This window comes from Elaeis guineensis, chromosome 11, assembly GCF_000442705.2.
Source record: "Elaeis guineensis isolate ETL-2024a chromosome 11, EG11, whole genome shotgun sequence".
NCBI lineage: Eukaryota > Viridiplantae > Streptophyta > Magnoliopsida > Arecales > Arecaceae > Elaeis > Elaeis guineensis.
In genome coordinates, this window is record NC_026003.2 from 76,387,494 (window position 1) to 76,459,582 (window position 72,089).

At 42.3% G+C, this 72,089-nt stretch overlaps 1 pseudogene; it reads right to left on the minus strand.

The window, feature by feature from the left end:
* Positions 1-7,634: 7,634 nt before the first annotated feature.
* LOC105036484 (receptor-like protein EIX2) lies at positions 7,635-21,357 on the minus strand (annotated as a pseudogene).
* Positions 21,358-72,089: the final 50,732 nt, after the last annotated feature.

Consider the following 72,089-nt stretch of genomic DNA (forward strand, 5'->3'; position numbering starts at 1 on the left):
AAATCTTGATTTTCAAATTCGGTTCCATGATCACTTCGAATATTTTGAATTAAAAAATCTTTTTCATTTGTGACTTTTCGATAAAATTTTGAGAAAACATAAAAAATTTCATCCTTATGTGCTAAAAAGAAGACCCATGTAAAACGAGAGAAATCATCAATAATCATAAAACCATATCATTTTTCACCTAGACTAGTAGTTCTAGTGGGTCCAAATAAATTCATGTGCAATAGTTCTAATGGCCTAGAAGTTGAAACAATATTTTTAGATTTGAATGAGACTCGTGTTTGTTTACTCATTTGGCATGCATCATAAATTCTATCATTTTCAAAATTCAATTTGGGTAAGCCAATAATCAATTCTTTTTAATAAGTTTTGAGAGTGAATGCATGCTAATATGTGCAAGCCTACGATGCCAAAGCCAACTAGTCTCATTAATCTTGGCATTCAAGACTACTAAGCTTTGCATGTTTATTTTGAAAAGATCATTCAAATCTACCATATAAACATTACCATGTCTATGCCCAATAAATTTAATGCCTTCATTAATAGGACTGGTTACAATGCAAATTGAAGATTCAAAAATGACTTTGTATCCTTTAACACAAAATTGATTGATGCTTAATAAATTATGTTTTAAACCATCTACTAATAAAATATTTTCAATATACTTGGAGGGAGTGATACCAATGTTACCTATACCGATAATCTTTTCTTTGCCATTGTCTCCAAAGGTAACCATCCCTCCATTTTTAGCATCAAGTGTGATGAATTGGGATTCATCACCAGTCATATGTCTTGAGCACCCGCTATCAAGATACCATCTCCGATTTGCTCCTTGGGATGCAAGACACACCTATGCATAAGAATCAAGTTTTGAGTTTAGGTACCCAAGTTTTCTTGGATCTTTTTTGGTTAGTCATAATGGTTCCTTTTGGAATCTATATTTTCTTTATATTAAAATTTTTAAATTTGTTAGAAAAATATGAATAGAATTTGTGTCCTATTCTACCACATTTAAAGCAAGTTATATTTGAAAACTTATTGTATGATGAGTTTACCAAGATATTTTTTAAAAATTTTTATTTTTTTGAAGGGTTATATCCAAGACCAGCTTTATCAAAAATGACCTTTTGATTGTCAAGTATCATATGAAGTTTATTTGAACTTAAAGTAAACTTTTTAACCATTGATTTTTAACTTGACAATCTCATTTTTTAAGTTCAAATTTTCTTAAGATATGATTGATTTTTTATTTGAAATACTCTCATTTTTTTTAGCAAAGATTGATTCTTTGATTTTAATTCCTTGTTCTTTATCCCTAGCTTCTTTAGTTCATCAATTAGGTCATAAAATACTTCATGAAGTTCTTCAAAGGTAAAGTCAATAGGAGTTTCAATATTTACCTCATTTTTATGTGCCATAAGGCACAAGTTGGCTTGTTCATTTGAGTTTTCTTCTTCAAAACTTGACTCATCACTTCCGCTCCATGTAGCCATCATGGCCTTCTTCTTGTACTTCTTGAGACCCTTCTTCAGTTGTGGGCATTCAGACTTAAAGTATCTCAATTTTTTGTATTCATAACAAATAAGGAGTTGCTTCTTATCCTTCTCTTTGCTATATTTTTCTTTTGTAGGTGGCCTCTTCCTCATTCCTTGTCTTCTTTTCTTCAAAAACTTCTTAAATCTTCTAGTAATGAGAGCTATTTCTTCATCCTACTCTTCATTTTCTATATCATTAGATTCTTCATCAGGTTGAGCAGTGGATTTGAGGGTGATTATCCTCTTTTTTTTGACATCTTCTTCTTGATATTGTTTCATGCTTAGCTCATAAGTTATCAGTGATCCTAGAAGCTCCTCCAAGGGTAAGATATTCAGATATTTGGCTTCTTGGATTGCGGTCACTTTGGCCTCCCAAGTCCTTGGTAAAAATCTAAGAATCTTTCTTACGAGATCACTGTTAGAATAAGACTTATTAAGATATTTTAGACCATTAATAATATCAGTAAAATGAATAAACATCTCAGTTATTGATTCATCATGCTCCATTTTAAAAAGTTTATATTTATGCACAAGCATGTTGATTTTTGATTCCTTTACTTGATTAGTTCCTTCATGAGTTACTTTTAATCTATCCCATATTTTCTTAGCTGACATGCATATTGAAATACGATTAAATTCATTAACATCTAGAACACAATACAAAATATTCATGGCTTTAGCATTTAGTTGAGCCATTTTCTTATCAACCTCATCCCATTCTTTTTTGGATTTGGTTGATTCCACACCATCAATTATTTTAGTGTCTGTGTATAGTCTATTTACTATGATACTCCACATATCATAGTCAAGTACTTGAATAAAGATTTTCATCCAAACTTTTCAATAGGTATAATTTGATCCATTGAAAAGTGGAGGTCGGTTTGTGGACTGCCCCTCGGCTAGTGAAGTGCCAACTTGAGTTGCCATAGATCTTTAGCTCTTTGATGGTTAAATAAAAGTAGGGCTAGAGTACCAAACTCTGATACCACTTGTTGCCCAGCTATGCAACCCAAGAGGGGGGGTGAATTGGGTTTCTAAAAATTGAAAGTTAATTTACAACTATAAAGATTTTATAACAATAAGCAAGATAAATGTAGAGAGTGAAATTTATGCAAGATGTAGAAGCTGGATGCAAGAATGCAAGAAGATAAGAAAATTTAAAAGAAAAGCAAGTAAGCACAACACAAACAAGAAGATTTATAGTGGTTCGGTGCCAACCTTGCACCTACGTCCACTCTCCAAGCTTCTACTTGGAAATTCAAATCTACTAAACCATATTCAATCCGAATACAATGTCAGAACCTCTGACTCTAGCTATTCCAAACTAGAACACTTATTTTTCGGGTATAAGCCAACCCAATACAATCTGATTCAAGATTTGGATCAACCTTTTCACATTTTGAAACTCTTTCAAAATAAAATATCAACTCAAAATAGAGTATAGCAGTTAATCACATAGAAATACAGATGTAGCTCTTTTAATGAGCAAATAAAGCTTTAAATATATTTTACATAATAAGAACGAAGCTCTTCTGATTTTTCTCAAGGTGGTTGAAGATTTGAATGAACTCTTGAGAGGTTGGTGAACTTGAAATAAAAGCTTCTTTAACTTCAAGAGGGCTCTTGCTTGGGGTCGAAAATGAATGCTTGAAGAACCTTTTCAAAAACTTTATTGATTCCCTCCTTTAAGTGCCTTTTATAACTTTGAATAATGGTGGAGAGTAATCTGGGCTGAAATAGAGCCATTGGAGCACATTAAATGGGCATTAAATATAGTCAAAATAAGCTGAAAACTAGCCGTTGTAAAATTTTTCTATTACAGGGATCAACTCATAGGGTCGACTCATGCTCATGAGTCGACTCATGGTGTCGACTTCTGTGGCACAGAACAAAAAATGACTGTTCTGTAATTTTGGCCTACACAGCAGTAGAGGTCAACTCATAGGGTCGACTCATGCTCAGGGGTCGACTCACAAAGTGTGCCAGCCAAAGAATTCAACGTACCGTTCAGCCCCTTTTGCCATGAGTCAACTCATGGGGTCGACTCAAATATATAAACATGATTTTTTTTTAAAATATATATTCAAAAATATTAAAATTACCTTCAATAGATTACAAATCTTGTGTTCTTGCTCTTGAGACTTCCGAATCAGAACTTGGTAAAATTATGATTTTGCCCCTGAAATACAATAAATCTTTTTCTAAGTCAAAATCATTAGTAACCCACGCAAATACTTTGTAATCATCAAAATCAATTCAAGGAGCAACAAAATATTTATTATAATTTATCTTCCAAACTCATATAATTGATATTAATATTATTAATAAAATTGATATTTTTTATTCATTATATGCTGCATCTTATTAATTTTAAGATTATAATTAACCCCATAGGTCTGGATAATAATTTTAGGGTCATGATGAGATCATACCAGTGAGACCTAAATCTTTGATAGTCCTGATCTAAAATATTCCTAGTCGTTGGTACATTGAGTCGGGGATCAATGATACCGATAAGACTGGCATGTCCTATGTATGCTCAGAAATGAGGATGGTTGATCTCACAACCACTTATGTGGTGACACTAATACAAGGATATGGGTGCTTATTAGAGAATGAGTTCACTAAATTAACCTGTGAGAGAATAATCAGATGGAGTCTTATTTACATGTCAAGTGATAATTCTCTAGTGGGAGTTATGTAAGTGATCCTTTGATCTGAGGTCACCATGGTACCGTGTGTACATATATCCATATTTTGGTTTACTACCTAACTTGATTCTTTGATCCTTGTATGGGGTATTCTGGATATGGTGAAGTATGTATGAAGGTTGTAAGTGATCAATAAGGGATCAGTCACTCTTAATAAGGGGAGCGAACGTCTTATGTATTCTCATAGGACGGTGATTCTGAAAGTTTTTGGCCAAAGTAGGGTAATAATTAAAAAAAAAATTTAATATATCATCCACTAAATCATCACCTTCAGATCGAGATACATAAAGATAAGTGATTGGGTTTGATATATTTTTATATCCATAGCTCATGTGGGATGTTGTTTAACTGAAGGATGGAATTATATGGAAACTTGCCACTAAAGGGTATTTTGATAATTTTTTATCAAAATTTTAAATCTTTCAAGTAGTCATGATATGTTGCTGGACGTCAATCTTGACTTGTAGGCTTGATAAAAATTGAAAGAATTTGATTATGAAATCAATTTGGAAGAGTCCAAGTTGATTGAGACTTTTCAAGTGATCTAATATCATCAGATTAGGGTTACGACGAAAGTCCGGATCCACTGCTGGCTAGATTTGAAACTCAATGGGTCACACACTTTAAGATATGATCTTGATCTGATTTAATTAGAGTTTAATATAAATTCTATGGGTTAATTTGATATTCTAGCATATTGTATTAACCCAAGTTCCCAAATTGGTTTGGTTCAAAATATTTGAGCTAACCTAGAATAGTTGGCTTTGAACTAATGGGATTGGATCAATTTGGATTGGATCCTTATCTAACTTAGATTAGTTTCAAGTGGAGAAGGACTCTTCCACATTCACTGAAAGTCATTGAAAAATATAATTGCCTCCCACCTCAAATCAGCATGAGAAATAAAGAGTCTTTCTTAAAGAAGGCTCTTTATTAAACGCGTTGCCTTAGAAGATAAATAAAAAATCTAATGTTTTAACACCAAAAATTAATAAAATTTTTATGACACATAGAGAAGGAAGATTTCTTCTACTTCAATTATCTAAATTACTAAAAATTTACTTGATGAATTTATTTGGTGCATGGAAAGTTGGAGTGCCAAAAGTTGGTGCCCCTTCATCCTATGTAACATCCCCTGGTACCCTATTTATAGGAGATGCCCCAGATGGCTTCTAGCTGAGATTTTTGAGTGAGCTAGAGAGAAGGGATGTGAAAATCATAAAAAAAATTTATAAAAATTTTAAGAAAAAAAGAGGGGAATTTGAGTGGCAAAATTTGCTATAAGGGTGGTGAAATTTTGAGCAAGTGTTGCTAGAGTGTCCTAGAATTTGATTTTTCTATATGTTAGAGTCAAAAATTAAATCTTAAACTATGTGACATTTGAAGCATGTTTTTTTGGTTTCATTTTGGTGGCAAGATCAAAAGCATCTGGGCTTTGGTGCGATCATGACGGAAGTTTGAAGCCGATAGTATTTTTGAGAAGACAAGGCTGCGACTGCGCACCGGTTGGGAAGGACCTTGGCCAACTTTTGTGTAGATCACTATTGGAGGACTTCTATCTTGGGATCTTGTGGAGAACACTAACATATCACTTTTTTATTTTGGTTAAAGTATAATATTCTATCTCTTTGCATGCTTGAATTTGCTTTGATCGTGTTCGACAAGGTGATTCTAGGATTTTGGATTCGACTCGATAGTTTTATTTGATAAAGCTATTGATTTGAGTATTTTAAAAAATTTTAAAAATCACTTTCTGCTGCGTGGTCAGAACCCAACATATCTTACTATTCTATATTTGATCATATAGTTAATTATTTAATTTACGTTATGATTTTCATATTCTTAACTATTAAAGTTTTTATATCTTCATTGTAGGCTCCTAGTAGTTTGAGCAGTCGTAGAGTTGATGACGATCATGCTCCTATAGATCACTGATAGTCTGATGTCTCTATATTTTTTTTTTGAATTTTATAATTTTTTTTTTGATTTTTTCTCTTTGGTTGTGGATTGTAATTCACGAACATGATGGATAATATAATCATGACTTTATTTAGTTATATAGAGTGTTTATTATGACTATGTTAGTGTTTGATGTTATACATTGATTGTGATGTAATGTTGGTATTTTGGATAGATTTATGTATTGATTATGATGTTTTGTAGAGTATTTATTACATCTATGTTAGTGTATGAATTTTCTTATAAATTTTGGACAGATTCATATATTCTTGCATTGATTGTTTTTGAATTATTTTTCTTATAAATTTTGGACAGATTTATATATTCTTATACAGATTCGAATTGTCTTTTAGTTATTTTTTTTCCTAATTAAATTACTGATACTTAAAGGCGTCGATAATTTTATAATTGATGATGCTATAAAGCATCAGCATTTAAGAACTTATTGATGCTTTTTAAAAGTGTCGGCATGATTTGAATAATTTAGCAATGCTATAAAGCATTCATAGATTAAAACTTAGTGATGTGTTTAAAATGCATCGGCAGATTAAAACTTATCAATGCTTTTAAAAAGTGCCAGCATGGTTTAAAGAGTTTAGTGATGCGACAAGCAAGCATTGAGAAAATTGGTTTTCACTCTGTATTTTTCAATGTTTTTTCGACACTTTGTAAAGCATCAGTAAATTATTTTACAATGCTTAAAAACATCGAGAATTGCTATTTTTTGCATCCGAAAAATTAATTTTTCTGTAGTATCCATCCCTTTGAGCCCATTAAAAATTTTAGCCAGTTTGGTTTTGGAAATAAACTTCAAAAGAGAGTCAACCGCCAAGGAGAAGAGGTAAGGGGACCAGGATCCCCTTGCCTAGCCCCTCTTTACAAGAGAGTCATTCACCATGATTATCATTGCGCACAAACCAAGAAGAAGAAAATATTTGGATCCAGCCACACCATTTTTGGGGGAACATAATGTATGACTTTTAAAATTCATTTTTCCCCTCAACTCTCCACCAATACTTGAACAAAAGAATAAAGTATCATCGGAAAGCACCAGCAGAATCAAATTCATAGAGACTTCCAGAGAACCACTTCCTTATAGCATCTCTACAACTTAGTTACTACTAAATCAAAAACTAATTCAGAGACGAAGAAGATACCCCAAAGCCACTGCAGTCAAACCCAAGTCGACCTCAATAAAAAGCACAGGAGATCACATCCAAAATCCCATCGCTAACACTCAAAATTCAAGACCAGAACAACTCTGATTGGTCTAGAATCTAGAAGAAAGACAAAGATAGGTCCATCAAGGGAAGGGATTAGAGGACCAGACATTTTGCTTTTATGTTTTTTATAGGTCTGACATACTTTTTTCATTTTTCATGAAATGAAACAGGGAACGACCCCAAATTTTACCACATAAGAAAAAGACAATATTTATTAATTAATATTGGTACAAAATCTCATTATGTGATTTTATATCTTCTCATTAAAAACCTTATACAGTGACAAACTACAAGACATGGACATCTAGTTTAGAGATGCAAACTTGTAGAGTTCTGCCTAAATTACAATAAAATGCTCATCAAAACTAACATCACTTGCATTGACTTGACCCACCACATATTTTTTGAGAAGCAGGTGTAACTGCCACCCTGTTTTTATGGAACAGAATTAATGTCAAAGAAAGAGTCCGGACATGACCCACCACATATTGAACACAATTAGCCGACTTCATGGCAGGAGACTAACTTCCAAATAAATTATAACAAGCCAAATGAAATGCCTCCTCTTAAGCGATCACCTCAACATGGCAATTGTCAATGATATGGTTACGTAGAACCAGTCGACGATGTGATCAATTAACATAAAGAGGGCGTACCTCCAAGATGGCATGAAAAATAACACACTGAATACCCCCAAAATTCCCACTCCAAATCCTGGTGAAATGCCAGAGTAAAACCACAAGAACTCAGATCCATCTTCTTCAGCAGTAATACTAGAATTTTTGCTTGGAGAAGAATCACCATCACCAGGACAGCTATCAGTTAATGGAGGACCACATAGATCTTGGTTTCCAATATAAATAGAAGGATCACTGAGAGTCTGGAGTTGGAAGCCTGAAGGAATTCTTCCCTTTAGATGGTTATATGACAGGTTCAACTGACTTAAAGAAGTCAGAGAGGAGATGCTGGAAGGAATTTCATCAGAAAGATTGTTTCTGGAAAGATCTAATGACTCCAACCACCTTAAGTTACCAATCTTCTTCGGAATCTCTCCTGTCAGCGCATTTTTGGAGAGGTTGAGAACGAGCAAACCGAAGAGACTTGTTAGTTCTTCTGGTATCTCCCCAAACAAGTTATTGCTTGACAGGTCCACACTGGTGACCAGTCCTAGTGTCTTGCTGTACTGGAGCTCTCTTCCTTTCATGTAGACCAATATACTGTCCAAGTAGCTGCCCCAGTTTTCATATAAAAGAAATCCCTTCTCCTGTATTTTGGTCATAGCAGCAAGATTGCCGAAAGATCTTGGGATGATTCCTGAAAGAGTATTTTGTGCAATGTCCAGCACCTGAAGAGAACTGAGATAGAATAGCTCAGGAGGGATGCTGCCAGCAAACTTATTTGAATGCAGGCGAAGGATCACCAAGTTTGGTAGGCTTTTTCCAATCCAAGATGGTATATTTCCAGATATTTGGTTCTCGCCTAGATCGAGTGCAACCAACTTGATGCAATTTTTCAGAGACGAAGGGAGTTCACCTGCGAGACTGTTGTTGTTCAAGTGCGGTGATTCTAGGGAAAGCAAGGAACCTATAGTCTCAGGAATAATTCCAGAAAAGTTATTATTTCCCAAATCCACTGCCATCAGAATTTGTTAATTGGTCCAGCAATGAGGGAGTCTTCCTATCAAAAGATTATCAGCGAGCCCAAGAACCTCTAAATATTCCATTTCACAAATGGACAGAGGAATGCTACCATTGATGAGGTTATTAGAAACCAATAAATTTCTCAACATAGGGGTTGGTGCAAAAATCTGCTTACGCCGGAGAAGCTGGAGTCGAGGGAGTCGCGGTCGCCGCCGGAACCTGCAAAGGAAGTCTAAACCGGAGGTGGGGTTGCTCCGGCAAGACCCTCCGACGCTCAAGTCAGTTATCTGCCTCAACAAGAATGGAGTGCTCGAACAGAGAATTTAGCAGAGTTTTGAGGTAAAAATTAGAGCTTATTGAATAACGTATCTGGAGCCCCCTTTTATAGGCGGAGGGGGCAGTAGCCTGATAGCGACATCTGTAACCGTCTGGCAGTGGGCTGCCCAGGGTCAGGCGGAATTTGCTGCGAAGAGTAGTGGAGTGGACCCGTGGCTATCACCGGGGCGTGCCACGTGGAGTCTGCCGCGGGGAGTGGAGCGGCGTCTGTTGTCGCGACTTGCCAGCGGATGGGAGAATCGCGCGGCATCCGTCGCAGGAAGTGGAGCAGGATCGTGGCTATTATTGTGGCCTGCCAGGGAGTAGTGGAGCTGCGCGGGATCCATCATAGGAAGTGGAGCAGTGCTATGACCGTTACTGCGGCCTGTCAGGGAGTGATGGAGCTGCGCGGGATCCGTCATAAGAAGTGGAGCAGGATCGTGGCTGTTATCGTGGCCTGCTTGGGAGTGCAGATCCGTCGATTGAAGTTCGGCAGCGGTCGGAGCTGATGACGGAGCCCGGCTCCCGTGGGAGTCCGGGCGGAGTCCTCTTGGAGCTGAAGTCGCGGGCGGAGCCTGGCTCCCATAGGAGTCCTCTGAAGTCGCGGGCGGAGCCCGGCTCCCATAGGAGTCCGGGCGGAGTCCCCTGCAATCAAAGTCAGGTGCGAAGTCCGGCTCCCGTAGGAGTCCGGACTGATCTTACCGTCAGTCGAAGTTGGCAACGGAGCCCGGCTCCCGTGGGAGTCCGGGCGGAGTCCCCCTTGAGGTTGGAGTCGTGGGCGGAGTCCGGCTCCCGTGGGAGTCCGGGCGGAGTCCTCTTGGAGCTGAAGTCGCGGGCGGAGCCCGGCTCCCGTAGGAGTCCGGGCGGAGTCCCCTGCAATCAAAGTCAGGTATGAAGTCCGGCTCCCATGGGAGTCCGGACGGATCTTACCGGCAGTCGAAGTTGGCGACGGAGCCCGGCTCCCGTGGGAGTCCGGGCGGAGTCCCCCTTGAGGTTGGAGTCGTGGGTGGAGTCCGGCTCCCGTGGGAGTCCGGGCGGAGTCCTCTTGGAGCTAAAGTTGCGGGCGGAGCCCGACTCCCATAGGAGTCCGGGTGGAGTCCCCTGTAATCAAAGTCAGGTGCGAAGTCCGGCTCCCGTAGGAGTCCGGACTGATCTTACCGGCAGTCAAAGTTGGCGACGGAGCCCGGCTCCCGTGGGAGTCCGGGCGGAGTCCCCCTTGAGGTTGGAGTCGTGGGCGGAGTCCGGCTCCCGTGGGAGTCCGGACGGAGTCCTCTTGGAGCTGAAGTCGCGGGCGGAGCCCGGCTCCTGTAGGAGTCCGGGCGGAGTCCTCCCGGAGTTAATTCTACTGAGAACTTCGGCTGCAGGTATTTTATACCCAACACCAGTCCCCCTACTTCCGAGTTTGAATTTTGAATGAAGGAAGTATAGAGAGATTGGCATAGTCGAGGTTGTCCCCTCGAATCCTGCGCACGGCCGCCCCCATATATTTCGGCATTAAATGTGCGCGTGCTGGAGTCTTTTCGAATCGGGGCGATACGAAGGGACCCTTCGAAATTTCCGTCGGTACACTGGCCTAGGTACGGCGCCATAATGGCTCTGCCGATTCGTCAGCCACTTTTAGCCGCCCGTCGGGGAGAGTGGGACACGTGTCGGACGCGGGCTGGCCTGGGGGGATTCGCGATCATCATGGCGTCGGATCCCAGGGTCTATTTAAACCCGTCCTTCTACCTTTAGGGGCCCTATTCCATTCCAGAGTTTTATCAGTGTCTGCCTTCCCTTCGAGAGCCCTATTTCAGTTGGTATCTTCTCGAACCATAGGCGCCCTCCAAATCGTCCCTGTCTTCGCCCCCTCCGATCCCTCAGAGCGATCTAGGTTAGTTCTAGCACCTTCAACCTTCTTCCCACCGCTTAGGGACTTCTTCTTTGTCATTATTTTTGTATTCCTCCGAGTTAGTTTCCTATGACCCCTCGCCCTTCATCCTGTCCATCTTCTTCGGGATCTTTGGAGCCCACATTCGAAGCTACTCAAAATATCGTCCGGCTCTTCCGCTCTCTGCAGCTCCGGGAGTTCTTCCGCCTCAAACCCCCAGGTCCCCTGCTCTGTAGACGAACCTGCGTCTGGGGCCGGGCTCCACCCGATTTTTGCACCGGGCGCCATTCCATGTTCCCTGACTCCGGAGGAACTGCTTCTGATAAGGGTTCAATATGGAGTTCCTCCGGAGTACAACCTGGAGCTGCCTAGCCCTTCTGACCGGGCTAGCACTCCTCCATCCGGTCATTTTTGTCTATATCAGGAGGCGTTCCGTGCCGGGCTCTGGCTTCCACTTCCTTCCTTTGTAGTTGCCCTCTTCCGCTTCTTAGACATCTCCTTGGCTTCTGTGGCCCCGAATTCTTTTAGATTTTTGATAGGATTTCTCTCCCTTTGCCATGTAGTCGAGGTCCAGCCGTCCCTCTCCCTATTCAGGCACTTCTATACTTTCAAGCGCCATCCTTCGGTGAAGGATTGGTGGTACTTCTCCCCCCAGTTCGGCAAGAAGGGGTTGCTGAAAGGTGCCCCTTCTTCAATCCATAATTGGAAAGAAAAATACCTCTTCGTCCATTGCCCGACCTTGAGGCTGGGCCTGCCCCCTTGGGGCTCTCTGAGGGATTCTGTCCGTCGGGCCCCCAGCCTGGGGGAGGATGACCTTCAGGCTGCCCGGAAGCTTCTTGCCTACTCCGCTCCTTCCCTTCCCAATCTTCTGAGGGAGCAATTTTTGTTCAACATTGGCCTGAGCCCCCAGGATCCTGCGAGTACTTCATCTCTCCCCTTATCTCCTTTTCTTCTGTCCCTCTTCTTTTTCTTTCTCTTTTTTTACTCTTCTTCCTTCTCTCTCTTTTTCTTTTTTTTTTCTTTTTTTTTTTTTTCCGACTCCCGATTGATTGGTTTGCTTCTTTTTCTTCTTCTCTCTCTCTTTTTTTTTTTTTTAAAGGAATGGACGCCGAAGCAGCGCGGATGCTTGCCAGGGGCCTTAGGGCCCACAAAAGAAAGGGTGTCGCGACCTCCGGATCGACAAAGAGGGCCAGGGCGGAGGAGTCGAGCTTGGCCGCACCCGCCCAGGTGGCTCCAGCAATTGACATTCCCTCGGATGCCGAGGCAACGGCTCCCCGGGCCTCCTCGAGGAGTCCGCCGATCGGGGCCCCTGTTTCGGGGGTCCGCTCCATGGAGGCGCCCGTGGCTGAGAGGGAGAAGAGAAGGAAATCGGTGGCCCACCGGGTGAGTAGCCACCGAACCACCGCTGACGAGTCCCTCTGCTTTGAAGAGGAGCCAGAGAATCCCTTCAATGACAGGGACTTGATCAGGCGGTTGATGGACGGCTGCATTCTGCCCGACGTCGTCGAGAGGATCGACCGCGTCGATCCTGAGCAGTGGGCCTGGGACTCTTTGGGATCCTTCCTTGAGGTAAGCAAATCTTTATTTATCTGGCTATTCGGCCTTTGTTCTGATCCCCTAGCCGCCCTTGCAGATTGGGCACCAGCTTCTCGCCAATATCGAGGTGGTGAACCGTGCGAGGAGGGACATCCTCCAGGTGGAGGAGCGCTGTCGGGCTGAGGTTGCTCGCCTCCAGGCAAAGACGGCCGAGGTAGTCGCCCTCCAAGAGGCCCTGGAAAGAGAGAAACAAGCCCGGGAGGAGGAGAGGCAGACCTTGGAGGAGTCGGCGAGAAGGGCGGAGGCCGAGGTCGCCAACTTGGCTGAGCAGATTTCGGTCCTGGTCTCGGAGGCCAGAGTTCTTGCGGTAGAGGAATTCAAAGCTTCCGCGGAGATGAGGGATCTGAATGTCCAATTCGGCCAGGAGGTGTTCATCAAGGGGTTTGAGCTCTGCCAAGAGAAGGTGGCCAAAAAATTTCCAGAGCTCGACCTCAGTTTCCTAGGCGAGGAGTCCGAAGACGAGGCCGGTCCCTCGCTAGCCGCTACTGCTGTTGCAGCTCCCTTACCGGGGACGCCAAGTTCTCCAACCCCCGCCCCCGAGGTCTGAGACCTCCGACCTTGTATTTTTATTTCATCGCAATTTTTCTTTTCTTTTTTATCTTCAAGAATCATCCAATCAATAAAGCTGAATTTCTTGTCGCGGATGGCTTCTCCTCCTTCCCCTTCTTCTCTCTGTTTTTCTTCCTGCGATGAGTCGTGCTTTGACGCTTTTGCCTTCCGATGGCAGTGTCCTGCAGAAGCACTTCCCCTGCCCCTGGGGGTCCCGCTGAAGTCGACGATCCAGCGGCTGAAGAAGGAAGTCCTTTACTTGACAAAGAAGTCAAAGAAGATGGAAAGCGAGCTCCGCAGATTGAGGGAAGGTCATTCTGAAGCCGCCGCGAAGGCCACCCACTTTCGGAATCTCCACGTGAAGGGGATCATGGAGTATAGCCGGAGGAAGGCGGATTTCGCAAAGGAGCTTGAGGAATGCAAGAAGAGCGCCAGCGACCGAATTTGGGCTCAGGCCGCCAGGATTAGTGCCCTCAAGGTGGAACTGTCAGCCGCGAAGGGAAAGATCGGCCAGCTGGAAGGAAGTTCGTCCCGGCTCTTGGCTCGGGTCGACGGCGACCTTCAGCGGCAGCTTCAGGATGCCGAGGTGAGCCACGACGTGCATCGGGCCAGCTGGCGCAGGCAAGTGGAGGAATATAAGGGGAGACTCAGGGCGGCGACCGACGAAGTCGCCCGTCTCCAGAGGCAGTTGGCCAGTTGGGCTCAGCTTGCTTCCGCCCGGGATTCTGATGAGCTCCAGTCCCTAAGAGGAACCGTTGAAGGGATTTCTGTCGCCCTTGGGGATAAAACAGTCGAGCTGCAACAACTGAAGATTCAACTGGCATACGAGCAGCGGGCTGTCGCGGATGCGGAGGTGGAATCCGAGGTCTTGAGGAAGAGGCATCGAGAGGCGGAGGCCGAGAGCCAGTGACTTCGTCGGGCGCTCCAGGACGCGCTGCAGAAAAGGAAAGAGCTAGAAGAAGAAATTGAGAATCTAAGGTAGTCCTGGATGAGGGGTGGAGCAGATAACTCTAGGTCGGAGGGAGCAGAGCCTCCTTAGAGCTCTTTTCATCCTTCCGTCTTTTCATGTGTATACTTCCCTTTTTGTTGTTTTATCCCGCTTTTGTCGTTTTGCTTTTCTTTCCTTGGCCTTCCGGGCTTTGTAGTGTGTATTTTGGAAATGAAATGAAAAGGGTATTTTGTGTTACCTCATCCGCGCGTTGTCTCAAATTGTCGTTCACCGAACTTTTCTTGTCGTTCGACTTGTCTGATGCCAACGTCGTTGGTAGGCGCTCGGTCGTCGATGCGTTAGCCTGCCTTCCTCGTCGTACATGGCTGCAAGCCCGAGCTTACCGATTCGAACTCCGCATTACTTCAGAGACGTCACTGTCTTCTCGACCTGTGTAGGGAGTCTTCTTAGAGGCCGGGAGTGTTTGGTAGGAACTCCCTGTCTTTGTTGGGACGAAGTTCTTTAGGTCTCTGGGGCGGTCCGTCCTTCATCTGTTTCCGTCGTAGCTCGTCACCCTTCCTTTTTAATTTTTCTCCTCTTCTCAGAGTGAGGGCCCTACCCTCGCTTCTTGCGGGGTTGCATAGGAGCGCGGAGGTGCCGCTGAGGGGCTTTTTCCCTTCATCCGATCTCGTCGGGCGATCGGGTTTCGTCACCACCAGGACAAGGTTCTCCCCTCGTTCTCGCGGGGGCACGTAAGGGCCATTGCCAGGGTGGGCGGAGCCTTCCTTGCTGCATAAGTCACGGATGGAGCCCGGCTCCCGTAGGAGTCCGGGAGGAGTCTCCCTTGTTGCGGAATTCACGGGTGGAGCTCAGCTCCCGTAGGAGTCCGGGCGGGGTCTCCCTTGCTGCAGAAGTCGCAGACGGAGCCTGACTCCCGTAGTAGTCCGGGCGGGGTCTCCCTTGCTGCAGAAGTCATGGACGGAGCCCGGCTCCCGTAGGAGTCCGGGCGGGGTCTCCCTTGTTGCAGAAGTCATGGACGGAGCCCGGCTCCCGTAGGAGTCCGGGCCTTCGACCTTGCTCAAGTCAGGGCAGGGTTTTCCTCCTGCTCCCGACATGGCCGTGGGGGCACGTTAGGGTGCTGTAAGGCCTCTCCCCCCATCTGGTTTAAAAGAACCGGACCTTTGACTTTGCTCATGTCAGGACGAGGTCCTCCTCCTGTTCCTGACATGGCAGTGGGGGCACATTAGGGCACTGTAAGGCCTCTCCCCCCGTCCGGTCTAAAAGAACCGGACCTTTGACTTTGCTCATGTCAGGACGAGGTCCTCCTCCTGTTCCTGACATGGCTGTGGGGGCACGTTAGGGCGCTGTAAGGCCTCTCCCCCCATCCGGTCTAAAAGAACCAGGCCTTTGACTTTGCTCATGTCAGGACGAGGTCCTCCTCCTGTTCCTGACATGGCTGTGGGGGCACGTTAGGACGCTGTAAGGCCTCTCTCCCCATCCGATCTAAAAGAACCGAGCCTTTGACTTTGCTCATGTCAGGACGAGGTCCTCCTCCTGTTCCTGACATGGCTGTGGGGGCACGTTAGGGCGCTGTAAGGCCTCTCCCTCCATCCGGTCTAAAAGAACTGGGCCTTTGACTTTGCTCATGTCAAGACGAGGCCTCCTCCTGTTCCTGACATGGCTGTGGGGGCACGTTAGGGCGCTGTAAGGCCTCTCCCCCCATCCGATCTCGAGATAGTCGGACTTTCATTTCAGGTATGTTAGGATGGGGTTCTCCCCCTGTTCCCAACATATCTTTGTTTCAGGCGTTTGGAGGGGTCATGTCCAGTCGTGATAAATCCATGCCAAATGGGAAGAGTACGTTAAGTAGAAAGAAATTTAGATTCAAGGTGAAATAGTGAGTGGTACATTTGCAGATTCTTCGAGTTCCACGATTGTGGGAGGTCTGCTCCTCCTTGAGGCCCTTCGGTGATGGAGTCGATGGTCCCGATGGGAGGCCGGTCCCCGGGTTGCTCCTCCCTTCTTGGTGGTTCAGGCTGCGGAAGGGCCCTTGGCCGATCTCCTCTACCCTCAGGCCTGTGTCGGATGAACCTGTCGAGTCGACCTCACCGAATGAGCTCCTCGATCTCGTCCCGGAGCTGGATGCATTCCTCTGTGTCGTGGCGTGGTAGAGACAGAACTTGTTGGGGTTGCGCTTCTCGGGGTGTGTGCGCATCCTCTCTGGCCTAGGGAGCTGCTCCCTGACCTCCATCAGTACCTGGGCCTTCGAGGCATTGAGGGGGGCGTAGTTGCAGAATCTCCCCGGTGGGGAACCCCGCCGAACCCCGCTATCCAGACTTCTCTGCCTGCGTACCCGGGGTGGAGTATGGGCACGCTTGTGCCCAGGAGGGGATCGAGAACGCGGCCAGGCTTCTCTGGGCCTTTTTTCAAGTGCGGGCTTACTCGAGTCTCCCGCTTGCCGCTCCCTCGCTGTTTCTTCATCCTTCATTTTGAAGGCTTCATCCGTTCGGGCGTATCCTTCGGCCCGGGCCAGCAAATCAGCAAAATCCCTGGGATACTTCTTCTCCAGGGAGAACAAAAGGTCATTCTTCTGAAGGCCACCCTTCAGGGCGGCCATTGCGACTGATTGGTCCAAGTTCCGGACCTCCAGTGCCGCGACGTTGAAATGGTTGATGTAGGCCCGGATGGACTCCCCTTCCCTCTGTTTGATATTGATGAGGGACTCCGAACCCTTCTGGGGGCGCCGACTGCTGACAAAATGGGTCACAAATTGGTGGCTCATTTGATCGAAGGAAAAGATGGTATCCGATTTCAAAACCGAGTACCAGTTTCTCGCCGCTCCCTTCAAGGTGGATGGGAAGGCCCGGCATAGAATGGCGTCAGGAGCGCCGTGAAGCAGCATCATCATCCGGAAGGCTTCCAGATGATCAACCGGGTCCGAAGTCCCGTCGTAGCTTTCGAACTGGGGGAGCTTGAAGTTTGGCGGGATCGGTTCCTGCATGATCATTTGAGAGAAGGGAGGGTCAGTACAAATATCCTCACCATAAGCGGGGGGAGCATGGCGGAGCTCTTCGATCCGCCGGTTCATCTCGTGGAGCCTCCGGTCCAGAAAATCCTCCTGACATCAAGTCTCGAGGGTCCTCTGGCAGAATGGGGGCAGGGATCTTCCAAGGGTGGAGTCGTGGTCTGATTGAGGGCTCTCCACCCTCGGGTTTGTTTTCCCAGGAAGGACGGGGCGGCTGGCCTAGGTGGCCCGCCCCGCCGCCGGATTCTGGTGTTCTGGGGATGCCCTTTCCGGGCGTACTGATGCCTGCGGCTGCTGCTGCTGCATAGCCTGCACAGCTTCTGTGAGGCCTCTGACCTGCTGCGCCAGCAGGTCAAACTGCTCCGCATCGACCGCTGCCACCGGAGGAGGAGGAGGTTGAGAAACAGGAGGAGAGGTCGGAGCCTGAGATCTGGCCGCGGAGGTCGTGGACCGTCGCGTGGACGCCTTGCGGGGAGGCATCGAGTAAGGATCCTGTGGGGGAAACAAGGAATGGATGTCGGAGGAGACGATCGAAGGCGGCTCCGTTGAGCGCTCCTTTAAGAACAAGGGTACTGCGGAGGTTCGCGAGCCGCCCTTCCTCTAGCGCCAATCCTGTTGGTGCAAAAATTCGCTTGCGCCGGAGAAGCTGGAGTCGAGGGAGTCGCGGTCGCCGTCGGGACCCGCAAAGGAAGTCTAAACCGGAGGTGGGGTTGCTCCGGCAAGACCCTCCGACGCTCAAGTCAGTTCTCTGCCTCAACAAGAATAGAGTGCTCGAACGGAGAATTTAGCAGAGTTTTGAGGTAAAAATTAGAGCTTATTGAATAACGTATCTGGGGCCCCCTTTTATAGGCGGAGGGGGCAGTAGCCTGATAGCGACATCTGTAACCGTCTGACAGTGGACTGCCCAGGGTCAGGCAGAATTTGCTGCGAAGAGTAGTGGAGTGGACCCGTGGCTATCACCGGGGCGTGCCACGTGGAGTCTGCCGCGGGGAGTGGAGTGGTGTCTGTTGTCGCGACTTGCCAGCGGATGGGAGAATCGCGCGGCATCCATCGCAGGAAGTGGAGCAGGATCGTGGCTGTTATTGTGGCCTGCCAGGGAGTAGTGGAGCTGCACGGGATCCGTCATAGGAAGTGGAGCAGTGCTATGACCGTTACTGCGGCCTGTCAGGGAGTGATGGAGCTGCGCGGGATCCGTCATAAGAAGTGGAGCAGGATCGTGGCCGTTATCGTGGCCTGCTTGGGAGTGCAGATCCGTCGATTGAAGTTCGGCAGCGGTCGGAGCTGATGACGGAGCCCGGCTCCCATGGGAGTCCGGGTGGAGTCCGGCTCCCGTGGGAGTCCGGGCGGAGTCCTCTTGGAGCTGAAGTCGCGGGCGGAGCTCGGCTCCCGTAGGAGTCCTCTGAAGTCGCGGGCGGAGCCCGGCTCCCGTAGGAGTCCAGATGGAGTCCCCTGCAATCAAAGTCAGGTGCGAAGTCTGGCTCCCGTAGGAGTCCGGACTGATCTTACCGGCAGTCGAAGTTGGCAACGGAGCCCGGCTCCCGTGGGAGTCCGGGCGGAGTCCCCCTTGAGGTTGGAGTCGTGGGCGGAGTCCGACTCCCGTGGGAGTCCGGGCGGAGTCCTCTTGGAGCTGAAGTCGCGGGCGGAGCCCGTCTCCCGTAGGAGTCCGGACGGAGTCCCCTGCAATCAAAGTCAGGTGCGAAGTCCGGCTCCCGCGGGAGTCCGGACGGATCTTACCGACAGTCGAAGTTGGCGACGGAGCCCGGCTCCTGTGGGAGTCCGGGCGGAGTCCCCCTTGAGGTTGGAGTCGTGGACGGAGTCCGGCTCCCGTGGGAGTCCGGGCGGAGTCCTCTTGGAGCTGAAGTTGCGGGCGGAGCCCGGCTCCCGTAGGAGTCCGGGCGGAGTCCCCTGCAATCAAAGTCAGGTGCGAAGTCCGGCTCCCGTAGGAGTCCGGACTAATCTTACCGGCAGTCGAAGTTGGCGACGGAGCCCGGCTCCCGTGGGAGTCCGGACGGAGTCCCCCTTGAGGTTGGAGTCGTGGGCGGAGTCCGGCTCCCGTGGGAGTCCGGGCGGAGTCCTCTTGGAGCTGAAGTCGCGGGTGGAGCCCGGCTCCCGTAGGAGTCCAGGCGGAGTCCTCCTGGAGTTAATTCTGCTGAGAACTTCGGCTGTGGGTATTTTATACCCAACAATAGGCATTGCTACTCCAATGTCTGCGGGAAGGGGCCCCTTAAATGAGTTGTCGTCAAGAAGCAATACTAGTGTATCAGGACCAAAACGAGGCAGAGGACCTTCGAAGCAGTTTGAACTCAAATCCACAAGAGAAATGCTTATACTTTCCAAGGACCATGGTAGGCTTCCCTTGATTTTGTTGTGAGAGAGATTCAAGTACATGATCTCCGTGGTCAAGCTCCAAAACGAGTGTGGCACTGCATCTGATATACCAGCATTAGATAAATCTAGTTTTGAGAAGCCCTTCTGTGTCTGAAGCCATGAGGGAAAACGTGGACCCAGTTTACAAGATGGCAAATATATAAAATTGAGCCTAAACGGAGGAACCCAATTGGAGCTCACCTTGAGTGACAAGTTGTTCAAAGACATGTACAGTTCTTCCAGTACGCTCAGGTTGGCGAAATGAGCTTCAGAAACAACACCGGTCAAGGAATTTGAGGATACATCTAAAACAATAAGCTTCGAGAGACGCCCGATGCCCTCTGGAACAGTCCCAATTAATTTGTTGGACTGAAGATACAGATATTCCAAAGATGATAGCTTCTCTATGGACCGAGGAATGGGACCGGAGAGCGAGTTGTGGGCAAGACTAAGTGAACCAATTTTGGGTGATGAATTGGAAAAGCATTGAGACAACCCTTCCACTAGTTGGGTCATCTGTCCAGTAATGTTGTTCGACGATAGATCCAAAGCCTCCAAGCTGCAGAGATTGCCCATGGTCCGTGGTATCTCACCATCAAGTTGATTCAGGTTGAGGTTAAGGACAGAGAGAGAAGTCATGCTCCCGAAAGCATGGGGAATTGGACCATAAAGGTAATTCTGCGCACTGAAGTCAAGCAGGTTGAGGTTGGTCATGTTTTGCAACCATTTGGGTAACGTGCAATTCAAGCTGTTCGTTGAGAGATCAAGAATAGCGAGAGATGTAAGATTCAGATATGGGACAGATTGAGGAATGCGTTTTATCCCACAGGATGATCACCGTAGCACTGACAGAGAAGGAATCTTGTTGATTGCATAAAACCAATTACCGGCTTTTGTGAGGTTTACCATGCTCATGTCGAGATATTGCAAAGAAGAAAGATTGGAAACCCATCTAAGATCATCATCCTGGAGCCCACGAGTGGGAACAATGTCGTTCAAGCCAAGATCAAGGTAGCGAAGCCTAGAGAGGTTTCCAAGCTGATGAGGAATCGGACCGCCAAAACTCGCATTCGAAAGATTAAGATTCTTTAGTTTTGTGAGTAAACCAATGAATTCTGGGATGTTAGTTCCATTGAAATCATTCATGCTGAGATCCAGAGACCTCAAATGCTTTAATTCTAGTAAAGATGGATTGATCTCACCTCCCAAGGACATGCTGTCGAGCTTGAGCCTGATAACATGGCCACTGCGATTGTGGCAGCCTACTCCTCCCCAACTGCAACAGTTGATGCCCTTCCATGAAGCAAGCTCATCCATTGGATCTTTTAGGCTTTGTTTCAACTTGAGAAGAGCCAATCTCTCAAACTTGACGCAACCTGGAGTTGAGACGGTACTGGTTGCAGTGCATAAGTAACCAAGAAATAGAACTAATGACAACAAGACTGATCCACCCATGGCTCTGGAATTCTTTAGATTTTCTCTTCTCTATAATGCAAGCAAGTAATATTAGGTTGGTCATGTATCCATAGGAAGATTAGTTACCGGATGACTTCTGCAGTCCACCAAAGGAGTCAACAGAACATGTACAAAATAAGCATAATTTCCAAGCACCCTACAACATGAACCGACTATGTACGGGATGATGAGCGTGTGGAATTGGAGATGAAGACTTGATTAATGGAGGAAAAATTGGAACCTAAGATATTCGGTCTTCCATAGTCTACACGTATGTTAGTAGCCTGTCACGTCACTGGCCGGGCTCCGCAATGCATTATTCAACCAGAAAACAACAATTCTAATTGCGTGGTCCTTGCGCAAGAGCGCTTTCGGACTACCAGACTTAGCTTTTGTTTGGATATAAACTGTCCACGGATTCATTTACCTCTGATGGTTTTAGACTACTCTCCTGCTTCAGTACTCTTCAAATTGTAACACCTTCTGGAAATATATCCTCATAATTTTTAATTTTTACAATAATATTCAGTGGCATTGCCTCCCTTCCAATAAAAGAAAGCTGCATACATAGAGCCATACTAAAATTCTGCGTAGGCCTCTGCTCAAGTAATAGGCTTCCTATCCCATAGTCGTCCAGCATATCATTGTTAATACATTGGTCACAAATTTATGGACCCAGAATATAATGAAGTGTTCTGTCCGGCAGACCGAGGGACTACTTGCAAGCTCGTATATCTGGTTCGTACCACCGCTTCTGATAGTATGTTGTGTGATGGATTACTGGTGTTGACTCTTCAATGTGACGATACACCTAGATATCAGTATAACATCTCATGTTGGTGAAGAAGAAACTCCAAGAAGTCACTAGTTACCTCAGTGCTTAATCTCACCTATACCTTTGAATATATTTCTAGTGCTCTGGAATATCAAATCCACCCATGAAAAATGCTCTTTCCATTTCAGTCCTTTGTCCACTAATGTTGTTAGATGATAGCTTCAAAGCCTCCAAACTCCAAAGATTTCCCACAGTTCGTGGTATCTCACCCTCAAGTTGATTCACGTTGAGCTCAAGACACAGAAAGAAGTCAAGCTCCCAAAGGCATCGGGAATTGGACCATGAAGAGAATTCTGATAACTGAAGTCAAGAAGGTTGAGGTTGGTCAAGCTTTGCAACCATTTGGGTAATGTGCAATTCAAGTTGTTCATAGAGAGATCAAGAATAGCAGAGATGTAAGATTTAGATATGGGATAGATTGAGGAATGCGTTCAATCCCACGGGATAATAATTGTAGCACTGACAGAGATGGAATCTTGTTGATTGCATAAAACCAATTACCCTTTTTATGAGGTTTATTATGCTCACGCCGAGATATCGCAAAAGAAGAAAGATTAGAAACCCATCCAAGATCATCATATCGGATTTTTCATGGACACCACATAGGAGATTAGAACACAAAAATCTATATAACAAAATAGAAAAAATCAAAGTATACTTTGCAAGCTCTATGTGGCCATTGATGATCATTGTGATAGGATCTCTATATCCTACAGAAAAAGAAAATATCAGAGTAGGGTAGACCCCCCTCTCCATCTTCTCTTAATGCCTGTCTCCTCAATGGGTTATGTTATGTCTATCTAGCCCAATTAGTAATATTAATGGATCCACTATATGTACATTAACAAGATCAGGCCTAGACCAAAACTCACTATACCACATAACTAAGACAATATGACCCAAAATAACCATATGATCACAAATTAATTGTGGGCTCCTTACATATTCATTCAAATAACAACATAACCCATATTACGTAATAAACCAAAATAAAATCAGTCCATAATCAATGAAAGCCCATGTCATGAAAATTTCTAATATTCTCCTACTTGGACGATATTGATTAAGTCCAGTGTGCAAATCACTAAAATCAAGTGAAGGCAGAATTACATCATCAATTAACCTTGAACACTCTCTTTAGAGATGTAACCCAATTGTTTATGCTGTAATATAAAGGATTTATCCTTAACCAATCACTTTTGATGGGAAAATACCATCATGCATGTTTTGTTCCTTTTTCCTCCCTAGCTAATTTTCATGCTTTAGACATTTAAATTTCTTATGACCCATCTTTTACAGAAGAAGCATTTGAGAGTTTTTTTAATAGTAGCTTGTGAGCCTCCAGAATTCTGATTTTCACTTTTAAGATTGAGAGTCCGGCTCACCTTTTTGGAATCGTTGCCCCTTTTCTTATTATGTATGGGATTTTTAAGACGTGATTGATAAACCACATTAGCACTCTCACCCTTTTCCCTAAGATATTTTCTTTCTCTTGAACATAAATAAAAATTAGTTCATTTACATTCCATTAATCTCATTGCACATTATATATAAATTTATGCTAACTAAATTATGTAGGGAGAAAATTAATGTCTTGATGAAAAACAAAAGTATTAGGGATAGAGATCTCAAGACTACTAAGCTTGGATAAAATACTCTCAAGTTCCATAACATAAACCCTAATACCACCAATGCCATCATATCTCATGTTGATTAGTTTATCCATTAGCTATCTAGCCTCTTGCTTATTAGATTCTACAGATCTTTTATATTGACATTAAAGAATTGCTCAATGTTATCATTCTCAAGTATCACATCTAGAATAGAATCAGAAATAGACCTCTTCATGATCATTAGATTAAAACGATTTGCTCTCTACCACTTCTTGTAGCCAACTTGTATTCCAATGTACTCTCAATAGTGACCTAAGATGGAATATTATCATGTGGTGTAATATCCAAATCCATCAAATGCCACACAAGCTCAATGTTACATTTTCATGTTTTGTAGTTTATTCTGGTAAGTGTTTCAATAGAAGCATTAATCTTATTCATAGCAAATATGCTAACTGCTAAATAACCTTTTTGTAGTAAATTAATGGATAAATATGGGCAACCAATATATTTGAAAATATTTATAAGAATTTTTTCTATGAAAGCCTTTGGGAATGTCACAAACTTTCTTTAAAAAAAAATGACCCACATAAGGTACCATCTCTAGCATATAATGGAATCAACTAGTAAGGTATCATTAAATTTAGAAGGTTTATCTACGTTGGTAGAATGAATCCCTAGACCATGCATTATTAGATGTGTGTCCTAGAAGTCAATCTTGGCTAATGCATACATTTCTCCGGGACATATTTTTATACTTGTCAGGCAATTTTTTTTATTACCAATCATGTTGTATATGTCTATGATTTATCCTAAAAATTAACTAAGATGATTTTGTACATGCTCAAGATGTTGAGAATTTGAGATATACATCATTAGTGGTTAATTTTTAAATATCTCCGATCGTAAGATCGTCACGGAAGATAGTGATCAATCTATTTAAGATCGGTGTACAGATTATTTTTCTTATAAAAAGATGGATCTTGAGTCTGCAGTGTGGAGATATCAAGGTGAAAATACAGGTAGTTGTTAGAGAACAACTTGCACTGAGCGTGACCAACACGAGAAACCACTTGGATATCTACTCACTTGTCAGTGATTTTTTTGATGCTGTAGTGGTGTGACTGGTCTTTTGATCTGCGATGTGTTGGCTATTCACAGTGAGGCTACTTAATTTGATTGCATGTTCTCTTGGTCCCTAGCCATTTGGGTCCTTGCTGTGTGTGTTGGCTATTATAGGTTCAGATTCGCTGTTTGGAGTATGATGCACATAGATGGAATCTATCGACCTTGGTAGAAAAGGAATAGTCCGATACGATTCGTAAGATTGAGTTCAGAAAGTCTCTGGCCAGAGAAAGAGTGAATACTAAAAAAGAGTTTCTATAAAATTCACAAGTGAACTCGAGTCGAGCCAATCTTGCATATAACTGACAATGCAGTTTGATGAGTTTTTCATGACCTTCGTCAAGTTGGAACTCATAATAAAAATATTGAATCATATGATAACTGTACCTAAGAGTTCATACTTTCATTCTGCTGGATTGCCACTACATACTACTAAGTGTTACTGATGGATTGTGGGACTCATCGAGTGTCGTCTTGATGATCGATGATCCTCGAAGGGTAGAGTTAGAATTTTTCAATCCATTAAAAGGAGTTTCGATGATATTATGATGGAGATCATAATATATCTCACTACCAGACAGAATAAAATCTATTGGGTTACACACAAAAGAGATTCTTGTCCGATCAAATAGCTGATCGATGATTATGAATCACTGAATGATAAAATCATCAATATGATTGATGATTAACTTTATGTAAATATTGCAATTAGGTAATTCACTTAGTGTTAGTGAACCATGAAAGGATTAATTAGTAATTGGATTGCTAATTGGCTCAATTAGATTGAGCATTGAGGTTAAGATTAGGTCTAATTGAATTGGATTCAGTTTGACTTGGATTGGATTTGATTGGATCAAGCCTAATTATGAGAGAGTATAATTCTTGATTTGATCAAAATTTGGATTCAGTTAATTTTTGATTAGATTGAGATTTAATTCAGGAGATTAGGTTTCTATTTTGGTTAGGTTCCCTTCTCCCCTTGGGTCTAAACTAGATAAGATTTGGTTTGATACAAAATAGAAAATCCAGAATCCCAAAACCCTGGAACTCCTCAATGATTTATGGTTTGAGTCATGATCCTTATATTTTTCTAATATGAATATGATTCAAATCAAAAGGATAAGGTAGGTGGTTTCATGATGAGTCATCATTCCTATCCCTTTCTAATATGAATATGATTCAAATCAAAAGGATAAGACAGGATGTTTCTTGATAAGTCATGATCCTTATCTCCTTCTTGTTTTGAATTTGATTCAAATCTTGATAAGGAGATAAAAAGAAAACCAATCAAGGATTTTATGAAAACTTTTGGTGGTGCCCTCTCCTCCAAACCCTAATCCCTAGCCCCTCATATAAAAAGGGTCCAATACTTGGATGCCTCAAGTAAGAAAAAGAGAAAAATAAGAAAAAAAAACTAGCCCTTTTTCTTCTTCCTCTCGTTCTCCCTAGTTGTCAAGAGAGTCTGTGAGATCTATGAGAGAACAACCTTAGCCATCAAAGAGAAGTCTTCTGCAAGGGAGCTAGCATCCCGGTGAAGACACCTACCTCTAATCAAAATGAGTCTTCATGTGGATATCTATAGAAGCTGGATGCGTGCGTGGCTAAAGGAATCCATTCAGATCCATGATCATCGACTGCAGTGTAGGTCGACGTGTGCAAAGGTATTGAGATTCAATCTCAATATTTTTTCTTTTATTTTTTAGATTATGTGTATGTCATAGATTTAAGGGCTTAGGTAGTATAAATTAGATCTATTGCATGTAGGGTTAAAGGGGTTTAATCTAAATCTATTTTTCACTACGATCAAAAATCATTTTAAAATTCATACACGCAACCTACCCAATTTCTAATGGTGGTATCAGAGCCACAGATTTTTCTTGACATGTATAATCTAATTTTTGATTTAGATCTAAAAGTATGAGTGGTTTAAAATTGATCTTGTGCTGATGTAAGGTTGTCCTGATATAGGGTTAACCCCCTATATTGAAAAGGTTGTCCTAGCACAAGATTGATAGTTTTTGAAAAATTATTTTTGAAACTTTTAAATTAATTTTTTATTGAGTTTCGGCCACACAGTGGAAAATAAGTTTTAAAAAATTTAAAATAAAAAAATCAATAGCTTTATCAAATAAAACTATCGAGCTGAATCCAAAACCCAAGAATCACTTTGCCGATCATGATCAAAGCAAATTCAAGCATGCAAAGAGATAGAAAATTATACTTTAACCAATATGAAAAAGTAACATGTTGGTATTTTTCACAAGACCCCAAGATAGAAGTCCTCCAATAGTGATCCACATGAAAGTTGGCCAAAGTCTTTCCCAACTGGTGCGCTGCCGACGTCTTGTCTTCTCAAGAACACTGCTGGCTTCGAACTTACATCACGATCGCACCAAAGCCCAGTTGCATTCGATCTCACCACCAGAACAACACCAAGAAGACACTCTTTAGATTTCAAACAACCTAAGATTTAAATTTTGGTTCCAACACATAGAAAAGTCAAATCCTAGGGCACATAAGCAACATTTGATGAAAATCTCACCACTCTTGTAGCAACTTTTGCCACTCAAAATTCTCTCTTTCTTTCCTTATAATTTTTTAATTTTTTTTTTTTTATGTTTACAACATACCTCCTCTTAGTCTCAGCCAAATATCACTTAAAGAAGCCATGTGGAGCATCTCCTCTAAATAGGGGACCAGGGGATGTCTCATGGGATGAAGGGGTGCCAACCTTTGGCGCTCCAAATTCCCACGTGCCAAATAAATTCACCGAGTAAATTTTTGGTGATCCAATTACTTGGATTAGAAGATCTCTTAGTCTTCTATGTATCATAAAAAATTTAATAAATTTTGATGACAAAACATAGAATTTCTGATCGAGAATTTAAGGCAACGCATGTTAGTTAAGAGCCTTCTTTAAGAAGGATTCTTTACTTCACACGACAAAAAAAGGGGGGCCGCATTTATTTTTGTGTGTGGGTTTTGGTAGGTACAGAAGACTCCTTTTCCACTTAAAACTCTTTTAAGTTGGATAAGGATCCAATTCAATTTGACCCAATCCCATTAGATCAAAGCCAACTGATTTAGGTTAGCTCAAATAATTTGATTTAAACCAATTTAGGAACTTGGATTAACCCATAGCATTTACATTAAACTCTAATTAGATTAGACTAAGAACAAATTCCAAAGTGTGTGACCCATTGAGTTCCAAATCTAGCCAGCAGTGGATCTAAACTTTTGACGTAACCCTAATCCGATGAGATTAGATCATCCGAAGAGTCCCAATCAACTTGGACTCTTCCAAATTAATTCTAGAATCAAATTCTTTCAATTCTGATGAGCCCACAAGTTAAGATTGATATCTAGCAATGTATCATGACTATCTGAAAGATTTAAAATTTTGATAAAAAATTATCAAAATACCCTTCAGTGGTAAGCTCCCGTGTATTTCAATCCTTTAGTCAAACAACATCCCAGATGAGCTATGGGCATGAAAATATGTCAAACTTAATCACTTATCATTATGTATCTCAATTAGAAAGGGATGATTCAATTGATGATACACTAGAAATCTTTTTCTAATTATCATCCTGTTTTGGCTAAAGACTTTCGAATCAACGATCTATGAGATCACATAAGATGTTCGCTCTCCTTATTAGGAGTGACTGATCCCTTATTGATCACTCACAATCTCTATGCACTCTTCATCATATCCAGAATACTCCACACAAGGATCAGAGAATCAAGTTAGGTAGTGAACCAAAATATGAATTCAAGTACACAAGGTACCATGGTGACCTCAAGTCTAAGGATCACTTACACAACTTCTACTAGAGAATTATCAGTTGACATATAAATAAGACTCCATCTGATATTCTCTCGCAGGTCAATTCAGTGAACTCATTCTCTAATGAGCACCTATATCCTTATATTAGTGTCCCCACACAAGTGGTTGTGAGATCAACCACCTTTATTTTTGAGTATACATAGGACATGCCAGTCTTACTGATATCATTGATCTCTGACTCAATGTACCAACGACTAGGAATGTTTTAGCTTAGCGCTATCAAAAAATTAGGTCTCACTAGCGTGATCTCATCACGACCCTCGTTGGATATAAAACAACCCCAGCCAAAGTTTGTGAGAGACCAACCCTCTCAGGACTCTTCCGGCTTTCGACCTTGTGCGACGTTCCTGAGCTCCCCCGACCGTCCGAACTTCTACAGTACCGTCTGAACTCCTCCAGCAGTCAACCTTCCATAGTGTCCTCCAGATTCCTCCAACAGACGGGCTCCAGTAGTCAGATCTCTACTCTGGACTTCTATTGCAGACGGACTTCAGTCGAGCTTCTAGAATAAGCAGACTTCATCCGAGCTTCTACAATAAGTGGACTTCATCCGAGCTTCTACAGCAAGCGGACTTCATTCAAGCTTCTATAGTAAGTGGACTTCGTCCGAGCTTCTACAGCAAGCAGACTTCATCCGAGCTTCTACAGTAAGTAGACTTCATCCGAGCTTCTACAGTAAGCGGTCTCTATCTGGGCTTCCACGGCAACCGATCTCCATCTGAGCTTCTACAGTAAGTGGTCTCCTTCTGGACTCCTACAAGAATCGGACTCCATCCGAACTTCTATAATGGATGGATTCCAGATGAACTTCTACAACGGACGGACTCCAGCAGCCAAATCTTTAATCCGAGCTTCTTCCGAACTTCATCAATGTCCGGGCTTCTCCAGCAGCAGGGCTTCCACGGCAACTGGTCTCCATCTGAGCTTCTACAGTAAGCGAATTTCATCCAAACTTCTATTGCAGGCAGACTTCAGTCGAGCTTCTGCAATAAGCGATCTCCATCCAGGCTTCCATGGCAACGGATCTCCATTCGAGCTTCTGCAGTAAGCGACCTCTTTTCGGACTCCTGTAAGAATCGGACTCCGTCCGAACTTCTCCAGCGGATGAATTCCAGATGAACTTCTACAACAGACGGACTCTAGCAGCCAAATTTGTACAATGACTGACCGTCTTTGGGGTCTTCCGTACCTCTCCAGCCATCAACCTTCAATAGCGACAATCGGACTTCAATAGCGCCAACCAGACTTCCACAGTATCCTCCAGACTCCTTCAGCGGACGAACTTCCACAACGCCATCTGAATTCCACTATCGATCGACCTTTTGTCGGATTCCTTATGCAATCGGACTTCTCTAGTGGATAGTCTTCAGACAAACTTCTACATCGGATAAATTTCAGACAAACTTCTCTAGCAATCGGATTCCAGATGGACTTATCCAACAGAAAGTTTCCATCTGGACTTCTACAGCAGATGACTTCCACCCGCAGCATCAATGCCTAAGGCATCCAACAATAGTTAACCCGTCAGCAACCTCGAAAATATCTGAGCTTCTCTTAGATTACTGAGACAGAGAGCTATTCCACCATACCAGACATCCCAACAGAGCTTCAGCCATCCGGCCCGAACTCTCTGACAAGTCGCGACAACGGACATCACTCCACTCTCCGAAATAAACTTTACGTGGCCCCACCACTCTCTGACAAGTCGCGATAACGGACACCCCTCCACTCTCCGTAACAAACTCCACGTGGCCCCAAACGACCCACTACCAGGCAGTTACGGACGTCGCTGTCAATCGGTTACACTCTTCCATCTATAAAAGAGACCCCCCATATACGTTCTTTTCTAAGCTCTAAACACTATCTTAAAACTCTGCTAAAATCCTATTCGAGTGCTCCATTTCTATTGAGGTAGAGTACTGACTTGAGTGTCGGAGGGTCTTGCCGGAGCACCCCCAACTCCGGTTTAGACTTTCTTTGCAGGTCTCGGTGGTGGCCGTGATCCTCTCGACTCTAGATTCTCCGACATCAACAGAATTCTGCACCAACAGAATTGATGCTAGAGGAAGGGCTTGTGTCTTCGCAGGACCCTTGTTCTTAAAGGAGTACTCAACGGGACTGTCTTCGATCATCTTCTTCAACATCTTCTTCCTCTTCTCTGACTAGATCCCAACTTGATGCCTCCCCGAAAGGCATCCACCAGGCGATCTACGGCCACCATGGCCAGATCTCAGCAAGATCCACCTGCTCTGGCCTCGTCTCCAATTTTTCAGGCTCCTTCTCCTCCAACAACGGCAGTCGGCATGGAGCAGTTTGACCTGCTGGTTCAATAGGTCAAGGGCCTCACCGAAGCAGTGCAGGCCATGCAGCAGCAGCAGCAGCCGCAGGCATTGGTGCGGCTGGTGAAGTGAAATTCAGTGCAGGGATAAAATGGTAATTTTAAAATTTTTTCAAAATCACTATTTTACAGTAAAAATTATTAATTAATCTAATTAATTAATAAGAATTTATCCTACACTAGGATCTAAATATGATATATAGCATGCATGTATTTAAATTTAAAATTCGAATTTGAACAGTAAACACTTTACTATAATGTGTTCAGAACACAATACCTTTGTGCGGGTAGTAGATCGCCACAATCTGATCACCATCAGAAGAGTCTGATCATCGTGATGTAGCCACACAGTATGTCTGGCCTCTATGGATCATCCACACGAAGCTCCTGGTTTGATCGACTCCTCATGAGTGCTAGCTCGTTGTAGAGCCCTTTCGACGGTCGATGCTGATCAAACTCCTTCGATCGATGTCTGTCGATTCTTTGGATGCTCTAGATAATCAGTAGACATGTTTGTGAGGATGTTGAAGATCTCTCTAAAATTTGGTGGGCTCACAACACTCGTAGCTCACCTTCTCACTTCCCGAACTCCAGGCTGAAATCCTGAAGAACTCACTGAAACCCTGCGCATACTTTTTCTTTCTTTTCTTTCTTTTTCTCTTGGAAGGATATAGACCTTCACCTAGCACACAAGGATTCCTCACACCCAAATTTTCTCTCCAAAATTTTTGTTACACACGCCCCACTCTTCTCCTCCTTTTAAAACAATATCAAACATCTTATCCACGTGAGAGGATAAAGATGAGTAATTGCATATTTGAATTCAAATTAAATTTTGAATTCAAATGAAAACCAATTTATTCTTATCCACTAAGGGTGTGAGAAGAGGAGGGCATGGCTTAATTTGTGCATGAATGATTTCATGAGAAACATTTTCTCATGTAATAAATGGGGAATTAAAAGAGGATAAGGTCAAGGCGCTAAGATTGGTTGCTCATTCAAATTCAAACTTTATTTTGAATTTGAATGGCCAACCAATCATCCTTATCCACTCATTTGGTGCATTAAAGTAGGGCATGAGGAGGGCTTTGCTTGAGAAAAAATTCATGAGAACTTTCTTCTCGTGAATTCAAATGGGCGCAGTGGAAGTGAGGTGGCGCAGGGAGAATGGGTCAAGGTGGTTTCATTATTTAAACCAACCTAATTGAACCAAATAAGTTAGGCCCAATTAGAATAATTTAAACCCAACTAAATTAGGCTTAATTAGACTCAATAAAATCCTAATCAAATCAGAAATTGATTAAGCTCAACCCCTGATCAAATCAGGGACCAAACCATCTCGACGATTAGGTCAACTCTTAACCTAATCAGGTCAAACCCAACTGAATTCAATTCAATTGGACTTGATCCAAAAATAATTACTCAATCAAATTGAGTTAATTAGTGATCAAATCACTAATTAAACCTCTCATAAATATTGAGTCCAAATCCGATGGGTAATCGGGCATCAGAATTCATCGATATGTAACCCTGATCGAAGAGTTCCAAACCAGTGGGACTCTTGATCCCAGTATCCAAAATATGTGGGACTCATGATCAGAGAATTCTGATTCTCGATCATAGAGTTCCAAATATGTAGGACTCATAGTCCACAAGCATTAGGACTCTTCATCAGCCATCAGATCAGATAGGAACCTTTAATGTGTGTGATCCCGCAGGTTCGAACCTAAGCCGGTAGCATAGGAATCAATTTCTGTACTAATCGAAGTAACCATCTAGCAATGGTACCTGATGATCGGATAGGTCGAATAGTCGCAATCATAACACTCAAAACCTACATGAATATGGTAACTGTATAATTCATCCTTTTGATCTCTGTATTTAGGATGATTCAGGGTTAAACTGTCAACCCTGATTAGATCATTCGAATCGTGCTCAACTCAAAACAGTCCTGTGACTCCTCACAAGGACTACCCTGGCTAAGATTTTGCTAAATTGAAATATGACTATACACAGCTCCTAAACTAGAGTGGTCAATCCCATCTTGACACACGCACTGACAAGTCAAGTACTTGACTACACCCAGCAACCTTCCATCACTGAATTGAAAATTCAGGTAGTCCAGTGCCTAAGTGCAGTGAGTTGCTTGCAAGTCACCGTGGCGGTCTCAGGTCGGAGGGATATTTATACCCATATTCTATCAGAGCAAATCTTGATAGTAGAAATAGCTCCAAAGTCGATCACGTTCAGTGCAGATGTATCCTTACATCTCACCTGTATGCCATACCAGTGTCTCCACACTTATTGGTTAAGAGGACAACCAATCTATATGGCACACAACGACCTATGCTTGATAAACATTGTCATCCTTGGTAACAACATATCATTTGGTCACGAACAGATTTAAGGACTAAACGACAAATCCTCCTTTGTCGATTCTAAATAGTCCTAAGGACTTCACCACAACATAGGAGTTCATTAGAAGATGAAATATTTTGTGATGAAAAATATTAAAATAATTTTTATTAATTCATAATTCATGTACATATACAAAAATAAGCATAACCGTCAATAGACTGATGATTGGCTTTGGGACACTATTCCCAATAATCTTCCACTTGGCCTGAAGCCAATCGGTGCAGTATCTAATACCCATCTTCGACTTGTAGTCATCGAACTTTTTCACCGCAATGGCTTTAGTGAATGGGTCGGCCAGGTTCTCCTTTCCATCGATCTTCTGAAGGTCGACATCACCTCGATCCATAATTTTTTGGATGAGATGGTAGTGGCACAGAATATGCTTCGTCCGCTGGTGTTCCTTGGGTTCCTTCGCCTGAGCAATGGCTCCAGAGCTGTCACAGTAGAGCAGAACTGGACCAACAAGGGAGGGTGCTACTCCGAGCTCGGTGATGAATTTCTTCAGCCACAACATTTCTTTGGCAGCATCTGGTGCAGCGACATATTCTACCTCACAAACTGAATCAGCCATTGTGTGTTGCTTGGAACTCTTCCAGCAGATAGCCCCACCATTAAGGGTAAAAATAAATCCCGACACACTTTTGCTGTCATCGTGCTCAGACTGAAAACTAGAGTCTATAAACCCTATAAGTCTCAAGTCTGATTCACCATAAACAAGCCACTGGTCCTTAGTATTTCTTAAATACTTCAGGATGGTTTTAACAACCTTCCAGTGATTCTTCCCTAGATCAGATTGGTATCTACTCACTATCCTTAGTGAGTATGCCACATCTGATCGTGTACATGTTATGGCGTACATGATAGATCCCACTGTCGAAGCATATGGAATCCTACCCATACGCTCTCTCTCTTGAGGTGTTGTCGGACAATCCCTCTTCGAGAGAGAAATTCCATGGCCTATCGGTAGATAGCCTTTCTTGGAATTATCCATGCTGAACCTCTTCAGCATAGTATCTATGTACGTAGACTGAGATAAATCAAGCAACCTTTTAGATCTATCCCTATAGATCCTCATCCCTAGGATGTAGGAAGCTTCTCCCAAATCCTTCATGGAGAACTGTGACGACAGTCAAATATTTATTCCCTGTAATGTAGGGACATCATTTCCGACTAAGAAAATATCATCCACATACAATACAAGAAATATCACTACTGGACCATTAGCCCACTTATAAATGCAGGGCTCTTCTCCATTCTTAATGAAGCCATACGTCTTGATCGTTCAATCAAAACATATGTTCCAACTTCGGGATGCCTGCTTAAGTCCATAAATGGACCTCTGTAGTCTGCACACTTTAGACTCATCAGTGGATGTGAATCCTTTAGATTGTATCATATACACCTCTTCATCCAGCCCTCCATTTAGAAAAGCTGTCTTCACATCCATCTGCCAGATTTCATAGTCCAGATGGGCAGCTATCGCAAGCATAATCCGAATGGATTTGAGCATTGCCATAGGAGAAAACATCTCGTCATAGTCTATACCATAACGTTGACGATATCCCTTGGCAACCAGATGGGCTTTATAGGTTTTCACCTTTCCGTCTGTGCCCCTCTTCCTCTTGAAGACCCACTTACACCCTATGGATTTTTGTTATAGCCCAAAACCAATTCAGCCCACCAAAGCCCAAAATTAAAAAAAAAAAAAAAATAGAGGATTCAAACTGGGAAGAAGACTTCTGATAGGAGTCTTCTTCTCCGACGAGACCGGGCAAAATCGGGAATCCTAGGACCCCTCAAAGTCCTAGGATCCCCTATAAGAAGACCTCCTCCTTCCTAGAAACCCAACATCGGCTCTTTTCCCCTCTTTTCCTCTTCGATTTTCTCGAAGTAGAGCCGCGGACACCGTTTTGATTCTCGTCGTAATTGCCCACCGACGAGGTCACCGGAGGCCGAGGTGAGTCTCCTTCTTCTTCTCCTCTTTCTTCTCCTTCCTCCCATGCTCTTGTGCGCGGCTGCCGGCGACGAGAGTCGCCAATTTTCGATCGGAGAAAGGGACCTCTGTTTTGGTCTCTTTCTCATGAATTTTTTGGCACCGGCGATCGCAATTGATCGCCGGCCACGCTCCTCCGTGACCGGGGGAGTGGCCCCCCCTCCGCCGCGGCAGTCATGACCGGAGAACCACCATCCTCTGTTCGGCCTGGAAGAAGCCCAAGAAAAAAAAATAATAATAAATATATATATATATATATAAATAAATAAATAAATAAATAAATAAAATGATGAGAGAGAGTTTCTCTCTCTCCTCTCTCTTCTTTCAGTCTGAACCCTAACTTTCTCTCTCTGGAATTGGACTTTCTCTCTCTACTTTTTCTCTCTAGAATTTTTTCTCTCTAGTTTGTTTCTCTTTCTTGATGGATTTCTCTCTTTCTAAAGTTATTCCTCTAGGATTAGCGAAGTGGAAGGCTTCATTGATGATTTTGATCAAGTTTAGCGAAGAGTCTGATTTTAAGTGAGATTTTGATTTTAGGATTTGTTAGATTTAATTTTGAATTAAAATTAATGTAAAAAATATAATTTTAGATAATAGGCACGGAAGAATCTCCCAGAAGTTAGTCAATCTGTTCAATCAGTACTCCATGAAAGGTAAGTAATGAATCATCTTCTCGAGATATTCTATATTTATTCTGAAAATAAATAATTATTCTCTAAAATTATGCATGATTTATGAAATTATGTTTTGAAAGAAAAGTGCTTTTAAAATATTATGGTATATCGATTTATGCACATGTTCAGTGAAAAATTATGATATATTATGATACAAAGTGTTTTGATACAGATCGGATTTATGCTCTCAGCCTAACTATGTTTCAGTGGGCCCCGTCAATGGGGATTATACATTGGTACTCAGTGGACCCTGCCAGTGGAGGTTGTGCGCTGGTATTTGTGGACCCTGCCAGTGGGGGTTGTGCGTTGGTATTTGTGAACCCTGCCAGTGGGGGTTGTACGCTGGTATTCCGTGGACCCCGTCAATGGGGGTTAAACGTTGGTCATAGTCAAGGCTGTTGAGTTACGAGTATTTTGAATCGAATTGGATTTATGATTATATTATATGTGAATATTTAAAAATATTTGATTTGTATTAAATCAGTATGAAATATACTCTTATGTTTATTTGCAGCATTATTCTTGAAAATTATATAATATCTGAAATATCTGGTAGAGATACTTATTACTTACTGGGCTGTCTAGCTCATTATCTTTCTTTCTATTTTTTAGATTCAGATAATTAATTTCGAGCGTGGGAAGAAATATTGGGACAGAGCTTTTAGAGGCGAGATTTAGCGTTGTCAACTTCAATTGAACTTAGATCTATTATTTTATTTTTTTTAGCAAAAATTTTATTGGATGTAAGATATTTGATTTAATTATTTGAATTACAGTTGAATAATAATTATTTGAATTTATTCCGCTGTGATGATTGATATCGTGATGAGATACCTTGCATGCTTATGGAGAGAGTTCTTCATAAGTATGCGGCGGTTGCCGCGACCCTCGATTCACAATCTCGGGTCGGGGGCGTGATAATTAATATGGTATCAGAGCATAAGTGGATAAATTATGACACATAGAATTTGACATAGTATGAGTGTAGGTGAGTAAACATTAGGAATATTGAGACGTTAGAGTATGAGCATCATAATAAATCCATCCTAACAAATAGATAAATGAATCTAATAAGGTTTTACTACTACAAGGTTACCATGCCTCCCCGTAGAATGACAAGAACTACTCAAGAAATTGCAAGAGAGACATCATAACTACGGGATGGTAGCACTCCCCATCTGACCAGTGGCACCCCTTAGGAGGAGGGAGTCGTAGATCCTAATGGGAGTGCTTCGAGAGCACGTCAAGAACCAGATATGGCTCAGTTAATGCAGACCCTAATCAGGATGGTACAAGCGCAACAACAAATACAGCAGTAAATGTTTGAACAACAGCAGATACAACGAGATGCACAACAGTATCCACCACCACAACATGGAGAGCAACCAGTACAACGAAACAACATATCAGAATTTAAAAAGCTTGCTCCTCCAGCTTTCAAGGAGACTACTGAACCTTTGGAGGCTGATAACTAGATAATGGAGATGGAGAAGGCCTTCGCTGTCCCAGAGTGTCTTGATGAAGAAAAGATTCGATATGCAGCTTATTTCCTACAAGGAGAAGCATACAACTGGTGTCAGCGACTACAGCGCAAGCATGAACAAGACGGCGAAATACTTACCTGAGAAAGATTTCAGATTGCATTCTACGATCAGTATTTTCCTCGGAGTATAAGGATCCAGAAAGAGCGAGAGTTTATTTATTTGAAGCAAAAGGGTATGAGTGTGACTGAATATGAAGCAAAATTTACAGAGTTAGTAAAATTTGCTCCGAGATTAGTGGATGGTGAGCAAGAATGTGTTCACAAGTTTGAGATGGGACTGAGAACTGAGATTCGAAAATAAGTGGTTCCATATGAATTGATAACTTATGCAGATGTGGTAAACAAAGCACTGATAATTGAAAAGGAAGTCAATGAAGAATATATGGAAAGGGAAAGAAGGCAAAGAAAGAGAGCAAAATCAAATGATACACAAGGGCAGAATAATAAAAACATCAAAAGATCAGCTAAGGGAGCAGTAGACAATAAGACTCAACAGATTGATGGTGAGCCGTGCTCCAGATGTGGCAAAAATCATGCAAACAAGGATTGCTATTGGAATACAGGTGCTTGTTTCAAATGTGGTCAGAAGGATCATAAAATTACTAGCTGCCCGCTAAATACTGAAAATAAAGTTGGCCAAAGAACTCATGAAGGACAACATAAGGGTGGTGGACAGATTTTTAAAACCCAGGGAAGAGTTTATGCGCTTACTCAACAGAATGCACAGGCTTCCAATACAATGGTGACAGGTATGAAAAATTTCGAGCATGAAATTTTTTTTTAGGGGTGAAGAATGTTATAGCCCAAAACCAATTCAGCCCACCAAAGCTCAAAATAAAAAAAAAAAAAAAATAGAGGATTCAAATCGGGAAGAAGACTCCTCATAGGAGTCTTCTTCTCCAGTGAGATCGGGCAAAATCGAGAATCCTAGGACCCCTCGGAGTCCTAGGATCCCCTATAAGAAGACCTCCTCCTTCCTAGAAACCCAACATCGGCTCTTTTCCCCTCTTTTCCTCTTCGATTTTTCCAAAGTAGAGCCGCGGACACCGTTTTGATTCTCGTCGTGATTGCCCGCCGACGAGGTCACCGGAGGCCGAGGTGAGTCTCCTTCTTCTTCCCCTCTTTCTTCTCCTTCCTCCCATGCTCTTGTGCACGGCTGCCGGTGATGAGAGTCGTCGATTTTCGGTTAGAGAAAGGGACCTCTATTTTGGTCTCTTTCCTGTGAATTTTTCGGCACCGGCGATCGCAATTGATCGCCGGCCACGCTCCTCCGTGACCGGGAGAGTGGCACCCCCTCTACTGCCGGCCTCTGCCGCGGCGGTCGTGGCCCGAACGGTCGGTCAAGGCCGGAGAACCACCGTCCCCTGTTCGGCCTGGAAGAAGCCCAAGAAAAAAAAATAATAATAAAAATAAAAATATATATATATATATTTATATATATATAAATAAATAAATAAATAAATAAATAAAAAATAAAATAAAATAAAAAAAATGATGAGAGAGAGTTTCTCTCTCTCCTCTCTCTTCTTTCAGTCTGAACCCTGACTTTCTCTCTCTGGAATTGGACTTTCTCTCTCTACTTTCTCTCTCTAGAATTTTCTCTCTCTAGGTTATTTTTCTCTCTTGATGGATTTCCTTCTCTCTAAAGTTATTCCTCTAGGATTAGCGAAGTGGAAGGCTTCATTGATGATTTTGATCAAGTTTAGCGAAGAGTCTAATTTTAAGTGAGGTTTTGATTTTGGGATTTGTTAGATTTAATTTTAAATTAAAATTAATGTAAAAAATATAATTTTGGATAATAGGCATGGAAGAATCTCCTAGAAGTTAGTCGATCAGTTCAATCAGTGCTCCGTGAAAGGTAAGTAATGAATCATCTTCTCGAGATATTCTATATTTATTCTAAAAATAAATAATTATTCTCTGAAATTATGCATGATTTATGAAATTATGTTTTGAAAGAAAAGTGCTTTTGAAATGTTATGGTATATCGATTTATGCACATGTTCAGTGAAAAATTATGATATATTATGATACAAAGTATTTTGATACAGATCGGATTTATGCTCTCAGCCTAACTATGTTTTAGTGGGCCCCGCCAATGGGGATTACACGTTGGTACTCAGTGGACCCTGCCAGTGGGGGTTGTGCGCTGGTATTTGTGGACCCTGCCAGTGGAGGTTGTGCGCTGGTATTTGTGAACCCTGCCAGTGGGGGTTGTGCGTTGGTATTCCGTGGACCCCGCCAATGGGGGTTAAACGTTGGTCATAGTCAAGGCTGTTGAGTTACGAGTATTTTGAATCGAATCGGATTTATGATTATATTATATGTGAATATTTGAAAATATTTGATTTGTATTTGTTGGGTATAAAATACCCACAGCCGAAGTCCTCCCACAGCCGAAGTCCTCAGAGGAATCGACTACACGACAACTTCACCCGGACTCCTACGGGAGCCGGGCTCCGTCACCAAGAACTCCAACAGCTTCAGCCGCAAGCAGACTCCACCCGGACTCCTACGGGAGCCGGGCTCCACCGCCGATATCGACTACAGGACAGCTCCGTCCGGACTCCTACGGGAGCCGGGCTCCGTCCTCAGCATCAACCGCTGGTAGGCCTCGTCCGGACTCCTACGGGAGCCGGACCTCCCCTCTGACTTTAATTGCAGGGAGACTTCGCCCAGACTCTTATGGGACTCTTATGGGAGCCGGGCTTCATCCTCGACGCCAACAACTGCAGCCGCAAGCAGACTCCGCCCGGACTCCTACGGGAGCCGGGCTCCGCCGCCGACATCGACTACAGGACAGCTCCGTCCAGACTCCTACGGGAGCCGGGCTCCGTCCTCAGCGTCAACTGCTGGTAAGCCCCGTCTGGACTCCTACGGGAGCCGGACTTCGCCTATAACCTTGACTGTAGAAAAACTTCGCCCGGACTCCGACGGGAGCCGAGCTTCTTTCTCAACAACTCCGACTGCAAGACAGACTGCGTCTGGACTCCTACGGGTGCCAGACTTCGCCAATAATTTCGGCAGCAAGCAGACTCCGCCCGGACTCCCACGGGAGCCGGGCTCCGTCCTCAGTGTCAACTGCTGGTAAGCCCCGTCCGGACTCCTACGGGAGCCGGACTTCGCCTCTAACCTTGACTGCAGGAAAACTTCGCCCGGACTCCGACGGGAGCCGAGCTTCATTCTCAACAACTTCGACTGCAAGACAGACTGCGTCCGGACTCCTACGGGAGCCGGACTCCGCCAATAATTTCGGCAGCAAGCAGACTCCGCCCGGACTCCCACGGGAGGCGGGCTCCCATGGGAGCTGGGCTCCGTCCTCAACGACAACTGTTGGTAAGCCTTGTCTGGACTCCGACGGGAGCCGGACTTCACCTTTAACCTTGATTGCAGGCAGACTCCGCCCGGACTCCCACGGGAGCCGGGCTCCGTCCTCAACGACAACTGCTGGCAAGCCTTGTCCAGACTCCGACGGGAGCCAGACTTCGCCTTTAACCTTGATTGCAGGAAGACTTCGCCCAGACTCCTACGGGAGCCGGGTTCCGCCCGCAACTTCAGCTCCGAGAGGGTTCCGCCCGGACTCCCACGGAAGCCGGGCTCCACCCACGACCCCAACTGCAAGGAAGACTCCGCCCGGACCTCTACAGAGGCCGGACTCCGACCGCTGTCGAGCTTCAACCGACAGATCCGCGCCCCCTGGCAGGTCACAATAACAACCATGATCCTGTTCCACTTCCTGTAGCGGATTCCGTGCGACTCCATCACTCCCTGCAGCGGACCCATTACTCTCTGACAGACTGTGTCAACGGCCATGATTCTGCTCCACTCCCTGCGGCAGGTGCTGCGCGACTCCACTACTCCCTGACAACTAGCGGCAACGGACGCCGCTCCACCACCTGCAACAGGCTCTACGTGGCAGACCATAGCAATAGCCACGGGTCTACTCCACTACCCTTCGCAATAAATTCCCCTGACCATAGGCGGCCCACTACCAGACGGTTACAAATGTCGCCATCAATCCGTTGCCTCCTCCGTCTATAAAAGGGGGACCCAGATACGTTATTCTCTAAGCTCATTTCTTATCTCAAAACTCTGGTAAATTCTTCGTTCGAGCACTCCATTCTTGTTGAGGCAGAGAACTGACTTGAGCGTCGGAGGGTCTTGCCGGAGCAACCCCACCTCCGGTTTAGACTTCCTTTGCAGGTCCCGGCGGCGACCGCGGCTTCCCCGACTCCAGCTTCTCCGGCGCAAGCAGATTTTTGCACCAACAGAAGGGATGAAGGAGATCACTCTAAAAGACTCAACCATTCAAGATGATGAAGAACATGAAGACAAATAGGATGAGGAAGGTGAAGAACAACAAGAACAACCTTTAGGTACAAATGATCTATCCAAAGAATGGAGGTATGATCACAATCACCCCAAGAAACTAATCATTGGTGATCCTACACATGGTGTAAGAACTCGCTCTTCACTTAGAGATGCATTCAATCATTTTGCTTTTGTCTCTTATCTTAAACCTAAAATCATAGATGAAGCTGAAAAAGATTATAATTGGATAAATGCAATGCAAGAAAAACTTAATCAATTTAAAAGAAATAATGTATGAACTTTAGTTTCAAGACCTAAAAATTATTCAATAATTGGCACAAAATGGGTATATAGGAATAAATTGGATGAACATGAAAATGTGATAAGAAATAAAATGAGATTAGTTGCAAAAGATTATAATCAAGAAGAAAGAATTGATTTTGATGAGACCTTTGCACCTATTGCTTGATTAGAAGCAATTAGACTTCTACTTGCATATGCTTGCTTTATGAATTTTAAGTTATTCCAAATGGATGTCAAAAGTACTTTTCTAAATGGATATATTGCTGAAGAAGTTTATATAGAACAACCTCCAGATTTTAAAAATTATGCTTGTTCTAATCATATTTTTAAATTAAACAAAGCATTATATGATTTGAAACAAGCACTTAAGGCTTGGTATGAAAGGCTAAGCAAATTTTTGCTTAATAATGATTTTTCAAGAGGAAATGTAGACACAACCCTTTTCATTAAAAAAAATTAAAATGATATATTAGTTATACAAATATATGTTGATGACATTATTTTTGGGTCTACTAATGAAACTCTTTATCAAAATTTTGCTAAGCTCATGCAGGGGGAGTTCGAGATGAGCATGATGGGAGAACTTACATGTTGGAAAATGTATCCCAAAAAGTTAATCGTCAAGCTGTTGATGGTTGAGCAACCAAGTATTGTAATTGATTTGTTAATAAATAAAATATATTTGATATTTTCATCATAAGCTTTCATCTTCAAATGAACTCCATTGTTATGATGAAGTCCTTAGGACTATTTAGATTCGATAAAGAGAGGATTTATCGATTAGTCTTTAAAACAGTTCGCAACCAATGACAGGCTGTTAATAAGGACGACAGCTTCTATCGAGCATAGATCGCTGTAGGCCATATGAGTTGGTTGTCCTCTTAACCAAAGAGTGTGGAGATACTGGAATGGCATATAGGTGAGATGTACTGGTACATCATCATTGAACGTGATCAACTTCAGAGTATTCTACTGTCGAGAATGTCTCTGATGGGATATAGGTATAAGTGTCCCTTAGACCAGAGATCGCCTCAGTGACTTGCAAACAACTCACTGTGCTTTGGTACTGGACTAACTGAATTTTTAATTCAGGGATGAAAAGCTTTTGGGTACAGTCAATACTTGCGAAGTCAGAGTGTGATCGAGATGGGATTGACCACTCCAAGAGTTGGAGAAGAATGAGTCATTGTATTTCAATTTAGCAAAACTTTGGCCAGGATAATCCATCAGATGGATTTGATATTTTAAAATACAATGTGGACAACCTGATCAGAGTTGACAGTTGAACTCTAAGATGTCCTATGATCATTTTGGTCAAGGGGATGAATTATATGAAAACTATATCCGTATGGGTTCTAAGGATGTTGTTCTACACATTCGACCTATCCGGTCGTCGGGTACCATTACTAGATGGTCACTTTGATTGGTACAAAAATTTGTTCCTATACTATCGGCTTAGATTTAGACCTATGAGGTCACACACATTAGAGTTCATGATCCGATCGGATGGTTGATCAACGATTAAGAATCGTTCTAGGGTTAAATGATCAATACGATTGACATTTAACCCAGTGCAAGTGTTGCAGGAGGATCGATTAGCAATTCGATTGTTAATTAACTTAATTTGATTAAACCAATGGGCTGAGATTAAGTCTAATTAAATATAATTTAATTAGCTTTGGTTTGGGCTTGATTGGATCAAGTCCAATTGGTTTATTGGATAAGCCAAGTGCAAGGAAAAACTAGTCCTAGTTCAACTAGGACTTGGGTCAATCTAATTTCTAATTTGATTAGAAAATTAAATTAGATTTAAATCTAATTTAATCTGATTAAATTAGGTTCTTAATTGAGTTAAGACCTATTTAAATTGGGTTGATCTAATTTTGATTTGATTTGGTTTGAGAAACTAAATTAATACAAGTCATAAGATAGAATCCTAGTAAGACTAGGATTCCACCTTGCGCCACATAAGCCTTCCCCACGCTCTCTCTCTCATTTAATGCCAATCTCCTCTTATTTTGTGTGATAAAAGCCCTCTCCCAGGTCTCTCCCATGTTCACAAAAGGTTCCTCTCTTCTTTCTTACATGGAAGGTGGTTTGGATCAAATCAAAGAGGAATAAGTTTGGATTTCGAATTCTATGAGATAGAGTTTTAGAAATCCAAAACTCTTTCAATTTTGCACCAAATTTATCCAATTTTTTTTTAAAATTTTTATGGTTTTTAGGGTATACATTGTGCACCCTTTGCTGATAATCCATGCATGAAAATAAGGAGGAGGTGCTCAAAAGTTGGGCACCCCTTATCTTGCCATGTTTGGATAAGCCTTGACTAGGTATTTGACCTAGACAATGACTCTATCATATCTCTCTGTATAAAATAAGTTTCTTCATAAAATTTTTGGAGAAGATAGAGATTTGAGAGACCTTTGGGCCATCCAAAAATCAGAGAGAAACGAGAAGAAGAAGAGGGTCTTCTTTTAGGGTTGTTTGTTTTCATATCTTTCCTCCCTCCATCTTGAGTTTCTTGAGAGTGTCTCAGATCTGAAACTCCTCCTACTTTCTATCTTTAGAAGAGTCCAAATCAAGAAGAAGGAGGTACCTGATCAACCATGAAGGATCAGTGCAGTACTAGCATACTGTGCTAATTTTCTGAAGCAGGACTTCTGATCGAGATTCGTGGGCTCGTGTGGACGACTCCTAGAGGTCAGACATGTGTGCGGTTTGCAACATTATCCTCAAGTCTAGATCAGCAAGGTTAGAATGTCTAACTTGCAAGGTAATAGATCTGATCTATTGTTTAATACATACATTAGATGTAGTATAGAAACATGTTGATATGATCAACATGTAGTTCATACTGTATATATATATTTTAATTTTTAATTTAATACTATGTAATAATAATATAATAAAATTTTAGATCTAGGGATTCTCTAATTTTAAAAAATAAATTTTAATTTATTTTAGTCTTTCGCTATATGATTTTGAAAAAGTTTCAAGATCTAACCCTGAAATCCTAGATCTGGTTCCTTGAATTGGTATCAGAGCCTAGGTTCTTTATTACATGATTATTTATAAATGCTTAGATTATTTCTTAGATTAGATCTAATTTATAATCTGATTATTAAATCTAAAATTAAAATTTTAGATCAATCACAAACTGCAAGGTTGTCCTGCTGTAAGGTTTACCCCTTACAGTGCAAATGTTGTCCTAGTTTGTGTAGATCTATCTTTAATCATAAATTTGTTAGATATGATCTAGATTAAATTTATAATTTATTAGATTTAAAAAGTATTTAAATCTGAAGTAAAATCTCTTTGTTAATAATTTTTGTGCAAAAAAATTATTTAAAGTTGAAATTATTTCAATTACATGAACCTGTTTAGATTAGATCTAAAGTAGTTTCATGTTTATTTCACTTGTATCTTGATTATGAATCAAACATGCAATATGGTTGGTAGAATCATATTGTAAAATTATTTTACAAATATGAAAATTATTTTTTGAAAAGTCAAACCCAACCCTCAGCCCAAAACTTAATTAAGAATTAAGAAGTTATTTGATTAGGTTCTAGGATTGTGAATTGAAGAACCTAAGACACAAACCATAACACATTAGGTTAATGGGTTAGTGGGAATTAGGTCCATTAATTGGGTTAGACCTATGGTTAGATTAAAGATAGACTTAATTAGAGAATTGACTAAATCTAATCAATTGTTGTCTTAGATTAGGTCAAAGATTCTCCAGATCAATTACAATAGTTGTAGTTGGTCAAGTCCATATCTTTAACGAGAACCAAATGGACTTGATTCTTGGCTAAGCGGTCTAGCATGAACTGTTAGGTTGATCTAATCGAAACTAATTAAACCAGTTGGTGTCTAAAGTAAACCAGACCGGTGGTTTTTAATTGGAAGCCCGCTTACCTGGCTATTTCTGATGGTGTCTAAGGCAAGCTTTGGCAGACCCTCCCACTGATCGAACTTGCCTGGCCTCTTGGTGAAATTATGTTTTGATCGGATCACTTGACTATTCGAGCTAACCCATGTCAGCTAGGTAAATCAGTGTGACTGATTTGGGTGCTCCTAGACCAGCCCTTTTAATGGTCTCCCTTAAGCTGACTTGGTGAAGCCAGTGGGAGGATCATGATAAGCTGGTTCATCTGACCTCATCCTCTAAATTATTTAAATCTTCTAAAATTATTAGATCCTTAAAATGATAAAGTTATGGAGATAACTGAGTCATTGCCTCCCATTAAGGTGTTTGATAATGAGTCCATTAACTCAATAATCATTGCAGACCCAAAGGCCTGGTGCTTGTTGACTAATGAAATTATCACTCATCATATGACGACTTGGAAGTGTCTCTCTAATGGTGGTTAGGTGAGCCAACCAAAGTTGGGCTTAATCATTCGTTGGTTAGATACACCAAGTATGATCATGTTAATGGTTGGACCTAACCGGATCCTTACAGTGGAGGCCAAAGCCTACTGATTAAGTTTCTGGGGCAAAATTAAAATTACTAAAAATTATTTAGAGAAACAATTGGTTATGAACCTACCCTTAGATGTACATGGGTTGGCCAACCAAAGTTGGGCTTGTGTGCAGTCTAAGTGGATTCTAGTACCCACTAAGGAATTAGGGTAATTCCTCGAATTGGAGGTAGAGGCTACCAATTCGAATAAAATAGTGGAAGAAATTTTTTGATTAAAGTCTAAATCTTTAGGTTTAATGAATCAATTACTAATTAGGTTATGGTTCTTCTTTGTGCAAATATGGCCACTTCTCTATCGCTCCGATCATTGTTGGACAATGATAAGTTAGTGGGACCCAACTTCGATAGCTGGTACCAAAAGTTGAAGATAGTCCTGGAGCATGAACGGATCCTATATGTGATAATTGATCCTGCACCTGAGGAGCCAGCTGTCAATGCACGTGGAACAGTCAGAGACACTTACCAGAAATGGCTTAGTGACTGGACCACGGTGCGCTGTATCATGCTGGCTGCCATGAGCGATGAGTTCAGTCATAGATTCGAGATAGCTCAGCCAAAGGACATGCTTCAAGTATTGGAGGATGCCTTTGGCACACCCGATGACGTAAGGAGGTACAAGACTAGTTGTGTCATCTTCAACGCCAAAATGCGGGATGGTGCCTCTGTCACTGATCATGTATTGTACATGTTCGAGCTGATGGAACGATTGAGCAAGCTCGGCTTTTTCTTGCATGAGTAGCTTGGGAAAGATGCAATACTGAACTCACTGCCCAAGTCTTATCTCCCATTCCTCACTCATTATAGAATGACAAAGCCTGAAGAGAACTACCACGGGTTACTGGGGTTGCTTCAGAACTTTGAGAAGGATCACCAACTTCACAAGGAGTCGGTGAACTTAGTGGGAGGATCGTCTTCTGGTTCTCGACCCTTTGAGAAAGGGAAGAAGAACAAGAAGAAGAAAGTGAAGAAGGTGCATGTTCAGGCTGGGACATCAGTGTAGGGCCAGACCAGAAAGATCAAGCCCGACAAGAGTCTATTCTACTGGCAAGCACCCTAGATTAGTTAGTGTGTCAGATATCTACTTATGGCACTATAGGCTAGGTCATATAAACAAGAACAGAATAAACAGGTTGACTCAAGAGGGAATCCTCGAAGTCAGTGATTGTGATTCACTTCCAACCTGTGAGTCCTTTCTTCTTGATAAAATGACCAAGTCACCTTTTACTGGAAAAGGTGAGAGAGCTATTGAGCTCTTGGGCCTAGTACATACTGATGTATGCGGGCCCATGAGCACCAGTGCTAGAGGTGGATATTTCTACTTCATAAATTTCACGGATGACCTATCCCGATATGGATATGTCTATCTGATGAAACATAAGTCGGATTCATTTAAAATATTCAAACGATTCCAAAGTGAAGTAGAAAAACAAACTGAGAAGAGTATTAAAACTCTTCGATCTGATCGAGGAGGAGAATACCTTTCAGTGAGTTTCTCACATATCTAGGAGAGAATGGGATTCTCTCCCAATAGACTCCTCAAGGAACACCATAGCATAATAGTGTGTCTGAAAGGAGGAATCGGACTCTGTTAGACATGGTCCGATCCATGATGGGTTTTGCTAGCTTGCCGATATCCTTCTGGGGATATATACTCGAATCGGCCTGTTATCTATTAAATAGGATTCCAAGTAAGTCTGTAATTAAGACTCCATATGAGATATGGACGGGATATAAGCCAACACTTCCACACCTTAGGGTTTGGGGGTGCCCGGCCTATGTCAAACGATTAGTCACAGACAAACTTGGACCTAGGTCTGACAAATGCTCATTCATAAGCTACCCCAAAGAGACAAAAAGATATTTTTTCTATCATGCTGATGAACAAAAGGTGTTCGTCAGTCTTAAGGCAATCTTTTTAGAAAAGAAGTTCCTTGGTGAAGGAACCATTGCCTCTAAGGTTGAACTTGATGAAGTTCAACAGGTAGAAGGACCGACACCAATAATTGAACCTGAGTCGGATTTGATTAGATCAGATCCAGAGCCCAATGTACCTGCACCATTAAGACGATCCATAGAGTACCGCATCAGCCAGACAGATACTACGGTTTCTTGATCCGGGACAGTGATCCCATCGAACTTGATGAGAATAATGAGGATCCGATAACCTATATGAATGCAATGCAGAGATCTGATTTCGAGAAATGGCTTGAAGCCATGAAATCCGAAATGGAGTCCATGAAGGTCAACGATGTATGGATATTGGTTGACCCACCTGAAGGGGTTAAACCCATTGGGTGTAAATGGGTCTTCAAAAGGAAGAGGGATGCAGACAGAAAGGTGGAGACCTATAAAGCCCGTCTGATCGCCAAGGGATATCGTCAATGTTATGGTATTGACTATGACGAGATGTTTTCTCCTGTGACAATGCTCAAATTCATTCGGATAATGCTTGCAATAGCTGCCCATCTGGATTATGAGATCTGACAGATGGATGTAAAGACAATTTTCTTGAATGGAGAGCTGACTGAAGAGGTGTATATGATACAACCTGAGGGATTTACATCCACAGATGAGTCCAAGATGTGCGAGCTTCAGAGATCCATTTATGGATTGAAGCAAGCTTCTCAGAGTTGGAACATACATTTTGATAAGGTGATCAAAATGTATGGCTTCATTAAGAATGGATAAGAGCCCTGCATCTATAAATAGGCAAATGGTTCAGTTGTGGTATTCCTTGTCTTATATGTGGATGACATTCTCTTAATCGAGAATGACATCCCCGTACTACAGGGAATAAAAGTTTGGTTGTCATCACAATTCTCCATGAAGGACTTGTTGTGATCCAGGAGGTGTGCCCAAGGCCCAGGGGACCAAGGCTAAGACCAAGGTCCATCATTCATGAGGGCTTCATGGAGGCTCTAGGGCTAGTTGGGCCTTAGGTTGAAAGGCCGTGGGCCTTTCGGGTTCTTGAGGTCTAGGTTATGTGGGCCTCAAGGGACCAACTCTTTATGGGCCAGGTCTGGGCCCAGGATAGGTGAGATTAGGTCGAGTCATGGGTGTACATGGGTTTGGATTAACCTAATCTCCCATAGAGTTGGTCAAGGGAGTTTTGGATTTGGGTCACTTGACCCTGTGTTTATATATACATACACTGTATAGGTTTGATTAAGCCAAGGAATACAAAACTCTTTCTTCCAAATCTCTCTCTCTCTTCTCCCTCTCTCTCTAGCTATTCTTCGTGCCCCAGGAGCAAGAAACCCTAGGGTTTCTTGCTGCCAGGTCCAGATAAGGCAAGAAAAGCAAGGGAGGCGCTAGCCCCTCCCCCTTTGTGCCGCCACCCATTTTTGTCTCTTCCTCTCTTACAGCCACCCAAACATAAGGTCCAAGATCTGGAATCTCTTGAGAAGAGGTTGGTACAAGTTTCTCTCAGATCTGGAGTTGATCTGAGGTCGTTTGAGGTACGGGTGAGATCTCCATCAACAGATCTATAGGAAAGGCTGCAACAGGACAGATCTGCAAGGTCTGGTTCTATCTACCTTGTTCTCTATCTAAAACACCCTGATTTGAGATCTATGAATTGGAAATCCTCGGTCCAGGCCTAATCTAGTTGGGTACCAGATCTTGAATTTTTTAGAGGTGATCTTAGAGGCATTCTTCATCTGGAATGAAAGGCTGACGAAGAAGACAGCAACCAGGCTAATTTCATCAAGGGCCTTCGATCGAGTCTAGAAGTCTCCAAATTTGTTCGTTGCTGGTTTTGCTACACCCAAAGTCTGTGGGAGGAGCCGGGATCGTGCTCCAATAGTTGGTATCAGAGCCATGGTGGTGAGGAAGTGGTTCCAAGCACGAGAAGTTGAAGATCCCAAGTGCTGAAAATTTTTAGCAAGGTACCATCAAGGTATATTCTACACTTCTTGATTTTATATTGCTTGTTTGGCTTGGATCCAGTCATGGGCAGCAATATGAATTTTTTCATGTGAAAAATTCGGATGGAGGATATTCTGGTGCAAGCAGATCTGGATCAGGCTTTGGATAAGAAGCCTGAGGGAATGACAGATAGACAGTGGGCATCATTGGAGAAGAAAGCATGCTCGATGATCAAAGGATGTTTGGTGGATACGGCATTGTATTCTGTGCTGGAAGAAAAGACCCCGAAGGGCCTTTGGTCGAAGTTGCACACCATGTATATGGGGAAGAATATGTGCAATAAGCTAATGCTGAAAAAGAGGTTGTACAGTCTTCAGATACAAGAGGGATCTGATGTGATTGGCCACATTCAGAGGTTCGACCAGTTGTGCACGGAGTTGATGAATATCAGGGTGAAGCTGGATGAGGAGGATAAGTCCCTGTTGCTTTTATGTTCGCTGCCAGGATCATATGACTCTTTGGTGACTACATTGCTCTACGGCAAGGAGACTCTGGAATATGAGGACATGGTCTCGATGCTGAGGTCTATGAGCAAAGAAAAAAGTTGACCAGAGATCGGGCTCCCCAGGAGGGTTTGGCAGTAGGGGAGAGGACAGGTAGAGGCAGAGGCAGAAGCAAGTCTAGAGGGCGGTCTAAGTCCAGGAAGGGAAAGAAAGAGATGAAATGCTTCAAGTGCAATGAGTTCGGACACTTCAAGCGAGAATGTCCACTATGGAAGAGCAAGAAGGGAGAAAGAAGTGGCTCAAAATCAGTGAGTGCAGTTGCTGGGCAGTAGGTGGAGGATGATCTACTTATGGTATCAGATGGTCACAAGTATTACACAGAGGAGTGGACACTAGACTCTGCGTGCTCACATCACTACACACCACACAGGTCTTGGTTTGCGACATACACCAAGACAGATGAGGGATCAATGACTCTAGGTGACAATCATCCTTGCAAGGTGGCTGGGATAGGGACAGTCAGGGTGAAGATGTTTGATGGTATTGTGAGGATATTGACAAATGTAAAGCACGTCCCAGAGCTGGAAAAGAATCTGGTGTCACTAGGCTACTTGGAGCATAGTGGATACAGCTTCAACAGTAGGGCTAGAAGCGGAGTACTGAACATCTCCAATGGAGCTATGGTGGTGATGAGAGGCAGGAGGTTGGACAATAACCTCTATTGCATGGAGGGATCTATGGTGATCGGAGAGTCTGATGCAGCAGTTACAGCACAGGACCAACAGGGGGCTTATAGGATGTGGCACTACTGCCTAGGCCACATGGGTGACAAGGGGCTGAGGGAGTTGAGCAGGAGAGGACTCATCGCTGATCTGGAGGATGGTGCTACAAGGGAGATCTGTGAGCCTTGCCAGATGGAAAAGCAGAGGAGAGTTCAGTTCAACATCAGTACAACCCATAGTGCAGCCCCTCTGGAGTTAGTACACACGGATGTGTGGGGACCAGCCCCAGTTTCAGCTAGGAATGGGGCTAGATACTTCATGACCCTGATTGATGATTTCTCAAGGAAACTCTGGATTTACTTCATGAGAGAGAAGTCTGAGGTCTTCACCAAGTTCAAAATCTGGAGAGCTGAGGTGGAGAAGGAGCAGGGGAGGAGCGTGAAGTGTCTGAGGTCAGACAATGGCGGGGAGTACACCAGCAGAGAGTTTCAGGACTACTGTGAGGAGTGTGGGATCAGAAGATACTTCTCAGTTAAGGGGACTCCACAGTAGAATGGGGTGGCTGAGAGGATGAACAAAACACTTCTGGAAAAGGCACGATGCATGAGGCTGCAGGCAGGGCTTCCAAAGGTGTTCTGGGTTGACACAGTTGACGCAGCCGGTTACTTGGTCAATCGGTCACCTCACACCAGGTTGGATGGCAGGCTTCCAGAGGAGGTGTGGTCTGGGAGGACAGTTGGGCTGGGCCATCTAAGGGTATTTGGGTGCACGGCCTATGTGCACATTGGAGCTGGTGAGCGGAGTAAGCTAGATGCCAGATCACGCAAGACGGTGTTTCTAGTCTATCCGCGAGGAGTTAAGGGATACAGGCTATGGGATCCCTTGGAAAAGAAGGTCATCATTAGTCGGGATGTGACTTTTGATGAGGAGTCAGTCCTACAGAGGCGAGCAGGCATGGAGGAGCAAAAGGATTAGGAGGAGGTCCAACAGGGCACTGCTGGACAGCTTACCTCTTTGATTTTGCCTCTTGCAGGTACTACTGGAGGATATGACATTCAGGTGGAGCACCTACCTAAGGTGTCTCCACAGGTGGAGAGGACTCAGATGGATGATCGAGGTGGAGAGGTCCAGCAGGAGCGAGCTGGATCGAGGACTGATATCAGTGTTGCCCTACACAAGCCCAAGAGGACCATCAGGCAACCGGACCAATATGGCTTCGAGGAGACGCTGTCATATGCCTTGATGACAGCGAATGGAGACCCATATACGTATCAGGAGGCTATTAAGAGCCAGGATAGAGAGTGATGGGTCCAGGCGATGTCCGAGGAGATGCAGTCTCTCTACCAGAACCAGACGTGGCGATTGGTGCAGTTGCCACAGGGGAAGAGGCCTATTGGCTGCAAATGGGTCTACAGTCGCAAGGAAGGGCCTTTAGAGCAGGGAGGTATCAGATTCAAGGCGAGGTTAGTAGCCAAGGGATACTCCCAGAAGGAAGGCATCGACTTCAGTGAGGTCTTCTCTCCCATCGTCAGACATACTTCCATCAGAGTGTTGCTGAGCATTGTAGCAGCTCAGGATTTAGAGCTGGAGCAGATGGATGTCAAGACGGCATTCCTCCATGGGCATTTGGAGGAGAGGATTTACATGGAGCAGCCACCCGATTTCAGGGATCCAGGATCAGAGGGAAAGGTTTGTTTGTTGCAGAAGTCGCTGTACGGGCTGAAGCAGTTGCCGAGGCAATGGTACAAGCGGTTCGACTCCTATGTGTGCAGCATTGGACTTTTCAGGTGCGAGTTTGATCCCTGTGTTTATGTTCAGTCTCTTGAGGATGGTTCTAGGGTGTTCCTACTCTTGTATGTGGATGACATGCTTATAGCATGCAAGAGTAGGAAGGTTGTGCAGGATCTGAAGGCATCCTTATCTCGGGAGTTTGAGATGAAGGATTTGGACCCTGCAAGGAAGATCCTAGGCATGGAGATTTTCAGAGACCGAGCTCGGAGGGTGCTGCATCTATCTCAGGGGGGCTACATATAGAAGATCTTAGAGAGGTTCGGGATGAAGGGAGCAAAGCCGGCGGAGCAGCCACTTGCCGGTCACTTCAGACTCTCGAAGACCATGGCGCCACAGACTGAGGTGGAGGCTCAGGAGATGGAGACGGTCCCTTATGCTTCAGGAGTTGGGAGCTTGATGTATGCGATGGTCTGTTGTAGGCCAGACATCGCTCATGCAGTGAGTCAGATTAGCAGGTTCATGATGCAGCCTGGCAGGGAGCACTGAAGAGCTCTAAAGTGGATATTCAGATACCTGGTGGGTTCAGTTGGAGTTGGCATCTGCAACGGATAGTGAGGAGGTACAGTGGGATACTCTGACATGTCCAGGGAGGCTCAGGGGCTGATTGGCGGTTATGTAGATGCAAACTTCGATGGAGATGTGGATACCCAGAGATCTATGAATTGAAAGATCTCGGTCCAGGCCTGATCTAGTTGGGTACCAGATCTTGCATTTTTTAGAGGTGATCTTAGAGACGTTCTTCATCTGGAACGAAAGGCTGATGAAGAAGACAGCAACCAGACTGATTTCATCAAGGGCTTTCGATCGAGTCCAGAAGTCTCCAGATTTGTTCATTGCTAGTTCTGCTGCACCCAAGGTCCGTGGGAGGAGCCAGGATCGTGCTCCAACAGGACTTGGGTGAAGCATCCTACATCTTAGGGATGAAGATCTATAGGGATAGATCTAAAAGGATGCTTGGGTTATCCCAGTCCATGTACATAGACACTGTGCTGAAGAGGTTCAGCATGGAGAATTCCAAGAAGGGCTATCTACCGATAGACCATGGAATTTCTCTCTCTAAGAAAGATTGTCCGACAACTCTTGAAGAGAGAGAGCGTATGAGTAGAGTCCCATATGCTTCAATCGTGGGATCTATCATGTACGCCATGACATGTACAAGACCAGATGTGGCATACTCACTAGGAGCAGTGAGTAGATACCAATCTAATCCTAAAGAAAATCACTGGAAAGTGGTTAAAGCCATCCTTAAGTATTTGAGAAATACTAAGAACCAATGGTTGGTTTATGGCGAGTCAGATCTGAAACTTATGGGGTTCACAGACTCTAGCTTTCAATCTGACCATGATGACAGTAGGAGCGTGTCGGATTATATCTTTACTCTGAATGGTGGAGCCATCTGCTGGAAGAGCTTCAAGCAGCATACTGTGGCGGACTCTGTTTGTGAAGCAGAGTACATCGCAGCATCGGATGCCGCGAAGGAAGCTGTGTGGCTGAGGAAATTCATCAACGAGCTCGGAGTAGCACCCTCCCTCGATGGTCCGATCTTGCTCTACTGCAACAGCACTGGTGCCATAGCTCAGGCGAAGGAACCCAAAGCACATCAGCAGATGAAGCACATCTTGCGCTGCTTCCACCTGATCTGGGAGATCGTGGATCGAGGTGACGTCGACCTTCAGAAGATCGACGGAAAGGAGAACCTGGCCGACCCCTTCACCAAAGCCCTGGCGATAAAGGAGTTCGACAACCACAAGTCGAAGATGGGTATTAGATACTGTGCCGAGTGGCTTTAGGATAAGTGAGAGTTGTTGGAAAATGTATCCCAAAAAGCCAATCGTCAAGCTGTTAACGGTTGAGCAACCAAGTATTGTAATTGATTTGTTAATAAATAAAATATATTTGGCATTTTCATCATAAGCTTTCATCTTCAAATGAACTCCGTTGTTATGATGAAGTCCTTAGGACTATTTATATTCGATAAGGAGAGAATTTATCGATTAGTCCTTAAAACAGTTCATGACCAAATGATAGGCTGTTAATAAGGACGACAGCTTCTATCGAGCATAGGTCACTGTAGGCCATATGGGTTGGTTGTCCTCTTAATCAAAGAGTGTAGAGACACTGGTATGGCATACAGATGAGATGTACTAGTACATTATCATTGAACGTGACCAACTCCAGAGTATTCTGCTGTCGAGAATGTCTCTGATGGGATATAGGTATAAGTGTCCCTTAGACCTGAGATCGCCTCAGTGACTTGCAAGCAACTCACTGTGCTTTGGTACTGGACTAACTAAATTTCTAATTCAGGGACGGAAGGCTTCTGGGCACAGTCAAGTACTTGCGAAGTCAGAGTATGATCGAGATGGGATTGACCACTCCAAGAGTTGGAGAAGAATGAGTTACTGTATTTCAATTTAGCAAAACCTTGACCAGGGTAATCCATCAGATGGATTTGATATTTTTAAATATAAAGTGGACAACCTGATCAGAGTTGATAGTTGAACTCTGGGGTGTCCTATGATCATTTTGATCAAGGAGATGAATTATATGAAAACTATATCTGCATGGGTTCTAAGGATGTTGTTCTACACATTCGACCTATCCGGTCGTCGGGTACCATTGCTAGATGGTCACTTCGATTGGTATAAAAATTTATTTCTGTGCTACCAGCTTAGGTTCAGACCTATGAGGTCACACACATTAGAGTTTATGATCTGATCGGATGGTTGATCAATGATTAAGAATCGTCTAGGGTTAAATGATCAATACGATTGACATTTAACCCAGTACAAATGTTGTAGGAGGATCGATTAGCAATTCGATTGCTAATTGGCTTAATTTGATTAAGCCAATGGATTGAGATTAAGTCTAATTAAATATAATTTAATTAGATTTAGTTTGGGCTTGATTGGATCAAGTCCAATTGGTTTATTGGATAAGCCAAGTGCAAGAAAAAACTAGTCCTAATTCAACTAGGACTTGGGTCAATCTAATTTTTAATTTGATTAAAAAATTAAATTAGATTTAAATCTAATTTAATCTGATTAAATTAGGTTTTTAATTGGGTTAAGACCTATTTTAATTGGATTGATCTAATTTTAATTTGATTTGGTTTGAGAAATCAAATTAAAACAAGTCATAAGATAGAATCTTAGTAAGACTAGGATTCCACCTTGCGCCATATAAGCCTTCCCCATGCCCTCTCTCTCATTCAATGCCAATCTCCTCTTATTTTGTATGACAAAAGCCCTCTCCCAAGTCTCTCCCACATTCGCAAAAGGTTTTCTCTCTTCTTTCTTACATGAAAGGTGGTTTGGATCAAATCAAAGAGGAATAAGTTTGGATTTCGAATTCTATGAGATAGAGTTTTAGAAATCCAAAACTCTTTCAATTTTGCACCAAATTTATCCAAATTTTTTTGGAATTTTCATGGTTTTTAGGGTATACATTGTGCACCCTTTGCTGATGATCCATGCATGAAAATAAGGAGGCGATGCTCAAGAGTTGGGCGCCCCTTATCTTGCCATGTTTGGATAAGCCTTGACTAGGTATTTGACCTAGACAAGGACTCTATCATATCTTTCTGTATAAAATGAGTTTTTTCATGAATTTTTGAAGAAGATAGAGATTTGAGAGACCTTTGGGCCATCCAAAAATCAGAGAGAAATGAGAAGAAGAAGAGGGTCTTCTTCTAGGATTGTTTGTTTTCATATCTTTCCTCCCTCCATCTTGAGTTTCCTGAGAGCGTCTCAGATCTGAAACTCCTCCTCCTACTTTCCATCTTTAGAAGAGTCTAAATCAAGAAGAAGGAGGCACCTGATCAACCATCAAAGAAGGATCATCGCAGTACTAGCATACTGTGCTGATTTTCTGAAGTAGGACTTCTGATCGATATTCATGGACTCATGTGGATGACTCCTAGAGGCCGGACGTGTGTGCGGCTTGCAACATTATCCTCAAGCCTGGATCAGCGAGGTTAGAACGTCTAACTTGCAAGGTAATAGATCTGATCTATTATTTAATACATACATTAGATGTAGTATAGAAACATGTTGATATGATCAACATGTAGTTCATGCTGTATATATATTTTTTAATTTTTGATTTAATACTATGCAATAATCATGTAATAGGATCTTAGATCTAGAGATTCTCTGATTTTAAAAAATAAATTTTGATTTATTTTAGTCTTTCACTGTATGATCTTGAAAAAGTTTCAAGATCTAATCCTGAAATCCTAGATCTGGTTCCTTGATTACATTCTTCCTCGGACTCCAAATCAAATAAACAAAGGAAGGAATCTCTATCATCCAAAGCAAGTACATAAGAGAACTACTCAAAAAATTTGGAATGGAGAACTCTAAAGCAATTGGTACACCTATGAGCCCATCATGTAAGCTTGACAAGGATGAAGGAGGTAAAAATGTTGACTTAAAATTTTATAGAGGCATGATTGGTTCTTTATTGTATTTAACTGCTAGTAGACCAGATATTATATTTAGTATTTGTCTTTATGCTCGCTTTCAATCAAATCCGAAAGAATCTCACTTGAATGCAGTTAAAAGAATCTTTAGATATTTAAATGGTACACAAACTTTAGGACTATGGTATTCTAAGGACTCATCAATTGACTTGATAGGATATTCAGATGTCGATTTTGCTGGATGTAGATTAGATAGAAAAAATACTAGTAAAACTTGCCAATTTCTTGAAGTTAACTTAATCTCTTGGTTTAGCAAGAAGTAAAACTCGGTAGCACTGTCTACGATCGAGGTCGAATATATTACAGGCCGAAGTTGTTATGCTCAAATCTTGTAGATTAAGCAACAACTTGAAGATTTTAGCATCAAACTCAATTAAACTCCCATAAGATGTCATAACACTAGTGCTATAAATCTAACTAAAAATTCAATTCAGCATTCTAGATCAAAACATATTGAAATTAGGCATCATTTCATAAGAGAACATGTCCAAAATAAAGATATAATTCTTGATTATGTTTGTACTAAAAAATAATTGGCTGATATCTATACCAAGACCTTAAGTGAAGATAGATTTTATGAAATTAAGAGAGAACTAGGAATCCTTGATCCATCACCTTAATTATCTTTCTGATTCTAAATTTTTAATACCAAAAATTCATTGAACCAAATCTATTGAGCTCAATTCTCATTTTTCTTAAGAGATCAAAAGCTCAAAACTATTATTCATATGATCAATATTTGGGTAAACATTCTTCTCTCAGAGTTTCAAATTTTTTTAAAATTATCTCATCATTTTTTTGAATTTTTCTGTGCCATGAGTCAACCCCTAGGGTCGACCCTAGGATAATCTTGCAATTTTGTCAAAACCCTTCGAGCGCTCTCTTCTTATTGAGAATTTTTTCTTGAGCTGACTCAGCCCTTCGTCTTCTTCCTCCCACCGAACCAAAAGCTCTCCATCTCTTCTCCCTCAAACCAAAGATTTCTCTCAAATATCTCCTCCCATCGATTTTCACTCCTCAAATCACCCGTTAAGGAACCAACTTCCTCTCCTCTCCCTTCCTCATTTGGGGTGGTTCAAGCATGCCCTAGAATCATCCCCTCTTCTCCAAACCGATGATTTAACTCCTCAAATCCTTGCCTTTTTCCTTCCAAAATCCTTTCCTCTCTACCTCACATTTAGTCTCCTAAGCTCCTTTCAAGTCTCTCTTGACCTAATGGCTCCCAAAATGAAGCTACCGTAAAGAAAGAAATTCGTTCGTGGGTTGGAAGACAGTGTGCGCAGAAAGAGATTAACAACTGAGCCCTCTCCTGCTCCAATCCTTGCTCCAAGTCCTACTTCAGCTTCCACTTAGTCTCCAATCAACCCAAGCAAGGTACCTCTCTCTGATCGAAAAGTAAAATTCAGGAAAAATATTGATTTCAAATTTTTTGAAAAAGAAGGGTTCACTATTGGATCGAAGACTAAGTATCAAGGATGGAAATTTTACTGCTCTTTAAAGGAAAATACTTATGTCGATCTAGTCAGGAAATTTTACTTAAATTTGAGCTATAGCAATGGAACAGTGAAATCTACAGTAAAAGGTATTGATGTTATTCTTGATCCAGTATATTTGGGATAGATACTGCATTTGCCTTGTGAAGGCTATACCAATATGGAGCTTCCTATTAAAGAAGAAGGAATTAATGTTATCTTAGGGAGAACCTATACTGGAAGTCTAAATAAATTGGAAGCAAAAATTCTTTCTGTTGAGATGAGGCTGTTACATCACTTGGTAATCAAACTGTTTGTCCCTAGGAGTGGTAGACATGACCTTCTATCTGGTAGAGATATTTGTATTATATACCATGTGATCACCAAAACCCCCCTGAACCTTCCAGCATTGATGTTTGAGGCCATGAGGGAAACCTTGAATAGGTCCAAGGCTCACTTGCCTTTTGGTATGGCACTCACCTTAGTTTTTAGGAGGTTCAAAGTCAGTTTTGAGGAGGAGGCAGTTGCTAGACTATCCCGTTCTGACACCATCAACCATCACACACTGCATCGCATGGGTTTCTCTAAGACTAATGACGGTTGACAAAGGGTGTTGAGGAGAGAGTGGAGGATAGAGCCGAGGAGGAGGGACCATCTTCACCTCTTCGTGATCACAGAGCATCCCCAGATATTCAGTTCATATCTGATCACGAGGCTGGTCCTTCAGAGTCTGTGAGGAGGTATGCTTCAGTTCCACAATCAGCGTGTTAGATGTGTGCCCAAGATGCCAGATTGGCTGACACATTCTTGTACAAATGTAAGGACAAATTTATAATTTTGACTATAAATGAATAAAAGGGTTATTCTACTATCACATTGTGTACATTATGTCTGTGATACATCCTTTGAGTTAGTAAGAATGTTAATTCATATTTTTAAGAGTTGAAAATTTAAGGCATGAATTTACATAATGAACTCATAAACAGCTCCTGACCATAGGATCATCATGAGGATGGTGATCGATCTAGAAGGTTGGTGTACGATCGCTTCCTTAAGGTAGATGTATCTTGAGTCTACCGTATGGAGATACCAGAGCGAGAGTATAGGTATTCATTGAGAATGAGAGTACTGAGCGTGACCACCTCGAGCAATCATAAGGAAGTCTACCTTCTCGTCGATGACTAGCTCGATGCTGCAGCTATGTGTCTAGTTTTTTGACCTGAGGTGCATCGACAGTTCACTTTGAGTGTGTTATAGTTTGACTACACCATAACTCGATCTCCTAGCCATTCAAAATCTTGAGGTGTATGTTGGCTGTAGTATATTCATTATAGGAACCAGATCGCACCAAGATGGGATCTATCAACCTCGGTAGATGAGAGTAGTCCTATGATGATCGAATGATTGAGTCCTTAAGTCCATGGCCATGGCAGAGTGAAATAATGAAAAAGAATTTTTCATTGAGGTTTTACATCGGACTCGGATCGATCGATTGATTCATATGACTGATGTTGGGTTTGACAAGTTCACCTTAACCCTAATTGAGTCGGGACTCATGATAGAGGACTCAATCACACAGGTAGCTGCATCGAGAGGTTCATCTTCATTTCTGATGGGTTGCTACCATATACTGCTAGGTGTCACTGATAGATTTTGAGAGCAATTAGAATGATATTGATGATCGATCATTCTAATTGTCTGAATCAGAAGAGTTCTGGTCCATCGAAAGAAGTTTCGATGATGTCGATGATGAGATCATGACATATCTCATTATTATACAAAAATGAACCTAACTGGGTCACACAAATAAGAGTTAGGGTCTAATGTCATCAATTGAGCTAGCCCAGTTTGATTGATTTGGATTAGATCCAATTAGGTTCAAGAAAATCGTGCTAGCACACGATTGAGCCTAACTTTCTTCTCGTGCAATCTTTTTCATCTCGACTGAGCCAAATATGATTTGACTCATCCAAGAACTTGAGAAGATTTTTCTCAATCTGATTAGAGCCAGTCCAGTTCAAAAAATCTTGTCTTAATTCATGAGATGAATTTAAGACAACACCTGTCAATTCCTGTCACCTGCCATTTTCGTTTTAGGACATGGTCAAAGTTGACTTATGGATCTTGAACTGAAGGCCACTTGGCAAGAGGTCATTGGAGATTTTTGTGGAGTGTCCACCTACTAAATTAGCCTCAAAGTGGGCACCAAGATCAGATTGGGCGTGCACCCCAAGTGGATAAGGATAGAGTCCCATGAGATGAGGACTCTATGCCTTGATCGACTCAAACTGTTGGGCGCCAATCTCACTGTGTTTATCCAGTGTTGGGCCAACAGTAGGAGGGTTTGGTGGGTTCTTATCTAATATGATCAGATATATCACTCCATCAATCAAAATTTTTTCAGAATTAATTAAATTTTTTGATTGGTCGAATGATGTGGCACTGCATGGTGCAGCAGGGTCTATTTAAACCCTGTCTGCGCCTAGGGTTTAGAGAATCTGCTCAATCCTCAGCAAAATTGATATCCCTCCACTTCTTTATATCCCTCTAGTCTCTCTCTCCCCTCTTCACATCCAAGAAGTTGGGCATCCATCTGGTGCTTGTCCAAGGCGTGGTGGCTCCCTGATCAGAAGGCTGCAGGGATTTATCGAGAAGCTGCTGCTCCAGCTTCAGAAGATCTTTTGAAGATCTTCAGATCAGATCCAGATCTGATTTTTGAGTAAAGATTTGAAAGAGAAGATGATCCAGATCCTACTTGAGTGGATATGGTAGAGGCCAGATGACTGCGTGGCTATTTTTGAACCTCGGGCGTTGCTGCGATCATCTACAGGGTAATCTAGTTACCCTAGAGGTATTTCTCTAATCCTCAAGTTTTAGATTTAATTTTAGATTAAATATCAGATAATAAAATTAGATCTAATAGACTTAGATCTAAAATAAAGTAAGATAATTTTTTTTTAAATATTTGTCCTAGATCTCATTAGATCTGGAAGATCCTACAAGGAAAAAGATGATTTTTCCTTCAACTGGTATCAGAGCCAGGTTGATGGCTCTATTTCAGATCTAATTTAGATCTAATTTTTATTTTTATTTATCTGATATTAATAGATTTTAGATGTCACATCAGATATGATTGATCTAAAATCAAAAAATTTAAAATTAAATCTAAGTAGATCTAACATGTATGAGATGCATGACTAGACTAGGAATAGTTTAAACTATGAATAGTCTTGAAGTTTTATGTTTTAATATGATTAAAATATAAATTAGATCTAATTTATTTCTAATTTTTTGATATTATAAATATTATATTCAGATCAAAAAATAAAAAATAAAATTTAATTAATTCATAAGATTGATCTGCTGCATGCCTAGACTAGTTGTAGAATTATTCTAGTAACTGTCTAGAATAGATTTTATATTGAATAGTTCAATTTAAATCTTATTTTTAAATATTACATGTGATGTATCAGATCTGAAAGCATGCTAATTAGATCAGATTTTAATACATGAGATGTATGCAAAGCATGTATAAGTTAGATCTAAATTATATATGTGATATGTAACTTAGATCTAACTAGTTTTGTAGTTAAATCAATATTTCTGATTAAGGTGTTCCTCATGGCCGTCGGTCATAAGAACAAAGTAGGTTTAAGACCCTCTCCTCCCATTCAATGGGTGTTCTTATGGCGTGTAGGGGTGCTGCGCGTTCATCCTTAATCAGAAATCAAACTTACTTTTCTGCAAAACCTAGATCCTGAAATCTAAGATTTATTTTACATATTTTGTTTATGAACCCAAGACTTAATTAATGAATTAAGCTTATGAAATTAAATTAGGTCTAAAATTGAGAATTTCAGATCTAAGTCATTTTCATAAAATTGGGTTCGGCTTGGGTAGCTCAATTAGGTCTAGCGGTTGATCAAACGAATCAAAAGTTGGTTAGGTGGGATCATGAAAGCTAATAATTGACCAGCCTAATAGGATTAAGTCTAGGTCAAGGTCGAATCAATTCATATGTGACTCGATCAAGTTAAGACCTAATTTGGCTCAGTGGTTAGAGCCTGGATTGTAGGCTAACCCAATTGGTTCTGGTTCGACAATTTGGTGTCTAAGGTAAGTTGGGCAGATGCGATCGAATGATTTTTAATTGGGAGCTACTCGACTCGAATGCGTTCTTGTCGAGTTAATGGCATATCCCTTCCACCGGTCTCACTTACCTGGCCATATGTGTCGACCCAGTTCTGATTTGAGGTGACTAACAATTCGAGCTAACCCATGCCACTAGGTTAGTCATAATTTTATGACTATGTCAAGTCAAGTTTAATGAGACCTAAATTAAATTTTCTAAAAAAATATTAAGTCTAAGGTCTTCCACCATTGTGGATGTGCGGGCCCTTCCGGGTTGATTGTTCTCGCTGGTTACAGTGTTCAGTTGCACCGGAAGATGCAACCATGTCCATTAGGCATTGGATGCTACGGATTAGAGGATGGGTTGTGCTCAATATTCAGATAGGTGAGGGACTCAATCAGAATCTAATTCGTGCAAATGGTGGGTCTGACTTAACTAAGGATTGGAGCAATATTCTGGACACGATGAGCTTCATGAATTAGAGATCAAGTTTTGGGTGCACCATGATTAGAGAATCATTGGACAAGAGTTGTCCACTCATCGATTGACCCATCACCAATAACTGTTAGGTGAGGTGGTGAGCCAGTCGGTGAGACCCACCACCCACTAGAAATCACTAATCACGAGATTTTCACATCTCTACCTAGGGAGTGTAGGATCTGAGAAAATAGTGGGAGCCTAATTTGTTTAAAAATAAAACTCCTAAAAAATTGGTTAAGTCTGATTACAAAATCTAACTAGAAACTTTTGACTCTCTACAGGAAATATGTCTGCGTCCAACCCCCTGACCAAAATACTAGACACCCACAGATTGACTGGACCCAATTTCAAGGACTGGTTGAGGAACTACAGAATTATTTGGTTTCGAGAAATTGACTCATGTCTTGGACCAGGACCACCTGCCATACCAGACGTCCGACTGCTGAACAGAGAGCGTCTCTAAAAATAGACGGATGAGATAACAAAGCAGATACTACATGTTGGGTGCCATGTCTGATGACTTGCAACGCCAGCATGAGAATATTATGACTACCCGCCAAATGTTGGCTCACCTACAAGAGTTGTTTGGTGAACAAAGTCGCGCAGCCAAGTATCAAGTCTGCCAAAGACTTTTTAAGGCTAAAATGCATGATGGCAGTCAGTCCAAGATCATTGTTTGACAATGATCAAGGACCTTGAGGAGCTTGAGAAGCTCGGTATCATCTTAGACAAGATTTTCAGATTGATGTGATCCTTCAGTCCTTGTCCGATGCATATGGTCAGTTCATCATGAACTTTCATATGCATAAGATGCAGTGTACCTTGGCTGAGTTAATGAACATGTTGGTTACGCTGAGCTTTTTTTGAAGAGTTCAAAAGGCTCAGTCCTTACTGTGGAGCGACTTCTTCCAAGAAAAAGTTTTTGAAAGAAGAAAAGTCTGCGAAGAAGCAGAAGGTGGATGGGAAAAGAAGAAGATGGAACCGAAGAAGAAGGCTGCTGAAAAGGAAAAATATTTCACTGTAATTCAGACGGCCATTGGAAGTAGAACTGTCCTCAGTACCTAGCCACCCTGAAGAACAAAAGGATGGTCCTTCTGGAGGTATGCTCGTTATAGAATCTAATCTTACGGTTTTCTCTGCATCCAGTTGGATACTTGACTCTGGTTCTAGTGCTCATTTGTGTACTTCTATGCAGGTCTTGAGGAGAGCAGGAGGCTGAGGGATGGGGATATGATCCTACGCATCAAAATGGAGCAAGAGTTGCTGTTGTGGCCGTGAGAACCTACCCTCTGCGATTACCGTTAGGATTAGATTTAGTTCTTAGAGACTATTATTATGTGCCTGCAGCAAGCAGGAATTTGATTTCTGTTTCATGTTTAGCACAAGAAGGCTATGTGATTAGCTTTTATAAGGACATTGTAACATATTTTATGAAAATAATAAAGTTGTAAATGATTTTCTTATTAATGGTCTCTATCAGCTACATATTGATGTATCTGTATTTAATATCGAGAAAATATGAATGCCATAGGAATTAAAAGGCCTAGAGATAGTCTAAATGATAGGTATCTGTGGACCTAAGGCTAGGTCATATAGTGGAAGACAGGTTAATAAATTGGAGAAATCTGGGCTATTGAGTCCGTTGACTTCGAGTCATATCCAGTTTGTGAATCATGCCTTCAAGGCAAAATAACCAAGCTTCTTTTATGGGACATGGGGAAAGGGCCATAGACCTACTTGCCCTAGTACATATGGATGTGTGCGGTCCATTTGATGTACCGATTACAGGCAACTATGTCTACTTCATTACCTTTACCGATGATATGTCTAGGTACGGGTATGTGTTTCTAATGAAACACAAGTCTGAAGCTTTGAAAAGTTCAAAGAATTCAGGCATGAGATAGAAAAATAAACAGGAAAGCCATTAAGTTCTTCAATCAGATCGAGAAGGTGAATACTTAGTCAGGAGTTTCTAGACTATCTTAAGGACAATGGCATAGTCTCTTAATGGACTCCACCTAGAATGCCACAACTCAATGGGGTTTCAGAATGGAGAAATCGGACCCTATTAGACATGGTCCGTTCCATGATGAGCTTCACGGACCTTCCTGAGTTTTTTTGGAGATATTATCTCATGACAGCAATATATGTATTGAATAGGGTTCCCTCTAAAATCGTTCCTACCACACGTATGAGATATGGCATGGTAAAAACCAAGTCTGAGTCATCTCAGAATTTGATGTTGTCCGGCTCATGTCAAGAGACAGCAGACGGACAAGCTAGAGTTCAGGTCTTTAAGAGCTCAGTTCATAGGATATCCTAAAGAGTCATTAGGATACTATTTTTATATTCTGGAAGATCACAATGTATTGTGAATCGACATGTTATTTTTCTTGAAAAATAGTTTATTCAAGATAGTGGCATCAGAAGAATAATTAAACTCAAGGAGAATATCTCCCAAGAGCAACGAGCTAAAGAATTGAGGAACCCAATCAATTAGAACCAGTCCTAACACAACCTCTTCCACCTCGTAGATCGACTAGGATTTTCGTCCTCCTAAAAGGTACTTAGGTACTATACAAGAGGAAGTAGAAGAAATGTTCCTTATGAAAAATGGGGCTCATGGTGATGACCCCAAGACCTATGACGAGATGATATCAGATATCAACTCCGAGAAATGGTTAGAGGCAATGAGATCAGAAATTGACTCGATGCACTCAAACCAAGTCTGGACCTTGGTAGATCCACCTGAAGGTATTATACCTATTAGGTGTAAATGGATCTTCAAGAGAAAGATAGGTGCAGATGAAATATGGAGACATTCAAGGCTAGGCTCATAGCGAAAGGTTATAGTCAGTGCAAAGGCATTGACTATCAGGATACCTTCTCGTCCGTAGCCATGCTAAAATCCATCCGCACATTGCTTGCTGTTTAGCCTATTTCGATTATAAAATATGGAAGATGGATATGAAAATGACATTCTTAAATGGATATCTTAAGGAAGATATCCATATGGAATAGCAGCTTGGTTTCACATCCAGTGATGATGATCACAAGGTCTGCAAGCTGCAAAGGTCCATTTATGGACTTAAGCAAGCATCTCGGAGCTGGAATACTCATTTCAATGATGTGATCAAAATATTTGGTTTCATCAAGAATGAGGAGAACCATGTGTATCCAAAAAGGTCAGTGGGAGCGCAGTTATCTTCTTGTACGTACGTTGATGACATCCTCCTAATTGAAATGATATTTCCATATTGACCTCAGTCAAAATATGGTTGTCTAAGGAGTTCTCTATGAAAGATCTAGGAGAAGCATCCTTTATACTGAGTATTAAGGTCTATAGAGATAGACCAAATAGGATGCTAGGACTTTCACAGAAGATGTACATAGAGGAGGTGCTAAAAAGGTTTAGCATGAAAAACTCCAAAAGAAGTTTAGTACCTTTTAGACATGGCATTCATCTCTCCAAGAAAATATGCCCTAGCACACCTGAAGAGATTGAACGCACGAGCAAGATCCCTTATGCTTCGGCAATAGAAACCTCATGTATGCCATGCTATGTACACGACCTGATATAGCCCATGCTATGAGTGTCACAAGCAGATATCAATCAAATCCAGGCGAAGAGCACTAGACTTCTGTGAAATGTATCCTTAAGTACTTGAGAAGGACTAAGGATATGTTTCTAGTCTTTGGGAATGGAGAACTCCAGGTTCAGAGATTTACAGACTCAGACTTTATGTCTGATATAGATGATCGAAAGTCGACATCTGGGAGTCTGTTCATTTGTAATGGTGGTGCAGTCAGCTGGAAGAGTTCCAAGCAGACGGTAATTGCTGATTCCACCATGGAGGCAGAGTATATTGCTGCATCGAAAGCTGCAAAGGAGGTATTCTGGTACAAGAAGTTTGCCACAGATCTTGGAGTGATGCCATCAGATGCCATTCCTCTTTACTGCGACAATAATGGCACCATAGCCCTAGCTAAGGAGCCAAGGTCTCACCAGAAGTCTAAGCATATCGAGTGGTGATTCCATCTGATCCGTGATTACCTGCGAAAAAGGTTATGTCGAGGTTAAGAAAGTCAACTCCATAAATAATGTGGCAGACCCACTGATAAAGCCATTAGGCCAGCAAAAGATAGAAACCCACCTTGAGAAGATGGGACTTAGATATGTAGCCAATTGGCATTAGGTCAAGTAGGAGTTTGTTAGATGTATGCCCTAGATGTCAGATTGGCTGACATATTCCTGTACAAATGTAAAGATAAATTTATAATTTTGACTATAAATGAATAAAAAGATTATTCTACTATCACATTGTGTACATTGTGTCTATGATACATCCTTTGAGTTAGTAGAAATGTTAATTTATATTTTCAAGAGTTGAAAATTTAAGGCATGAATTTACATAACTAACTCATAAACAGCTCCTAACTATAAGATCACCACTTGGATGGTGATCGATCCAGAAGGTTAGTGTACGATCATTTTCTTAGGATAGATGTGTCTTGAGTCTACGGTGTGGAGATACTGAAGTGAGAGTATAGATATTCGTTGAGAACGAGAGTACTAAGCGTGACCACCTCGAGCAGTCATAAGGAAGTCTACCTTCTCGTCGATGACTAGCTCAATGCTGCAGCTGTGTGTCTAGTTCTTTGACCTGAGGTGCATCGACAGTTCACCTTGAGTGTGTTATAGTTTGACTACACTATAATTTGGTCTCCTAGCCATTCAGAACCCTGAGGTATATGTTGGCTGTAGCATATTCATTGTAGGAACCAGATTGCACCAAGATGAGATCTATCAACCTCGATAGATGAGAGGAGTAGTCCTATGATGATCGAAAGATCGAGTCCTTAAGCCCATGGCCATGGCAGAGTGAAATAATGGAAAAAAATTTTCATTGGGGTTTCACATCAGACTCGGATCAATCGATTGATTCATATGACTGATGTTGGGTTTGACGAGTTCACCTTAACCCTAATTCAGTCGGGACTCAGGATAGAGGAACTCAATCACACAGGTAGCTGCATTTAGAGGTTCATCTTTATTTCTGATGGGTTGCCACCATATACTACTAAGTATCACTGGTGGATTTTGAAAGCAATTAAAATGATCTTGATGATCGATCATTCTAAATTGTCTGAATCAGAAGAGTTCTGGTCCATCGAAAGGAGTTTCGATGATGTCGATGATGAGATCATGACATATCTCATTACCATACGAAAATGAACCTAACTGGATCACATAAATAAGAGTTAGGATCTGGATGTCATCAATTGAGCTAGTCCAGTTTGATTGATTTGGATTAGATCCAATTAGGTTCAAGGAAATTGTGCTAGCACACGATTGAGCCTAACTTTCTCCTCGTGCAATCTTTTTATCTCGACTGAGCCAAATATGATTTGACTCATCCAGAGAATCTTGAGAAGGTTTCTCTCAGTCTGACTGGAGCCAGTCCAGCTCAAAAAAGTCTTATCTTAATTCATGAGATGAATTTAAGACAACACCTGCCAATTTCTGTCACCTATCATTTTCATTTTAGGACATCGGTCAAACATTGACTTATGGATCTTGAACTGAAGGCCACTTAGCAAGAGGTCATTGGAGATTTTTATGGAGTATCCACCTTCTAAATTAGGCCTCAAAGTAGGTGCCAAGATCAGATTGGGCGTGCACCCCAAGTGGATAAGGATAGAGTCCCTTGAGATGATGACTCTATGCCTTGATTGACTCAAACTGTTGGGCACCAATCTCACTATGTTTATCCAGTGTTGGCATCAACAGTAGGAGAGTTTGGTGAAATTTTTATTTGATATGATCAGATGACATCACTCCACCAATAAAATTTTTTTCAGAATTAATTAAAATTTTTTGATTGGTCGAATGATGTGGCACTGCATGGCGCAGCAGGGTCCATTTAAACCCTATCTGCGCCTAGGGTTTGTTGAATCTACTCAATCCCTAGCAAAAGCATGATATCCCTCAACTTCTCCATATCCCCTCTGGTTCTCTCTCTCCCTCTTCATGTCCAAGAAGTTGGGCATCCATTTGGTGCTTGTCCAAGGCGTGGTGGCTCCCTGATCAGAAGGCTGCAGAGATTTGTCGAGAAGCTGCTACTCCAGCTTCAGAAGATCTTTTGAAGATCTTCCAGATCAGATCCAGATTTGATTTTTGGAGCATAGATTCATAAGGAGAAGATGATCCAGATCCTGCTTGAGTGGATATCAGTAGAGGCCAGTGACTACGTGGCTATTTTTGAACCTCGGGCGTTGCTGCGATCATCTACAGGGTAATCTAGTTACCCTAGAGGTATTTCTCTAATCCTCAAGTTTTAGATTTAATTTTAGATTAAATATTAGATAATAAGAATCAGATCTAATAGATCTTAAATCTAAAATATCATAGGATAATTTTTTTTTTAAATATTCCATCCCAGATCTCATTAGATCTAGAAGATCCTACAAAGAAAAAGGTGATATTTCCTTCATAACCACCCCTGACCTGTACATCAAATGGCCCACACACATCGGTGTGTACCAAGGCAAGTAACTCTGTGGCCCTTTCCCTATGTCCTACAAATGACAACTTAGCCATCTTTTCTCGAAGGCAAGATTCACATGCTGGATATGGCTCTGGGCTAAGAGAGCTAAGGATCCTATCATTTTTCAGTCTATTTATCCTATCCACTCCAATATGGCCTAGTCTATGGTGCCACAAGTACTTCTGGTTAATTTTATCTATGGATCTTTTTTGACCTACGGCACTCACTATTTGCTTGTTTAGGTTCACATTCGCATCAACATACAAGTGATAAAGACTATCAATTAAAAAACCTCGTGCCACCAATTTATTTTGCAAATAAATAGAGCAAAAATCTTTATTGAAACTAATTTCAAAACCTTTCTGTGCTAGTATAGACATGAAAATTAAATTTCGACTATCTACAGAAATATAATAACAATCTTTCAAATCTAATCTAACGTCAGATGGTAATCGAAGAGGGTAAGTGCCAATGGCCTCCGCAGCAACCTTTACTCCATTACCGACCCGAAGGATGATATCACCTTCTTTCAACCTCCTACTTTCTATCAGACCCTGCATTGAGGTATATATATGAGCACTTGACTAGAAGTAAAAAAAATCGTAAGGTTAGATTCAATTACGAGCATACCTTCAGAAGATTTATCATCCCTTTTGATCTTTAGGCTCTCCAGGTATTTTGGATAGTTCCTCCTCCAGTAGTTTTTAGTACGATAGTGAAAATACTTTTCCTTTACCTCAGCCATTTTTGGACCATCCTTCTTTGGCTTGCTCTCTTGCTTCTGCTTCTTTGTAGATTTAGCCTTCTTCCTTCCAATAGACTTTCTCTTAGAAGAAAAAGTTTGCTCCATAGTAAGAACAAAGCCCCTTGAACTCTTCAAGGTACCCTCCATTGTAACCAACATGTTGATAAGTTCAAAAATAGTGCAGTTAAGTTTGTTCATATAAAAATTCATGATGAATTGACTATATGAACTGGTAAGGGATTGAAGGATCAGATCCATCTGTAATTCCTTTTACATAACCAGCCTGAGCTTTTCAAGCTCCTCAATATCCTTGATCACTGTCAAACAGTGCTCATGGATAGACTACCCTTCGCGCATCTTCAGGTTGAAGAGTCTCTTGGATACTTTGAAGTGCGCAGTACAGCTCTGCTCACTATACAACTCTTGTAGGTGAGTAATCATGGCCTGAGCAGTGGGCATATGCTCGTGCTGGCTTTACAACTCGTTTGACATAGACGTCAGCATATAGCACTTAACCCAACTATCTTCATCCATCCACTTCTCAAAAGCAACTCTCTTCTCAGTAGTAGGATGGTTTGACAACATAATGGAATCCTGATTGAGAACATGACTTAACTTTTTCGAAGTCAGGACAATCCTGAGGTTTCTGAGCCAGTCTTTAAAATTATTACCGAT